Source organism: Rhineura floridana, chromosome 5 (genome assembly GCF_030035675.1).
Source record: "Rhineura floridana isolate rRhiFlo1 chromosome 5, rRhiFlo1.hap2, whole genome shotgun sequence".
NCBI classification, from domain to species: domain Eukaryota; kingdom Metazoa; phylum Chordata; class Lepidosauria; order Squamata; family Rhineuridae; genus Rhineura; species Rhineura floridana.
Genome location: NC_084484.1, coordinates 27,214,660 through 27,286,748, shown reverse-complemented (window position 1 = coordinate 27,286,748; position 72,089 = coordinate 27,214,660). Strand labels below are relative to the sequence as shown.

At 42.2% G+C, this 72,089-nt stretch overlaps 1 protein-coding gene across 3 annotated transcripts; it reads left to right on the top strand.

Moving 5' to 3' along the window:
• Nucleotides 1-18,111: 18,111 nt before the first annotated feature.
• RAP2A (RAP2A, member of RAS oncogene family) lies at nucleotides 18,112-43,499 on the top strand. Of its 3 annotated transcripts, none has more exons than XM_061630060.1 (2): nucleotides 18,112-18,893; nucleotides 39,471-43,499. In XM_061630060.1, the coding sequence occupies exons 1-2, from the start codon at nucleotides 18,580-18,582 to the stop codon at nucleotides 39,706-39,708; spliced, it is 552 nt and encodes a 183-aa protein (XP_061486044.1). In that variant the 5' UTR covers nucleotides 18,112-18,579; the 3' UTR covers nucleotides 39,709-43,499. The 3 variants fall into 3 exon arrangements, with proteins under 3 accessions (XP_061486044.1, XP_061486047.1, XP_061486045.1); XM_061630063.1 differs by lacking the exon at nucleotides 39,471-43,499 and adding an exon at nucleotides 26,238-26,318; XM_061630061.1 differs by lacking the exon at nucleotides 39,471-43,499 and adding an exon at nucleotides 21,806-22,218.
• Nucleotides 43,500-72,089: the final 28,590 nt, after the last annotated feature.

The window sequence follows — 72,089 nt, the reverse complement described above, 5'->3', positions numbered from 1 at the left end:
CTGGGCTCCTACTGGGAGGAAGAGCGGGATATAAATTTAATACATACATGAAAAACAAAATAAAATAGAGGCATTAAAAAGGAGAGCTATGACTGGACCTGTGAGCAACAGTCAACTTGCTGTTGGTCTGGAATTGACGGATAATGGGAAATGAGTTAAATTGTTTGTTTTTAAAAAATTATGTTCTGTGGTCTTTGTATGGAAGATTGAAAATGTATTTACCATCAGATGTAGTTATGGTGGTGGCGGCGGGGTTGTTGTGATGTGACATCTTTAAAAGTAATTTTTTAAAACAACAACACAGAGCTATAAGCTCTTATGAGCTAAGATCTTTTTTTAAAAATTGGTTATGCAATGCTTCTATAGAGCTTTTTTGGAAGAAGTAGATTTTCTCTCAGTCCAAGTGTTTTAAATTATGCTGTTGTTAAGCAGCAAAACCTCTGTGTGGGTTTTTAAAGAAAAAAGTGAAAAAAATGACTCATGGCATCCTAAGGAGCTAGTACTAAACTCTCAAATTACAGAAAGTGTACAGTAAGCAGGGGGGGTGTAAATCTACAGTACTTAAGAAGAGAGAGCATTGTGTGGTCAATTTTAGCATATTCTGCTGCTGTGATATCAGGGTTGAGACTTTTGATTCTGACCCTGAAAAATCCACTTAAATTGAAAATTCATTTTCATGCCGATCTAAATGTCTGCAAAATCTATATAGATCCTGTCACTGACAAAACACAGAATTCCATTCAGCAGAATGAGAGAGGTGAGATATTTGTCAGCCACATATCTGCCATGTTAAATTTTCATCCTCTGCTACAGAAAATGGTCTGTATGGAAAACACATGATTTTGGTAGACATTTACTATGGCAAAAAGAATTTTAGAAAAGCGCAGTGGGAGTGGTGAGTTAGCTCATCCAGTAAAAGTAGTTTAATGCAGTTTTGCCTCGTTTTGCATTAACCAGTAAATAAGACAGGTGATAGACTTCCTTTTCATCACAGAGGGTGTCATGCCCGCCCGACCCTCAGGGTCCCGGGAACATGCATCAGGCTCAGACCCCCACCCTTAGGGAAATGAGACTGGAACCAAAAAGCTATTACTTCACCCTTGCCAAGGCTGTGTACGCTCACAACAGCCCTGCAAGGTAGAAGGTAGGCTGCCACCACCCCTGTAAACTGGTCCACTCAGAGCCAGGGGATCTCTGAGCCCAGAAGGTATATAAAACCAAGGTCCTAAAAGGCAAGAGTCACAGTTACACTCCTTGCCAGGCACCTCTGGTTTAACACTTAAAATCCAAGCTTTTAACTTCTTAACCCTCTTTGGTAGTGAGTGACTGAGGTTGGGTCAAAACACTGAATTTAGAACCACCCCTTCTCTCAAATGAACACACCAGGTTAAATAGAAGTAGCTTTATTAAAATATATAAGTGCACATATCATATAGCAGCAAGTAATCCTTTAAGACCATTCACCCAACAGGGGTTTAGGTTCTTACAAGAGAATTCATACACACAACAAGAAAATAATAAACTAGCTCACCTAACTACTTACATACGAGGTAGTTGGTTGCGTGGCACCTCTCCTAAGAGAGATGGATGTTCAACATAAAGCAATGGAACCAGACATAGGTTGCCTTCCCATAAGCAACCCCAGGAACCATAAGGCAGAAAAGGTTTGGAACTCTGGTGCCAGTCAGCATAGGCAGAGAACAGAGAACAAAGGCTGTGGGTCCCTAGCCCTATACTTAAGGGAAAAAGATCCTAACGGTCCAAGATTAATTGACCAATCAGGAATTGACTGATGTAACTTTCTTCTCGATGTTTCTCACATTTTCGCGCCTTCAGGCCCCCCTCCCAACGGTGTTTTCCAACTGCATAGGCCAAGGATGACCTTGGGTGCCAGGCACTTGCTAATCAGCAAAGACAAACAGGTGCAGCTTGTTAAGGCTTCTTCTAACCGTCTTCAGCTGGGAAAATGAAACTTAACTTTGCAAATTGGCAAGGCCTGTCTTTTCTGACTATAACCATCTCCCAAAGTCCCTTACTGGAACCAAAGTGTTGTCATCAGATTTCTAATAACTCATGACCATTACAGGTTCATGACACGCCCCTTTTTGGGAAGATGATGTCAGAACTCTGAATAGTTCTGCGTCATCGCCACAGCAACCAGAAATAAGGGAACAATCAGAAAAAAAAATTCCATCAACATTACAATACAGCATATAAAAAAGAGAAAAAAAAAACAATTTAATACATTTTAAGCAAGTGAGCTACTTCTTGTCTTATGCCTTCTAATTAAGTTCAAAGTTACAACATAACAAACAATAAAGGAAAAAAAAAAGAAATAAGGGACCCCTAAAACACCCCCCAAAAAAAGAAAACTTTATTATAAAAAATAAAATAAAAAAAAATAGAATAAAAAATGGGGTGATCCAAAACTGGTCCAAGTTCAAAAAAGGTCATAAGCCGTAAAATCTTTAAAAAGTCCATAAAACATGTTAAAAGCGTAAAAGAGTAAAACAAGGTCTAAAAACGGTCCAGAGGTCATCAGAGCCGGGAAATCAGTCAGTGGAATAGGCATGAATCAAATATCAATCAACTGGAACAGATAGGCGAGATAGAGCATCAGCTACTATATTATCACGCCCCTTTATGAACTGAATTGTAAAATCAAAATCTTGGAGGGCCAGACTCCAACGTAACAATTTTTGGTTGGAGTTTTTCATCCTGTTCAACCAACACAAAGGAGAATGGTCTGTCTGCAATTGAAAATGACGTCCCCATAGGTACGGGCGTAACTTATCAAGAGCCCAAACCAAAGCAAGACACTCCTTTTCAATGGTAGCCAAATTGCGCTCTCTTGGAAGCAATTTCTTACTAATGTATGCAATAGGGTGCAATTCTCCAGCAGCATCTTCCTGGAGCAAAGCAGCTCCAAGCCCAAAGTTAGAGGCATCCGTCTGAACTACAAAAGGGCTTGAAAAATCAGGAGCTTTCAAAACAGGATAGTTTATCAACATCGTCTTTAAAGCATCAAAAGCACTTTGACATTTATCAGTCCAAATGACACGCATTGGCATAGTCTTTTTGCACAGTTCAGTTAGAGGGGTAGCAACACTACTAAAATGTGGAGCAAATTTTCTGTAATAGCCGGCTAACCCCAAAAAAGATTGAACCTGTTTCTTGGTCTTAGGGACAGGCCAATTTTGAATAGCTTCGATCTTAGCCTCTAGGGGTTTGACACAATCCTGCCCCACCCTGTGGCCCAAATACACAACTTCCCCCAGACCAAATTGACATTTCTGCGCTTTGATGGTTAGTCCAGCGGCCTGCAGTCGCTGTAAAACAATTCTCAAATGGTTCAAATGCGACTTCCAGTCAGGGCTAAAGATGGCCAGATCGTCCAGATACGCACAAGAAAATTCACCTAGGCCATTAATCACAGAATTAATAAGCCTCATGAACGTGGCTGGGGCATTTCGAAGTCCGAATGGGAGAACCTTGAACTGGAACAAGCCCATATGCGTGACAAAAGCAGATTTCACAGCAGCGTCCCCATCTAGAGGCACTTGCCAATATCCCTTAGTTAAATCCAGTGTAGTGATGTATTTTGCTGCTCCCAGTCTTTCTATTAAATGGTCCATCCTAGGCAAAGGATACGGATCCACTTGGGAAATCTGGTTCAGCTTCCTGTAATCCACACAGAAACGCACTTCATTAGCTTCCCGTTTAGCCACTAGCACAATAGGGGAGGACCAGGGACTGGTAGAGGGTTCAATAACTCCCATTTCCAGCATAGCTTGGATTTCCCTCTCTACCACTTCTGCATTTCGTCCTATAACTCGGTACGGAGAAGCTTGCATAGGGGGATGATCCCCGGTGTTAATGGAATGAATAGCCAAGTCAGTTCTTCCAGGCTTACTGGAAAACATAGGTTTAAAGTCCATCAGGATTTGAACTAATTGCCTTCGTTGCTCCTGAGTCAAACCTTCGGGCAGGGTAATTTCAGTTATCCCCCCTGCTTGTTGACTCTCTGTAACCAAATCCAAAGAATCCTCTGCAAATTCACACGCCTTGGTACAGGCCATAATTAAATGTCTATTAGGAGGCTCAGATTCCTCCGCTGGTAATAAAACAGCCGAGTTAACTTCTGTTTTGCTTTTACAACCTTGAAGGCTTTCCTTCCTTTTTAGAACTGTCTTAGTTCCTTGAGAGCCAACAGGCGGCACTTTACATTCCATCAGCCCCCCTCCCCTGGGCTGCAAAAGCGAACTTTCTTTCTGCGGCTTAGGCAAGCACACAGCCCGTTCCTTTAAAGCCTTAGCTTCTCTCCCACTACCTTTCCAGGTGTCTAACAAAACTTGAGACTTAGCAAGAGCATCCCTCTCCGCCCTACGTTCAGTCTCTTTATGGTGCAGGAAGAGCAGGTCTGTTCCTATCAAAACGTCCCACAAACTGTTGGTTGAATGAACTAGAACTCTATGGCGCCCAGTCCAATTCTTGTATGAAAGCACTAGCTCGGCCACACGAGCTTGCACAGCCCTGGGTCCATAAGCCGTGACAGTCACTTGTAAGTCAGGGACATATTGCTCTGGCTTCACCAAGTGTTCAGCAACACTGGAGAGCTCTGCGCCCGAATCTACCCGTCCCATGACCTGAATACAGTTAACATATATGGGTTCTGAAAACTGCGTTTGAACCCATTCCTTGCATTCCGATGAAAGAGGTTCTGGACAGTCCCTCCCTTGCAGCAAACCATCCTTTTCTTCTCCCTCTTGGCCCCCGGATATATTTTGTACAACACTCACCGACAGGGCTTTAACAACTGGTCCACGAGGGGTCTCAGGACGGTCTTGTGAATTTGGGGCAGAAAATACAAAATCCGATTCTGCTCCTTCATTCTCCTCGGCTGACGACCATGAAGAAAGTTCAGGAGGTTCCGCTCCAGGGGACATTAAGTCTCTCACGCGTGCAACTGGAGCAACCTTTGGGTTCTTCCTTCCAGCAGGATTGGGCTTAGACAAGGTTTTAGAACAGGAATTAGCCTTATGACCAATTTGCCCACATTTAAAGCAGATTATTTCTCCACGGGGCTTCTCTTGCAATGCAGCCTCGGGCCGGGCGGAAGGCACTTTGAAGTAGCCAGCAGGCCCCCCTTTCTCTTCCTTCGCCGGTTGCCCTGGTTTCTGCATACCTGCGGTCTCTCGCCTCGGCGGTTTCACAGGAACGTACTCCGGTCTCCGAAACAAAGTATACTTTTCTCCAGCTCTGTTTTTAAACATACGATCTGCTAGCATGCCTGCTTCAGTCAGAGAACGGGGCTGCTGGTCTCTGACCAGAGCCATCAAATCTCGAGGGAGGCGTCTGTAAAACAGTTCTTTTGCAAACAGATCTAAAACCTCCTCTCGGGTTACAGCCTCGGCTGTGTCAGCCCAACGTTCCACATTTCTGCCCATCCGTGCAGCAAAGGCTGAGAAGCTTTCCCGAGACTTCTTCTGGTCTGCTTCTAAATGCCGAAAACAATCCTCTGATGTTAGCGCAAAGTGAGACTTGGCTACAGCATAAAAGTAGTCAAAATCATCTGCATACTCCAGTGGCAAAGAGTTCAACAGTTCTCTCAACTCGCCTTCAGCATTAATGCGTAAAGCACTCATCCAGTACTTTTTAGGCACACCTTGATCTCTACAAGAGTGAGCAAAAACTTGGAAGAAGGTAAAGATGTCATCTGTCTCACGAAAGGTCGGAAAGGATTTTTTATGGAGGTCTGGTCTTCCTCCTCGCGGTTGTTGCATCTCACGAGCAAAGCTTTCCCTACTCCGGCGATCTTCCTCCATAGCCTTGAACTGCAGGGACAACAGCTTCATTTGCTTAGCCAGGTAGCGCTGCATGCTCCTAGGCAGCTCTTCCTCATCCAAATCTGATTCCTCCTCATCTTCGCTATCCTCAGTTTGCTTAGACACGAACTCCTTGTCATCCACAGAAGGCTGAGGTATAAACGACAGAGCAGCAGCGCCTTCTTCCAGCTGAACAAGCTGACTAGGCAACGCAGTGTCTGCCAGGAGCACATCCTCGGCTCCATTCTTTTGAGATCTGGTTTTTATCTTTTGCGACATTCTGCACTAACCTTACTACCCAAAGTAACAAACAATTGTGTCAGAAGTCTCTTTAAAATTTACAACTTGCTGCAATGCACTTATCTCACACAGCGTGTTCACTTAAGAGCAGGAATGGCTTCGATCCTCACCGCTGCCAGCCATGTCATGCCCGCCCGACCCTCAGGGTCCCGGGAACATGCATCAGGCTCAGACCCCCACCCTTAGGGAAATGAGACTGGAACCAAAAAGCTATTACTTCACCCTTGCCAAGGCTGTGTACGCTCACAACAGCCCTGCAAGGTAGAAGGTAGGCTGCCACCACCCCTGTAAACTGGTCCACTCAGAGCCAGGGGATCTCTGAGCCCAGAAGGTATATAAAACCAAGGTCCTAAAAGGCAAGAGTCACAGTTACACTCCTTGCCAGGCACCTCTGGTTTAACACTTAAAATCCAAGCTTTTAACTTCTTAACCCTCTTTGGTAGTGAGTGACTGAGGTTGGGTCAAAACACTGAATTTAGAACCACCCCTTCTCTCAAATGAACACACCAGGTTAAATAGAAGTAGCTTTATTAAAATATATAAGTGCACATATCATATAGCAGCAAGTAATCCTTTAAGACCATTCACCCAACAGGGGTTTAGGTTCTTACAAGAGAATTCATACACACAACAAGAAAATAATAAACTAGCTCACCTCACTACTTACATACGAGGTAGTTGGTTGCGTGGCACCTCTCCTAAGAGAGATGGATGTTCAACATAAAGCAATGGAACCAGACATAGGTTGCCTTCCCATAAGCAACCCCAGGAACCATAAGGCAGAAAAGGTTTGGAACTCTGGTGCCAGTCAGCATAGGCTGCATAGGCAGAGAACAAAGGCTGTGGGTCCCTAGCCCTATACTTAAGGGAAAAAGATCCTAACGGTCCAAGATTAATTGACCAATCAGGAATTGACTGATGTAACTTTCTTCTCGATGTTTCTCCCAACGGTGTTTTCCAACTGCATAGGCCAAGGATGACCTTGGGTGCCAGGCACTTGCTAATCAGCAAAGACAAACAGGTGCAGCTTGTTAAGGCTTCTTCTAACCGTCTTCAGCTGGGAAAATGAAACTTAACTTTGCAAATTGGCAAGGCCTGTCTTTTCTGACTATAACCATCTCCCAGAGTCCCTTACTGGAACCAAAGTGTTGTCATCAGATTTCTAATAACTCATGACCATTACAGGTTCATGACAGAGGGCACAATATCTAAGGAGAAGCACCCCAAACGAAGCTTTATCCTAAGTAAATAAATATAAGGTGATATCTAATGTTAGTCATACTCAGGTGATTTCAGTGGGTCTACTCTGAGGATGACTTATATTGGCTATCACTCACATCTTTTGCTAAAATAAAAGGCCAGCCTGATTTTGTAAAAATAGACAAGGAAGGATGAACCCATAAATGACAATATGTATGCACAAAAAGGAGAGTAATATTCAGAGTATTCTAGTCTTTTTTTCTTAGGCCTTATTTGAGCAGAGATTTTGAAACCAGAGGCATATCATCACTATAGATTTAAATTGGTTTAAAAATCGTTATCTCATCCCAGAGAATTCTGGGAACTGCCATTCTCTGAAGGGAAAAGAGAATCTCTAATCGCATCCTCTGCACTCTCACAAACTATAACATCCAGGATTCTGCAGGGGAACTCATGGCAGATACTGTGTATGAAACATAGTTAAGTTTTTAGTACAGATCGGCACCAGTCCAAGGCTTCCAGCCTTTTCACTACAGGACAATGGCCCTTGGTTTCAATAAGCATGGCCTCATCACATTAATAGAAGACAGGTACAGTATGTTCTGTGAGAAGGGAAAGGGTATCACTAATCACATTCTCTCACAAACTCATCTCCCAGGATTCTTCAGGGAGAAGAACCACATGTATTTAGTAAAACACATACAGAATACCTAACAGTTTTGCTGGCTATAACTACACTATAATCTTTGTGGCACCAGATTATAAAATGTTTTTTGCCCAGGGATTGTATGGCCTCTGTTCTGCTTCAGTAGTTTTTGTTGCTTTTCAATCATTTTGTTTAATAATATTATATTGTATTTCTATAATTGGACACTGCACTGGAATCCACTGGATGAAAGGTAGCCTAGAATTAAAAAAACACAAGCAAATAAAAGCTTACTTCACTGAAAGCTATAAAAATATTAAAGAGGAACAATGCACATTGTTGAGCAAGGTTGCTAAGTGACGGTGACATGTGTTCCATTGTGATACAATCTCCTGCTGGATAACTTGCCCAGAGGTCTTTGGTAAGAGGCGAGCTACAGAGAGAGAATGGGAGATAGAGGATAGTGGAAGGGACTTAGAGAATTACAGAGTGAGTTATTGTTAGGGAGTTTTTAAAAGCCTTATTGTGTTAGTCACTGAGTTATAGTATTAGTTAAGAGTCATTTTATTAGTTAGATAGCAATAGCATTAGAGTGTTTAGTTAATCAGAGAGTTATTGTGTTAGACGGTTACTGCATTAGTTAGAGAGCTGGAACATTAGGCTTCCCTTGGGCATCTGGTTGGCCACTGCGTGAACAGGATGCAGGACTAGATGGGCCACTGGCTTGTTCCATCAAGCTCTTCTTATGTTAGTTAGAAAGGGTGGGGAAATAATATAGAAAATCATTACATCTTTTAAAATGTAAGTAGGATGTCTTAGTGGTTTCTATATTCTGGTTCTATCAGTGTCCACAAAGATTCAGAGTCATATGGGGCTACCCTTCCACAGTCATGACTGGATTCTTTTCAAATCATTATCATCAGGACCAGTTGAAATGCTTTGAGTTAAATGAGTTGTTTTTTCTTTTGTGGGCATATTCAGAACAAGATCATCTCTAAGCTTTGGAGTGTCTTTTTACAAATTCTCATTGGGTCCAGCTCCTTGTTCTACTCTCCACAAGTTGCTCATGATGGCAAATTCTTGTCAAGCCTGGAGGCGTCAGGTGCCCGAAGTTCAGTGCAATGCAGCAATGCAGAGCATGAAGACATTATAACCCCATTTTCTGTCCTAAGTTGCAAAAGCTCCTAAACCTCTTAACAATAAACAAAGAGGCATGCCAAGGATGAGCCCCCACAAGCCATGGAGAATTTGTTTCCTCAACAGAGAGAGTTCTATCGCTGGAAAAAGTGTACAGGCCATCCTCTGGCTTGCAAGAATGAGCCCAAAATCTCTGCCAATTTTGAATAGCTGAATGCCCTATAGATGGATAGGACTGGCTCTGATTCTTCAGGTAATCAAATTACCTATGCTGATGGGGAATTGTTGTGAGACCAGTGAGAATCTGGCTTTTCGGGTAAGAAGGAAATGTGTCTCTTGATTCAGGACTTCAGGGGAGAATGGGGGCGTTCCATTTGAAGAAGGGAGGGCATCTTTACTTCTCTCCTGTCTCATTATCTCACTAACAGGATCTTTCACTTCATTCATTTGCCACTGAAGGGGGCAGAAAACAACTTAGTGATCAAAGGTATGAAGCATTTTGAAACCTGGAGAAAAGGTACCACCACCTTCCTCATTGCTTTTGAAGTGAAAGCCTGGCACTTTCAATACAGGGTGCTGGAGTAGTTATAGCTGGGGTCACTAGTGTGGTACTTGCAGGTCCACAGGGGCCTATAGATGCTTTCTCTATTGCTTCTGGGGCCCCTCCCTGCCCTCTCTGAAATTAGGCTTGAAACAAGCATTCTGTTGCAGCCAAAATAACAGTTGCAGTACGTGCAATGCCTGTGACAGTTTATCCAGTTTGCAGATGTACCCGCAGGCCCAAAAGGTTGCTGATCCCAGAGTTAAGAGTGTTGGACTACAACCTGGGAGACCAGGGTTCAAATTCCCACACACCCATGAAGATGACTGGGTGACCTTGGGCAGTTGTTGTCTCTTAGTCTAACCTACCTCACAAGGTTATCATGAGGATAAAATGGGGAGGAGAGAACCATGTATGCTACTTTAAGTTCCCTGGAGGAAAGATGGTATAGAAATGTAACCTAAATAAATAAATAGTATCAATGCAGAAATGAGAAGAGATTGACACTGACAGCACTGCAGAAATATGGTGGTGAGTTTGAAAGTCTGAGATATCCTAAGCTTGACACTGGGATCACCAAATCATTATGCCCACTGGAGGTGGTGGAATAAATACCCCACTTTGCCATTATGCCACTGAACAAAAAGCTAGTACATTTTCAACCAGATTGTGGAGCCTACTGCAATGTGCTGTCACTGATACTAATCAATGAAAAGGTGGACATTGACATACAAGTACAGATGTTTACTGTGTACAACAAGGGCACCCTGAAACCCGTGCACAAGTGCAGACTTCAGAACCCAAAGAACAATAAGGGTTATCACTTAGAATTTGTTATTATTGAAGCAAACTACCATAGACCACTGCTGGGGAGCAAAGGCAACACAAGCCATGCAACTGATTCTATGCTGTTAGCTTTAAAAATAATCCTTTTTGTGAAAAGTTGTATTTATTTATTGTTAAGTTTATGTCCTGCCCTTCCTCCTAGAATGAGCCCAAGCAGCAAACAAAAACATCCTAAAACATCTTAAAAACAAAACTTTAAAATATATTAAAACAAAACATCTTTAAAAAAAAAAGCTTTAAAAACATCTAAAAAGTAATTGCAACACAGATGCAGACTGGGATAAAGTCTCTGCTTAAAAGGCTTGTTGAAAGAGGAAGGTCTTCAGTAGGTGCCAAAAAGACAGCAGAGATGGTGCCTGTCTAATATTTAAGGAGAGGGAATTCCAGTGTCGGTGCCACAACACTAAAGGGCCACTTCCTATCTTGTGCAGAACGGACCTCCTGGTAAGATAGTATCAGCAGAAGGCCCTCACCTGCAGAGTGCAGTGATCAACTGAGTATATAAGGGGTAAGACGATCTAGAAAGAAAGATATAACAGTGTGGATCTAATTAGCAAAGGAGGGGCAGCAGCTGGGGGAGTAACGCAAACATACCAAGGGAAGGCAAACTGAGGGAGCATTTCCCAGCAGGAAGTGACTTGGCAAACGGCACAGGGACGCAGCAGGATGAACAGAGTGTGGTGTTTGAAATAGGCTTGTTTAATAACAGACTGTTTTATGCAACTCCTGCCTTATTCTTTAGTGCAGGGAAGGGGAACCTTTTTCAGCCTGAAGGCCACATTCCCTTCTGGGCAAACTTATGGGGGCCACAGGACAGTGGCAGGCAGTGCCAGAGGCAAAAGTGGGCAGAGCAATTAATGTAAATTTTACCTTTGTGCAGTAGGCTTGACTCTACATGCTCATATACTCCTTGATATCCTCCACACAGGCAAGCAAAAAGCATTTTCAGAGTTCAAGAACACATGCCAGCCAGGCAAAAGCACTCAACGGACAGTGCAGCCTGACTGGTGAGGGGTGTGGCTCAGGACATGTGGCCTGGGGAGAGGCCTAAGGGCCAGACAGAGAGGCCTGGAGACCTGCATTTGGCTCCCAGGCCTGAGGCTCCCCATGACTACTTTGGTGGCTGTGCTTGCAAACGCTACTTGAAATAACTTCAAGTGCCATCCTGCTGAAATCCCATGATCCTAAGCAGTAATTGAGAGCCAGTGTTGTGTAGCGGCCAAAGTGCTGAACTAGAACCTGGAAGCAGAGCTTGGAAAAGTTACTTTTTTGAACTACAACTCCCATCAGCCCACTCCAGTGGCCATGCTGGCTGGGGCTGATGGGAGTTGTAGTTCAAAAAAAGTAACTTTTCCAAGCTCTGCCTGGAAGAACTGAATTCAAAACTCCACTCACCCATGAAGCTCAATGGGTGACCTTTGGACAGTCTCTGTCTCTCAGCCTAACCTACCACACAGCATTGCTGTGAGGATAAAATAGGGAGAAAACTATGTATTCCACTGTAAGCTCCTTGGAGGAAAGGGTGGGATATCAGCATAATAATAAAAATAATCAGCAAAGATTACAGCAGGTCAAGGAAGGTTTGGGAGTATTCCCTTCCACCTGGATGCATCCCCCCACCCACCCCACCCCACCCCTCTACTTTCCTCCTTCCTTTCTTGCTTTCTCTCTTCCTCTTTATTTCTCTCTCCAGGTGCATCCACATGGGAGTTTAATGTGGATTCAGAGACACTTGTGCCTGCATGTTTTTCACCGCATCCACATGATGCCCTCCTCATCCAAATACCAGCCAGCACTTCTTTTATTATTGAATCTGGATTGTTCCAATCCATGAATAATACAAGGGATGTGGGTGAAATCCAACATAAAATCGCACTTTGCCCAGCTGTGGATGCACTGAAATACATTGTGAGATCACCAAAGGGAACATCTAAGGTTGGTTTTGGTGGTGCTGAAGGAAATGCTCAGAAAAACAAACTTTGGGTGTGGCTTTATATTTATGGTGCTTCTATTAATTAAAACCACACATATTTTCAGATGAGATTCTAATATGCAAGGATCTCCACCAAAATAGTTTCAAATTAGTTGTGCAATATAAAAGTATGCTTAGACAGATACCTCTCAAGAACCAGTTCCTTAATTATAGGTGAGGTGACTCACCAACTACCATGAGTAGAGTCAAACTGACTCGAAGTTTCCCTATACATGTGTCATTTTGCTTAAGGGAAAAGAAAGCTATTAGCAAATTATCTGAAGATAGCAAAAGCTTCCAACTCTATTAAAAAAACTTGTTCTGACAAGTTGCCCAAAACATATAAAATTCCCTGAGGGCATTGCAGATGAAAAGTTGCCTGCTCTTTTGCTTGTATTCCATATGCATTCTACCTGGACAGAAGTCCAAAAGATGGCCACTACACCTTACTACTGCTATCTAACAATGATTTAGGGCCAGCAGTTAGCACTGTGCAAAACACAGATAAGAAATGATCAGAGAACCTATGTTACTATATAGATGAGACATGACAAGTGAAAAGAAGACCGGGAGAATAATACACCATAAGAGAGACAATTAGTTAACTGGAGGGTTAACCGGTAAAAGATGTAGAAAAAGTGAGACAACTTAGGAAACAGGCAAAGTCTGTCTTGCTTCAAAGGCCTAGAAGCAAAAACCACTTAGGGGTTTTGATGATCAAGTGGCATATAAATCTTGTTAAATAAATAAAAAACAACAGCTATTGCCTAGGTAGACAACTGCATGGGAATATCTGTCAGAGAGTCAACAGTGATGTGAGGGCAACCAAGAACAATAGCAACAACTTCATTTTATTCACGTTTTTCAGTACATGAGGAGCTATAATGGTGTGGCATGACTTTGTGGGGCAGATGCTATACAGCTAGGGTACTATTTACTTGCATGCTTACTTCCCATCTTCTCAACTTGTATATTTGTGTATGTTCTATTGACACAATGGAAACTCACCCTGTTGATTTTCTGCTCTGAAATTTTCTGATGCTTTGGAAAGCAGTGTAAGGGACTAGAAGCCTCACATTAGAGGCTGGCAATGGGGCTCCATGCCACTAGGAAGCCTGCAAACAAGCAGCCTGGCTATCTTGCTGGCTTTAACTCTGCAGCACACAACTGCAGGTGGTCTGAAGGTGTAATTGTAGCACAGCCTGGAACGAGTACAATGAGGAACCAACAGAATCCCATCTAGGCTTTTATAAGTGTGAACTCTGGACTGGCTCATCAGTCTGAGAAACATCACTCTGGTGCAGACAGAGCTTCTCAGAAACTGCTTGAAGCACTACTGAACCTTTACTGAGTCACTGGCTTGATTGCCTGCCTGCCTGCAGCTTTGGCAAGTTGGGAATGTGGAAGATTATATTACAGTGTGCAATCTATGGATCTATACATACCACCTCTGTTCACTTCATGCATCATATTAAGTAGGCTTTTGCCTACAAAAGCTCATGCCACAATAAACTAGTTTTAAAATTGCTGTTAAGATTTGCCTCGGAGGCAACAAGTATAACAATTATTATTTATTATGTTTATTTATATCTTGCCCTTTGTCAGAGACCCCAGGGCAGAAAACAACAATATAGTACATACAAAACATAATTAAAATAATCAGAATTAAAAATAGAATCCACCTTGGTAAAAACTGCACTCCATTTGTCCTTCCTACAGGACTGGCCACTTCTCCAAAACATGTAGACCTCATAAAGTTTGGTGAAAGAAGGTTTTTAATTGGTATGAAGCATAGACAGTGTAGCTAGCCAAAGGTCAGGGGGCAAGTGTTCTATAACTTGGTGTGCCATTGCTGAGAAAGTCTTCCATCGGTTTCTAGACCTATGGACTTTCACACATGATGGTATTACCGAGGGGCCCACCCTGTAAATTTCAAAGCATAGACAGGACAATATGGGAGAAAGTGGTCCTTCAGGTAACTGGCCCCCAAACTGTTCAGGGCTATATATGTCAAAACTATAATCTTCAATTAGACTCAGTAGAAAACAGGCAGCAAACACAGATATTTCAAAGCTGACATCACGTGGTTCCAAGCCATCAAGTTCTTCAGAACTCTCTAGCAGCTACATCTTACACTAGCTGCAATCTCCAAACTGTTTTCAAGAGCAGCCCCAGATAGAATGTGTTACAATAGACTAAACAAGAGGTTACTAGAGCATGGCTTACTGCAGTCAGGCTATCCAGGAACAGCTGGACCTGGTAAGCCAGCCATAGGTAGAAATAGGCACTCCCTGCCGCCAAGGTCAACTGAGCGTCCAGCAACAAAGTGGAATCAAGGAGTATCCCCAAATTACACACCTGATTCTTCAGGGAGAATACAACCCCCTCCAGAACAGACCATCTTCCTATTTCCTAGACAAGGAACTACCAATCCACAGCACCTCTGTCTTGTTGGGATTCAGCTTTTTTTTTGGGGGGGGGGGGCTCATCCAGCCCATTATTGCCTCCAAGCGCTGGACAAGTACCTAGCGAGTTTCACCTAACAAACAATAGGGAGAAATAGAGCTGAATGTCATCAGCATACTGATGGCACCTCACCCCAAATTCCCTGATAACTGCTCCCAATGGCTTCATACACGTTAAAGGGCATGGGGGACAAAGTAAAACCCTATTGGCCAAAACAACATATCTGCCATGAGGCTAAGAAGAAGTCCCCCACTGCTGCTCTCTGAAACTAGCCCTGTAGGTAGAAGCAGAGCCACCGTAGCACTGCCTCCAATTCCCACACCACAGAGTCAGGAAGATGCCATGGCTAATGGTATCAAAAGCTGCTGGGACATCAGGGGAAATTAACAAGATCATGCTTCCTCTATCCCTTTCCCAATAAAGGTAATCAGTAAGACAACCAAAGCCATTTCACTGATAAAACCAGGCCTGAAGCCTGATTGCATTGGTTCTACAAAGTGAGGTCAATATTGTGCTGAGTCAATGGTATGAGCAGAATTTTGAGAAGCCTTGAAACCCTGTCTCTGTGCTCCATTCTCAGTCTTTAAGCAGATACCCAACCTACAGAAAAGAAAAAAGTGTCCTACACCGTATTCATCCTATTCCGCCCCAGTGGCAAAACAGTAAAATAGAAACAGGTTGTGTAGCTTGCTGCATAGAACACACAAACACACACGTCATGTCAGGCTCTGCAGAAGATGCCCTCTGTTGCCTTTGGATTCATGCATTCTTCTTGCCTTTCTAATTTGTAAAAGAAAGAAACAGAATGTGGCAGCCACTCTGCAGGGTTGCTAATCTGCTACAAACAAGAATTTGATGAATACATCTCCACTATGAATTGGGGCCAGAAAAATCTGTGCATAAAAATATCAACAGACTACCCCCCAAAATTAAAGGCAATCAGATCACTAATTTTATTTATTTAGCATCCTTGCATTATTACTGCCCATCAACTTTATCCACTATACTGATAGGACCTTATGGTGGTGGTGGCAGCCGGGGGGACTATTTTCTCATAGTTAGAAAATCCTTTTCTCCTATAAGCTTGTTTGCTTAGGCACAGAACTGCATTTTATTAAAGTATATGAGAAAAAGGATCTTCAGCAGTGTTGCATTTTACAATATTAAGGAAGATAGCAAAGGGGATCTCTTTTTTATGTATATATTTTATTTTTTTAAGAAAATAAAATACAAATAACATACAAAAAAAATGCAAAAACAGATGACTTCCGATCTATCTTCGATCAGCTGTAACAGATACATATAAAGATACCTCGTTCTCTAATAAATTAGTCTCCTTTTTTCTCAATTAAATAATCTAGTTAATCGTCAAAACCCAGTATCACCAATTCATTTTCTGTGTCTCGCAAAAAACTCAAAAAGGAATCCCAATCCTTGAGAAATGTGACTATTGTTTTTTCTCTCAATAGATATCGGCCAATATCTTTATTAAATAATGATTACAAGTTATTTACAACGATTTTAGCAGAAAGAATGAAATTAATTTTGCAGAAAGTTATCCATGAGGACCAAAGTGGTTTTTTACCTAAAAGACACTTGCGAGACAATGTTAGAAGTGCGTTGGACGTATTGGAATATCTGGAACAACATAGTGATAAACAAGTAGCATTGTGTTTTTTTAGATGCGGAGAAGGCTTTTGATAATTTAAATTGGAACTTTATGTTTAAAGTTTTGGAAAAGATGAATTTGGAAAAGATGAATAGTGTATCATCAAGTATCCAGGGCAACCCAGGGCTGTATGCTTTATAGGCACAAAGAAACAGGGGGGTTGTGGCCTGCAAGTGCACCCAGACACAAAGTAACAATAAGCCAGAAGGAGACTAAGGCAAAGTCTCAAAGCAATATTATGAAATAGGGAGTGGCTGGTGGTGCTGCCTAGCAGTGGGATCTTGTGAGATCTGTGCTAGAGCTGGTGAGAAAACAAATAAAAACCAGGATCCTGACTGGAGGGACCTGACAGGAGGTGGCCTGAGGTGGGATCCTGACACAGACCCACAAAGCAAATGCCCCGCAGTATACGATAAACTTCTACTGCCACTGTTGATTTTAGGTAATTGTATTCGAGGCTCTTTTTTTGTGTGTGATAGAACTTATTTGTAAAGGGTACTGGCACCTCTTTTTTGGCTGCCCTTGGCAACTATTTTATGCTGGCAGTGGCACCCACAGCACTTTATCAAGGCATGGCTAATAGTACCTAAAATTTTACAAAAAAAGAAAAAGCACTGATAGCATTTTTTGTGTTTTTATTATGTGAGCCACTTTCGACGATTTTTGCCCCCAAAGGTGGCATATAAATAACTTTATAGAAATAAATCTTCCCTCTTTTGTCGGCGCAGCATGAAGGGCTGGGCCTTGTAGGGCCCCCGGAGGAAGAAGCATCCACTCTTGCTTGCTCGCTTCTCTCGCACTCCCTTTGGGCAGCGCAGCTAGTATTAGGCGTTTGCTGGACCTAATCCTTAACGCTGTGCCACAGGTGAGCGAGCGAGCGGATTGGAGGCCTCTGTACCATGCCTACACTCTTTCCCTGGGTGCTGAGCTCAATCCTTCCTGTTCCTTCGCCGAGAGAGAACAAGCAAGCGGGCAGAGACACCAAGCTGTTTCGCCACCTCCATTTTCTCTCGAGGCACAGTGGGGGCGAACTTGGGGACGGGGCGGCAAAGGAACGTTGCTGAGGGTCACCAGTAACTGGGAACAGGGCCCGACTCTGCATAAGGTCGTACCTGATCCCAACAGGGAGCCACCGGGAGGAAGGAGGGGATATATCCCCGTCCTCGGCTTTTACAATCCCGTCAGGCACGCCCCGCGGGTTCTATGCTACCAAGCCCGGACCTGACGTCCCACCCTGGGCCTGCCCGCCCGCGCCCGACCAGCGACAGTTGAGCGAGGGAAGAGAGGGAAGGAAGGAGTGGACAGTCTGTCAGTGTGAGACTCTTTTTCAACTCCTACCGCAGTAGCAACCGCACTCCGGCTGCCGATTGGGTCGTTCGGGGGTGCGCGTGACTGGAAAGCCGATTCCGGTTGGTTTAGAGCCACGTGCCCGAGAGCGAGCGAGCGAGAGAGACAGATGGGTTCAAGGCGGGCCACTGTTTCCTAGGCTACAATGGGAAGGTAACGGAGCTGTCACGTGGAAACAGGGCGGAGGAGGTGGGGAGAAAGAGAGGGAAAGAAAGGAGAGTGAAAGTGTGTCATTCAGCTCCTCCTGTAGTGGCGATTGGCGAAGGCGTGTTCGTTCGAAAAATGTGACGAGATGCCCAGGCACTGCCTGGTTGGTGGTTCCCTTGGTTACGAGGAATGAGGAGGCGGGGTGTTCGCTCCGGCTGGCAGAGACAGCGGCAGCCGCCGCCGCATTAGCAGTGGTTCGTGAAGGCAGTCGCAGCTACCGGTAGCGCCGCCCAGGGGCAACTGTGACTGCAGAAGCGGCCCATCCCCTTCCCTGTTCTCTTTCCTTTCCCCCTCCCTCCCTGAGCCATGGCGGCGCCGGAGGACGCGGCGGCTGCAGAGGGATGAGCTCCTAAGGAGAAGGCGGTGGCTGTGGCGGTCGGTGAGAGGCGGTCGGGTCAGACGGAGGCTGGCGGCGGGAAGAGGATGCGCGAGTACAAGGTGGTGGTGCTGGGCTCGGGCGGGGTGGGGAAGTCGGCGCTCACTGTGCAGTTCGTCACTGGCACTTTCATCGAGAAGTACGACCCGACTATCGAGGACTTCTACCGCAAGGAGATCGAGGTGGACGCCTCCCCATCGGTGCTGGAGATCCTCGACACGGCCGGCACCGAGCAGTTCGCCTCCATGCGGGACCTTTACATCAAGAACGGGCAAGGCTTCATCCTGGTCTATAGTCTCGTCAACCAGCAGAGCTTCCAGGACATCCGCCCTATGCGCGACCAGATCATCCGCGTCAAGAGGTGATGATGATGATGAGACCCCGCCTTAACTAGGCGAGATTCCTCCTCCCTCCAATATCACCACCAACCCCACCCACCCAAATTCCGATTTCCCAGTTTCCTGTGTAATGCTTCTGCAGGGACCGCTGTCACCAGCTACATCCTCTTTGCCTTTTGCCCAGCGGATCTCCTATCTGACCAGTAGGGAGTTCTGTGTCCTCTCCTGTGCTTTGTAGTACCCCATCCACCACCAACCTTTCCCCCTGCAGGTAGCTCTATCTGTCTTGTACACAGCTACTTGCCTGATTTCTCTACATGGGTTCTTTTGCCCTAACCCAACATATCAAAACCTGCCTGCCCTGGCAACCCTGAGATCACTCCACTGACTCTGCAACATACTAATGGGCCTTTTTCTTCCTGTCTAAAAAGACTTGCCACCTCTTAACACCAAAAACAGCATCCCATAGCCAGTATTTTAACCAGTTTCCTGCCCTTTGCCAGAATGCAGTTCCATGCCCAGTTAGCATCCCACACTGCATCCTTCTTTGGGAACTTGGTGACAAATCTTGTCATTTCTATTCACCCACATTATTTTTTTCACCCACATGGTGCCTTGCATCCATATCTATTTGTCCTCTGTGTCCTTGTTTATCTTTAATTCTGTTCCCACCCACAGAGTTTTCAGTTCTTCATTTCTTCCACTTCTGGGGCTCTGTGTTGCATCTCCCAACAGTCTGCACAACTTCTCCAACTCCTTAACCCCACACTGGTATATTCATCTCTAGCTTTCTGCACATAGTCCCTCTGCACTCAATCCATGTTAGTTACTTTGCACTTTCCTCTACACACCTTCCTCTGTCTTGTGTTTCTCTAGATGTATCTATATTATCTTAAATACAAAGTGCCTCCTAAGTCCCCTATTCCTGTTGCCTAGATTTCTACTTCTGTAGAACATTCTGTGTACTTGTATTGCTACTGGTCCACATCATTATATGCACAAACTGATTCCCCGCACATATACTCCAAGTATACATTGGACAGGTGGTTTTGGATTTCTCACTTCCGGCTTCTGGCTTAACACTGTCTAAAAGTATTAGAAGTAATTCTGTCCCACGATAAACACTGTCTGTAATAATATTGGCACCAATGTCATGATGGGGTGTATCATGTCCAGCTGACTGAAACTGGGATAGTGTCTTGATTCTCTGGTTGTTAACTGACTTGTCTTGCAGGGTTTAAGAAGATGGCATTAGAGAAAAGCTTTGCCTCTTCATAGTGAAGTGATTCAGGCAACATGTTTGCCATCCTCCTAAGTGAGCACGAAAAAGATATTTCAAGAAGCTGCATCTTTTTAAAACTACTGAATAATTATTAGTATTAAGACTGCTGGGGAAAATTGTTGTGATTGGTGTGGACACTGAAACTGTAGCAGTTTATTTCAGTGTCTGTATATCTAGATGAATAACACCTACTTTAAGATCAGCCCTAACACGTTAAAAGCTTTTGAAGGACCAACCTCTTGCATTATGATAGAATCTGTTCATGTCTAAATCCCCATAGACTACCTTCTTACTTATGTACTTTTTCATAGTACTGTGCCTAGAGCAGTTCACCATAAGACACTATTTAAAAATAAGAACGAGAACTTAAAAGCAGCAGTAAAATATAGCAATAATTGTAAAATTTGAAAATCAGTAACCAAAGACAACAAGAGACTAGGGAAACTTGGCAGTAAAAATCATTACAATACATCCAATACACCAAAGGCCCAGCTGTAAAGAAAGGTCTTGACAAGTTTATGAATGTATACAAGAGTGGCACCTGGTGGTATCCTTGATGACCAATTCTGTAGTGCAACCATAGAGAAGGTTTAGCTTTGGGCATCCTCAATTCTAACTTCACATGGACTCAGATACTAAGTAGAGTCTGGCACAGTTGGGAACAGGCCCAGTGCCTGTGGGACAAAAAATAAATTAAGTAAAACCATTCAACTTGTTCAAGTAAACAGTGCAACACCCAGTGGGGAGGCAGTGGTATCGGTCTTCACTACCCAAAATGAGTAATTGCTTCTGGTTTAGGGACCATTCTCCATAGCCCTAAACATGGTGATGCATTGAGTCCTGAATTTTGCTGCCATCCAAGCCTCATCACAAGAAAGAGTGCTTTTTGCTCCTTAATATTGAAAGTGGACTGGAATAGACAAGTACAGAGTATTAGTAAACCATTGCATTTTCCTTAACAACTGTAGTTCTGGGCACAAAATCATATCCCCTTTAACCCATAGCTTCAAGCATATGATGTCCTGTCCAGCATGATGGTTGCCCATAGCAACTCTGAGACTGGGAATGTCAAAGAGAAAAATCCGAACATCAGAGTATAAAATTCTTTCCTAATCTTAATAAGCCACTATTGAGGCACATCTGGAAATGTATCCAGTTTATTTTATTTTAAGTAATGTTCTTTTTTTCCTGTGACTCCTCTGGGGATGTTATCTCTGGAACTCATTAATCTCTCTCAGGATGCGTTGTGGAATCTAAGCAAAAGTTGTTACTGTGGTTTCTTCTGCTATTGGAATTCCATTGGTGGCAGTATTGATGGGCATGTTGGTTTTTTTAAACCACTGTACAGTTCCAATCAGAATAGTTTAGGCTGTCTTCTTTTATTACAATGCTGCTGCAGTATTTTGTTAATGTGGCCAGGTGATGAAATGTTATTAATGACCCTTCTATCCCCTATCCAAGATCCAGAAGTAAAATGTATCTTTTCACTAAGATTTTGTCTTCTGCATTCACTAGAAGACATTTAACTCTCGTAGTGTGTTTTTTTTTTTTACCAAGGTTGGAAAAATATTTTAGATCCCTAGATACTAGCAAGGAGAAAGAACAAGCAGTTCATGGTAGGAAAAAGATATCTCTCTGTCTCTACATCATTAGGGAAGTTTGCAGAGGAATGATGACCAAATACTGCCACAGGAGCCTGTACCTGATTGCTCACCATGCAGAACATTTTTTGCCATCTTCTGAACTCTCATTCTCGTTCAGCTGGAACAAGTACCAGCATCACCTTCCTAGGCACCAGGATTCTTTTTCTAACTATCTGTGGCCTGCTAATGGGCCCACTATCGGAGAATTACAGAGCTAATCTGTACCACTGTCCTCACTAAGAAATTTAATCATAGTGTTCCTGTATTTACATGTGAAATATCAATATTATTAGTGATTTTTCTTTGTGTGCATTCTTCCATTTTCTGTAAAGTGCTACTTGCTGTGGAATGAGCAGTGGATTCAAAATAAGGGAACTTATCCCTCTATTCTTCTGGTTAAAAAATGTGTGATCTTCCCTGTGTGTGATACCTGGTTTCTTTTAACTCTGTATTTTGTCCGCATATCTCTGATAAACATTGTAAAGATGCATGATTTGTGTTCCTTTTTGCACTTTCATTAGAGAACAAAAAGCCATCAAACTAGGTTTTTTTCAATCTAGTGAGTTCTGAAGTCTTTTGAGGAAATGCTGTGGCAACTTTTTAAACTTAGATTCTATGCTAATGTTTTTAATATATCAGCATCAAGTATCAAAACTTGATAGAATCTATCATATTTGAAACTAGCCAGTTGCAGTACACAAAACATTGTCAGAATCCAGATTGCTGCTACATATTACTGACTGCTGCTGCAGTTCGCATGTGTGCTCATATGTTCTCCTGCCCCAAATAAATAAGTTGACATTGCTTGAAAACTGCCACATTAAAAAATCCAGTGGTACCAGTCAAAAGGTTCTTGCTACTAGAACTAAACAAAATTCCACTGCCCATGCATCAAATGAGGGAAATATAAGATATCTCTTAATTTCCATGACCTTGGAAAAGTCTGCAGAGCTTGCTATACATTAGGTTGCTAGATTAACTACCGGAGATTTTGGTAAGCAAGTTGTATCACAACAAAATATGTGTCATAGCGAGCTTCATTAGTTACACAGTGGTGAGATGTTTGTCACCCACTCCCCCATCCACTTCCTCACAGATGTCATAACAAGTGGAATGGGATTCCTGTTTGGATCCACCAGATTGCATGCTTCCTTGGGGGAAGTAATTCTTTTGTTGGCTTGGAGACTTTCCATGCAGTTGGGCAGATATAAGAATGTTATGTGGAATATATTCTGTAGTGTTCATGTCGGACTCCACATATTTCAGCAATAATCGTTCACCTGCTGTAGAATGTCAGTGCAAATTACAGTGCTGATTTCAGGCCAATTCATGTAACTATTATTATGTGTCCAGGATTGTTGTGTTAAAATGTGGAATGAGAAGTGTGTATTTTTCCTTCCATGTTGTGAAATTATCATGGGACTACTTTACAATGTGTTTTCATTCCAGTGACCATGATACTACAGTTTTGGAAATTGAAAACCAAGAGGAAAACCAAGATTTTGTCATATTGCAAGACAGTTATATAACCATATACCTACAGGAGAAAAAGCTGAAATAATGTACACTTAATCCACATCCTACAAATTGAAAAGGGCCATGAACATTGGTTCTTGCACAACTAAAACTCCAAAACCTTGTCTTTTGGAATTCATGAAACTTGCAGAAAAATTGAGTGTCAGTCTTTAAAGCATCGCCTTTTATACCAACTGTAATAAAAAGTATCCATCTGATGAACCTGTTTAAGGGTTCTTACAGACAGGGTATCTTGCCCTGCTAAAGTTGCCGATGGCTAGTATGGTAGTACCACTTTCTTGGCAATATACCATCCCTGTAGTCTGCAATTGGGTGTGTCTAGTTCTGAAGCCCAAAGATAGCATGCTGCACTACTATGGGTAGGAAACTTTAAAAAGGAAACAACAAAAACAATTTGGGGCACAAAATTCAAAATGATACGAAAGAAAGACTTGTCATGTGATATGTTTGCATGTTACAGCATGATCCAGTTAGTGTTCAGGATACTAATATACTCTCCTGTGCACTGGAGGAAGTGAAAGTGCTGCTTATTGTGATGGGAATAATTGTTTCAGAGATTTCATTACTGATAGTGATTTCTTCTATAACTGGAGCACTTACTGGGGCAAAAGTCCTTGATTAATTCAGTTATGGTCCTGCAGTCATTTCAACAATCTTTTCTGAAAGAGCCCTAGTATCTTAGTAGCATCCAGAAGACATTCATAACGTTCAGGTTAGATTTGGCCCAGTTCTTATCTGAAAGTTCCATAATATATTTATCTCAAACTCTGAAAGGTTCATACATTGGAGATAATTATATTGGGTTGTCTCCAGACTAAGTTAGCTGAATTGATTGATTTCACAAGGAACTCTGGGTTAGATCCAGACTGCATCAGTGGACTTCTCCACCCCCTCCTCCCTACAGCAGCCACCCAGTTTTCAGGGAACTCACTAAGCCCCCTGCACAACAGACCACCCTATTCGGCAGGGTCCCCCCACCTTTGGTGGAGCATTTTGGGGGGGTGAGGCAACTGCTGTGGGGAGGAGGGAACGTGGAAGTCAGCTTCTGCCACCTTCACTCTTACCTTTGGATCCAGCCTTAAGTCGTTACTAACTTTTCTATTGAAGTCAATAGGAAACTAAGTTTACCCAGTTTAGTCTGGATCCAATCCACTGTGTTCAATATTTGCTTTTAATTCTTTGCAAAATATTTTCTCATGAATAATGTCATCTTCGCCAACAACTAGAGGTATTTAAAAGAAATTGCGTTCTAAATAGCTCAGAGTTCTAAACACTGAATTTTTATGTTCAATTTTTTTAATCCCTGTCTTTACAAAGTTGTTCACAATTATAACAACTTAGGTATTGTTGAATCCTAATAGGTTTAAACCATAGAAACAGTGCTTAGAAATAAATGGAAAACATAATGAAAATGTGAGTCAATAGTTTTGTGCCAGTACTTGCACATAAGCGGATTAAAAGGAGAGGCTTCTAAAGAAGAGTTCTACTTTCCTGAGAACTTGGTTCAAGTGTTAACTCTTTTTTTACTATGCGGTTAAAAAAAAAAGGTGGCTACTTCCAACAAAGGTTAAAAATGATACACCAGTGTAAGCTTTCAGAGGTTAAAAGTAGTGTGACTGCTTGCAGAGAACAGATTAAGAAATTATTTCTATGAGAGGGAGTTGATATACTTTATAATTACCAGGTAGAGTTTGACACATCACTTGCATGCTAGAACAGTGTTTGCAGTGAAACTGGGTTTTAAAATGTTTGTACAGTTGTTGGGGGTAGGATTTTTTCTTAAGTCTCACACCTTCCCTAAAAGGATGTTTGTGGCTCAGTGAATGGTGTTTTGAACATTGTATGGCTTTTTGGCAAAGCATATTAAAATCCTCATTATGAGGTGTATGGGAATGCATTGTATCTTAAAAGATTTTCCTAGGGAATAAGTAAACATACTGTTACAGCTTCAGAGATTTTATCTGAATTCCCCAGAGTCCATTAGCAGGCTGTAATTCCGTACTGTACAGAGGGATGGAGCAAAGGAGAATTTCTTCAGTAAAAGAATAACCCTTCTGGGTAAGACCAAAGGTCTATTTCGTATAACCATTTCCCACAGAGGTCAGCTAGATGTCTCTGGGAAGTCCCCAAGTATAATATGAGGGCAGTAACCCAAACCTTCCGCTGTTCCCTAGACACTGGTATTTGGAGGCATGCTCCTTCTGATGCTGGAGGTAGCATATAGTAGCCATTGATAGCCTTATCCTCCATAGAGTTATCTATGCTGGTGGGTGTCACTGCATCTTTTGGCAGTGAATTCTGCAGTTTTAACTATGTGCGGTCTGAAGTAGCACTTCTTTTTGACTGTCCTGAATTTCCCACCATTCAGCTTCATTGGATGACCCATGTTCTTCTATTCTGAGAGGGAGAGAAACTTCTCTGACCACTTTCCCCACACCAAGCATACTTTTGTACACTTCTGGCTCCTGAGCTTATATAACATAATGCGACAAAAAATGTGCAATTTGTGATATTTAAATATTAGAAAACCAAACTGTGTTTTCCAGGAGATGGGGAAACATGTATGTCAAAGTCAGGTTTGCAGCATTCTGTAGTGGGAGAGACAGACACTTCAGTCTGTGGAAAGCAGCTAGTCTATACTGCCGCCATACCTCTTGAAGAGTTACTCTTTCCTGCAATGTTAGTAAAGTGTATGTAATGTCGGGTTGGTATAACACATCTGCTGAAGTAGTACCCTGTTTCTCTCGGACAGCACAATCCTTTGCATGTTTTTGTTCAAGAGTCAGTCCCACTGTTACTGCTATCTAGTAAGCGTGTCTGGGATCACAGCCTGTGCATATGAAACAAAGTTTGTGAATCACACCAGTTTCATTCAGCTGATCACAGTCTTCCATCTTATCTGACAGGTTTGTTGTGAGGACACATAGGATTATCCCCCCCATCCACGGTAGTTGAGGTCTCCTCTTGCTTGCCTGTTTAAGAATGGTAGTGCCTTCCAGGTGTGTACAAAATGCATAGTTTCTGTAGTTGAAACTTTACAAATTATTTAAAAGCTGTCATCATGATAAGTTTATGCCTTTGTTTCTAATGAATATTGTTTGCTTTGTTACACAATTAAGTTTAGAAACATCTAATAACAACTGATAGTCAAAACTGATGTGTGTTAATTTGGAGAAAAAACAGCTATTTTGCATATTGCAGAAGGAGTGATGTTGTTTATTATTTTATTCTGTTTCTAGAATTTGGAACAAGCCAGGAGGATCTTAAACCATATTTTGAAGCTGGTTTAAGATCCTGACATGTGTCACACCCTGGTAACCATTGTTAGCCTGTTCAATCATAATAGGAAACTGTGATTGAAATTTTTAGGGTTAATTGTGGCACACCAAGAAGAAGGGAGGGAATGGGCTCCACCTGCAGGTACAAGGCTTGTTCATATCTCCACTTCTTAACCCAAGATACAAGAGTCTGAATTCAGTTTCTGTCAGGTGGTGAATTTCCAGGGTGTTTGGCAGGGAGGAGTGTTTCCCATCACCTCCTACTTGATCCTTTTAGACAAAGATCTTAGAACCCTATCAGGTTCATATTTTAGAAATTGACAGTTACTTTGGAGATCATCTTCTAGCACAATCTCCACTCAATAGAGAATGTAACACCCTGACAGATGAGTGTGACGATCCCACCTTTGGCTCCACCTGTCAGGTTCCCACCTGCTTGTGGCTACCGCCTTTCACTAGGCACCACCTCAGGACACCACCAGTCAGGATTGTCATTTTTTTCTCTCTCACTCCGCTCTAGCACAAATCTCTCAAGATCACACTGCTAGGCAGATCCACCAGCCACTCCCTGTAAATAATACTGCTAGAGACTTCACCTTCGCCTCCCTATGGCTTGTTAATTTGTGTCTGGGTGCCCTTGTCCACAACCCCCTTGTATCTTTGTCTATAAAGCATACAATCCTGGGTTGCTCTGGATACTTGACGATGTTACACTTTCTTCCTTCACCGCTGCCGCCATTAGATACAGTTTCCCTTCAGCCTTGGTAATTACACTGCCCTCCCTTCTGGTCTGTATATCCCCAGCCAAGGATCAGGCTTTTGGTAAACCAATAAAAGTATTTATTTGATAACACTAGGAAATAACAAGATTGCTTTAGGAATGTTTAACAAGAGTATGGTTTCATATAGTGTCACTCTTATGTTTCTAGTTATATATATTCTGTCCAAATATCAGCCTAATAGAATCCAAACCTTCCTCAGAACTCTGTCAACTCAATCCCAACTGCCTCCCACTTCAAGTCCTTTCCAATCACTCTCCAACAACTCTCACCAACCGACCTCCCCAACTCAACTGTCATCTTCTCATTTATACCTTCAGCCATTCAAACCCTCAGCCAATAATCATCCAACATTCTCCCGCATTCTAGCCCATGTACTCCCCCCCTTACTCAATTCACTTACCATATATCCCTATATAAACCCGCACTTACCATATTTACAGTTTTTAACATATAAGGACATCACATTTCCCCCCCTTTAAATAAAAGCAAAGTATTACTCCTGTTCCCAGAAATAATATGACGTGTTATATAAGTGTCTGTCACTCAGGGGTAGAGTGTCCTTTCAGTCCCTCATTTTGTTCACATGACTGCAGTATCAGCAACCTGCCTTGAAAGTCCGTCCGCCAGCACATTGTCCTTCCCTTTGATGAAAACGAAGTCCAATTGATATTCCTGCAGTGCCCAGGACCACCTTTGCAGCACGGTGTTGTTGTTTCTCATTGTGTTCAGCCACAGCAACGCATGATGATCCATGATGACCATGCACTTCCTTCCCCACACATAGGGACGCAGCTTTCCCAGGCCCCACACGACTGCCAAACACTGTTTCTGAACCGATGAGTAGTTCCGTTCTCTCGCTGACAGTTTTCGACTCAGATATGCAATGGGATGCTTGATGCCTTCCCTCTCTTGCATCAGCACAACTCCAAGAGCCAGATCACTCTAAACTATAAACGGTTGTTCAAAGTCCGGAGCTATCAATATCGGACCCTGACACAGCGCTTGCTTCAGTTGGTCAAAAGCTTTTTGACACCTTTCATCCCATCTCACGCACTCAGCACACTTTTTCTGCGTTAACTCATGCAGTGGGGTTGCTATTTCTCCAAACCCCTTTATAAACTTTCTATAAAAACCAGCCATACCTAAAAATGCTCTCACTTGTTTCTTGATTTCCTCAAGCACTCTTCCATTCTGACTCACTCGTTTGTGTAATGAGAAAGAAATAATCGGGCTTGGCTCCTTGAAACTGCTGGGATGCTTGGGTAAGATACATGTTATGTCTGCACCAGGAGGCTTTTTAACCTCAGGATCTGGAGTCATTAGGATTCCTACTTCTGTAGACAGACTAGTGAAAAAATCCTTCAAGAAAAACATGGCATCCTGATCAATATTGAGACGAAGTGGCATTAATGACACTCGTAAACAACACTCTTGTGATCTGCCCGACTCAGGACGCACATGCAACACTTTGACTATCAACATATTAGAATGTGCCTTTCTACGCATTTCCTTACTACAGTAAAGGTAGAGAAATTTATTCATCTGAGATGTAGCCAAGCAATCTCTGATCTCAAGATCTTGAACCACCAACACATGACGAGAAACTGGTTGCTCTAACAAGTTGACCTCACACTCTGATTCGCCAGATGGATACATCTCAGGCTGGAATTTCACCATGCTTAATTGTATTTCCATCAAGAAATCTGGGTTCCTTCCTCTTCCCCCACAGGCAGTATTACGCCCATGCCGCATGGGTGTGTGAGAAGGAGAACTCTGAGGACTAATGTAGTTTTTAGCTGAAGATGTAGGTGGTGCATTTCCAAAGTCCTTTCCCCCATAAAGGTGCCAAATGGGTGAGGTTTCTTTCACAACATAGCACACCAATGGAATAGGAAATCTCAGTGGAGCTTTTGTTTTTATCCCACTTTTTGACATGTCATACAAGAGGAGCAGTACTGTTTGACATCCTTAGAAATGTTTGGCCAATAATAATGAGCAGTCAGCCTTTTCTTGGCCTTTTTAATTCCAAGATGCCCTGAACAAGGAACATCATGTGCTACCTCTAGCAATCTGGATCTAAATTTGCTAGGTACAACCAATTGTTTAACTGGTTCACAGTAGTTCTCTCTCTCATTAAGTAACCACAGCCTATACAGTACACAATTCTCCCACACAGTTTGATCCCTCAGAGTTTCTGTAAAGGGGATTCTTTGTAGAAGGGCTTTTTCCTTTATTATTTTCAAACTGCTATCATTTTCTAGCTCATCCCTGAACTGTTGTGTTTCTGCAGTAGAAAACATTTGTAACAAAGTTTCATTCACTCCAGGCGCACTAGGGGTTGCTATGGCGACCTCAGGCTCGATTACAGGTTCCACGCCTCCAATTTTAACTTCTCTCTTAAATACTCCACATAGGCAGGGTTACTTAAGCACCCTTCTGGGGTTTCTTCTCTTACAGGTTCTTTGGTTTGGATTGACGTATATGTTATTAATGCCACCCGCAATTCATCCAACTCTTTACCCTCATGAGGTAAATGGAACGCTATACATTTTCCCACCAGCTCCTCTCTCTTCATCTTCATGAACTCAGCCATGTTTTTTGGAGCTCACACACTCTTTGCCACACACTCACAAGTAATCTTTATTTGTTATTCCTTTACAGTCACACCACTTTTTAGGGACTCTCTTTTGTTCGTATCCCACCACTACAGCCACCACTTGTGATGATCCCACCTTTGGCTAAACCTGTCAGGTTCCCTGAATGAGCCATCTAGTCTCTACTTAAATGCCTCTAGCGGAGGAGAGCCAATAGCTTCCTGAGACAGTCAAGCAACTAATGCTACTACTGTCGAGCAGCTCTTACTATTAGGAAATTTCTCCTAATGTTCAGCCAAAATCTACTTCCCTGCGATTTCCACCCATTGGTTCCTGCTGCCTGGAGCAACAGAAAACAAGTCTCCTCCATCTTCTGTGTGGCAGCCCTTCAGATATTTCAAGACTGCTGTCAAGACTTCTCCCCCCCCCTTCTCCAGGCTAAATATACCCAGCTCTTTCAACCATTCCTCACAGGTCTGGGTTTCCAGACCCCTCACCATCCTGGTTGCTCTTCTGGACAAATTCTAGTTTGTCAGTGAACTTAAAATGTGGAACTGTACACAGTACTCCAGATGCCGCCTGACCAGTGCAGAATAGTCATCACTGTATAATGGTAATATTATCTGTCTGTTCCATTTTCTCCTGGCATGCACATGTGTGTATGGGTACGCACACCACACCAACCATGCAAATTCTGGGCCTCTTGATTACCTTAGGTGGAAGAAAAGATGTAGGTTTCTCTTGAGAATCTCAGTGTTTCAAAATAAACTTCCATGTGTTGATTGTAGAGAGAACACTAGAAGCTGGATTACGCCCAAACAACATTTCTCAAATATAACCTTTCTTGCACTTAGCTACCAGAATCTGCTCTGGGAGTTGAGATGTATCTTGAGAAAGATATGGCTGGTCCATAGTCTAAGATGGGAAGTACATGAGGAAAGGATCGGAAGGATTATGAAAAGGAACAAAAGAATTCAGTCCGGTCAAAGATGGTTGAAGTGCATGTTGTATGGATGGCTGTGTGCAGAGGCCTGGAGGGACAGATTTAAATCACATTTCCCGTTTGTACTTAGGATATTTTCTGATCTAAACAAATCTGCATGCCAACTGGCATCATTACAAGTTGATCTGCAACTAAATAGTTTTTATGTTGCCTGGGAGGGTGATCCAAAACCTTTGTTCATACAGCCATGTGTCTTGTGAGCTATAGATAGAATCCAAAGACCCTCTTGCTTTGGCATGCACAGAAGACCCTTCTCCACTTTCTCTTGGTTGCAGCCTTTAAGCACTGCATTTTTGCACTACCCTTCAGGAGATGTGATAAGCTGCCGTTGGAAAGGAGACCTGCACGTGGCTCTTCTGCATTCTGCCTTATCTGTGCAGAGATGGAGAGTATCATACAGGTATGAGGAACAGAACTGTTGATGAAGGCTAAGCATCCAGAACTTTTCAAGACATCCCTAAGAAGGAAGGGAAACGTCTCTGTTTAATAAGTGGTCATCAATATTAATAACAAGTAGGACCTAGGGCAAAATGTTGCAGTGTGGAGAGTTCCCAGAGTTCCAGCCACCCGTGCCCCTCTTCCAGAGTACTCCATTCTGGTCCCCTCTTTCCCCCCATCCCTTGATTTTCTGTTTCTTCCCCCCTGACCCCCTTCCGAACAGTCAGCACTACAATGCCACTGGTCCTCATTGAGCTTTTCCCCCCGAAATACATTTTGTCCTTCTGCAAACCTTGGGGTTTTCCCGAAGCTTACTGATGCCTCCCTCTTGTGTCATGACTTCTTGGCTACATAAGGATCCACACTTGGAGAATGAGTTTGCTGTCAGTATATAGGATTTCAAAAGGTTGCCCAAATAGGGCTTATTGGATGATCCCGGTGAGAGACAGAATTGAGATCTCCTTGGATTCAGGATCAGGATCCCTGCACCTGTGATGACTTGCTGGTGCCTGGCCCCATTTATTATCATCTCCATTATACAAGGCCTTAAGTTATTTGTAGTTGATCTCAAAAGGCAGATATTCTGATGAATCTTGATATTAAAAGAGCCTTAAATTTTTCTATTTGATAAAGGATCATGGATCTATGTATGTATTTATAAAACTTATATACTGTTTTTCCCCAAGAAATATTTATAAGACAGTAAATCAAGGGGTAGTGTTTTTTTCTGAAACCTTGCAATAATATAAATTTAAAAATAAAGAACAAAATTGTTTTTTTAAAAAAATATGACTTAATGTTGATTTGGAATAATTTTTCTCCTTGAGTCATTTGGTTTTCATCCATGCTGATGGAGACTGGTTACACAAGAAGTAAAAACCCTGTGCCTGGCTTCTTCAAGAGACTTTTTGAGAGGCATGCATTTCTGCAGCATGCTGTGTGTTAATTTGTGATCATTAGTTGGATTTTGTGTTGGATTTTGTGTGTGTGTGTTTCGTCAGAGGATGATGTAATTCTTCGGGAAAATAATGTCTTCTCTAGAAAGAACCATTGTTCTGTATTAGGGGTTCTCAAATTGGACCACAGACCACCTATGCCTGCGAGCTTCATTCAGGTGGTCTGTGGTGTGTATGGACTTGTGGTTGAAGATGGCACATTCATGGCATTAAATATGCATATTGATTTTAATTGTATTTTATTGTATTGTATTACAACTTAAATTACATTGAATTCAGATTGTAATACAATAAAATACAATGTACAAGAAATAAAAGACACAATTAAAATATAATTAAGGTCGTTCAGCATCTAGCACAGCACGTAATATTTGCTACAACAGGCAGAAAAAGAATTAAGTGGTCCGTCAAGACCCTCAACAATTTTCATGTGGCCCATGGGGCAAGGAAATTCAGGAGCCACTCTTCTGGATGCTTTGATTCTAGCAGAGTGCTTCTCAAATGTTTTCAGTTTGGAGTGTGGGAGGTTTGCCCACCGGAATTGATTCTTTCTCAAGTCCCCCACCCCAGTCCCAGAGAGCAGGTTCCAGAGAGCCTCGTGTGAAATTTTGCACATGGACTCAGATTGCTGAGGATGTTGCTTTCTACTAACAGCCCTCAAGCCCCTCAAAAACCTCCTCGGGGTAGTTTCTTCTTCTTCTTCTTCTTCTTCTTCTTCTTCTTCTTCGTCTTCTTCGTCTTCTTCGTCTTCGTCTTCTTCTTCTTCTTCGTGGTCTCTGTTAAGTCAAACATAGGTGTTCTGTACCTCCCCAGAGCTTCATTTGGGAATGTTCTCAAACAAGACTAGAGTTTTGACAGGTGCCCTACCCCCAGGCTTCATGCACACACACATGAGCGGTGATTATTTAAAATCATGGTAGTGGATTATTTAAGATCATGGGAAAAGTTGAACATCAAGTGGCCTCACCTGCGATGCATGTACATCACGGGATTTATAGTGCATTATTTAAGCTCAAATATTGAAGGAAGAAGTCAAATATTAAGTGGCTTTTTTGTCCTTAAAACGTTTAGAAGAAATGCCACGCCCCTCCATCTATTCCCTGTGAGATTTTGACCTAGGACTAAATAGTAAATTATCCTTCAATTTATTTATTTTAGAAAAGTCTTTTATCAGTCAACAGACTGTCAGAATTTTAAGTTTAGCAGTTGATACAAAGAAGGCTAGTAATACTTTCAGATGCATAGTTGATTGGCATTTTAAAATCTTCCCTCTTCACTGAAGCTTAACTGTCCTTATTTAGTTGAGTTTGCATGCACAGGCAGCAAATAGTGTGGTTTAAACATGCTCTATTCATATGCTACAGCCCAATGTTTAAATATCCAGGATGGGGGGAACAATCATGAGATTCTGCTCTTTCTTACAGATGTGAGTTTGTTTCAGAATAGTAGGCTTTAATTCAGCATTTAATTTAGTAACAATTAACAATTTAGTTCACCTCTCATGAAAACTTCTGCTTCTGTGTAGAAAAGGTTCTGAACTCTCCTAACTATCCAATATAATTTGGGGATTCAAAGAAAGCAGGTGATGCTAAAGAAATGCTTCATATTTGTGTAGTGGACAGGGCCCTGTTCGTAGATTGAGTAAAATGTGTTTTATTTTGAAGTGCATTAGTGTTAGTGTGGTAGTGAGCGTGGTGTGTATGAGCAGGAACTAACCATAGTCAGTGTGGTGTGCATGAACAAGCCACAGTGAGCTGCAGGTGTGTGTACTTCCCCAACTCCTACTGTGTGGCCACGAGGAGTTCAGAAGCTTCTATTTTTGCTTAACCACAGTTTGTCATATCATCCAGACTGGCACTGGCCTGGTTTGCACATAGTGCTAAATCATGGTTAACTCTGAGGTGTCTGGCAGATGATCACGTAAACCTTTGTTTATTACCTCACAGAATAGTTAAAAGCACCAGTGGAAGCAACCAAGTCTTGAGAGCAGTTAGAAGTTTTTGCCACTCTTACTCACAACTCTGTAGCTTCGGGGCAGTGACAGCTCCTTAACTATAGTTGAGGAGGAGGTCCAGATTCGCACATAATACTATGGTTGATGTTAACAAACGACAAACCCTGGTTAATGATCAATCTTTTGCCCTACTTAATAAACCATAGTTTAGCTGGTGGGCTGTGCTCACCCATAACACTTAAGCCATGATTTAATAAATCATAGTTTAAAAAACTATGGTTTAGTGTTATGTGCAAACCAGGCAATTGTGGTTAATGTTAATTGTGATTAATTTCAAACAAGCTAATATTTACATCATGGTTATTGAAGCTGGCTTGTTTAAACTAATCGTTGTTGATATTAACCACATTTCTGAGTCCAGATGACACAGCAAGCTGTCACTAAGTAAAAGTGGAAGCCTCTGAACAACTATTGGCCATGTGGGAGACAAGAAGCACATGAGCCCAAGGCTCAGTGCAGCTTATTCTTTCTTATGCACATTGCACTAAACTGTGGTTAACGATGATATACAAATGTAGCCATTGTCTCTTCCAGCATGCTACACTTTGAAGACGTTGCTTCGTACAAAGGTCTGTGCTCTTCAAAATTGGTTTTCAGATATGTGTTTCATATGCTGAAGAAACTGGCATCATGGGGGAGGCACTTTTCTTGAATGAGAATCCTGTTAAGTCTGCTTCAGATGCCTTCTTTGAGAAATAAAGAAAAGGATTATGCCCAAATAGCAACTAGGTTTGAAAAATGAATTAGTTTCTTAAGTAAGTGGCCTAATGTGTAAACGAACCTAAAACCTAAGCAGTTGTACTTCAGGATTAGCAGGATTTTCTTTTAAATATAGTACAACTTTTTTTCAACTGAACAACCCTCTTGCCACTACATGTGCAACATCTGCAAATCCCAAACAAGTGTGAGCATGCAAGGCTTAGACACCCATCACAAAATATGTCTGTTTCTATTATTACCAAAAAATCATATTTGCTTTGTGTGCATGAAGAAAAATCTCAGCGTTTTAGTGGAAACACGTAACCACTGCATAAAACCACTTAGCTAGAAGGGGAGTGCATGTCATGGCTTCTTTTATCATGGCTCTGTTGACTTCTGCATTGCAGCATTACATTAAAATAAGAATATTTACTCCAGTATGAATCATAGATGACTGCAGATGTAAAATGTCTCTAACATTTCTGCTTTCTGAAATGCTACAAGAATGCCATGCACTTGGTACATTTTAGGGTAGTGTATCTTGATTCCGGAATATAAGTAAAGGGTTTCCTTTACCCCATTCATTACAATGAGCACTGAGACCATTTGGTAGATCTAGAGTGTTTGGTTGTGGCTTGCAGAGCAATGATGGTGCCATCCTCTGGAAGCCACAATGTCATCCCAATCACTTGTTGGTTGGTCAGTGCTCCCTTCCTCTTTTTTTTTTTTTAAGTTTTCCATCTTAAAATAATATGTGCACATATTATTGGGTGGGGGGAGCAAGTCTGGATTTATCTGTTTTCTAGGAGATAATTTGTTGGTGCAATGGTAACAATACATACTGGTAATAAAATATAAAGAAGAAATTGTTTTTTAAAAATAACAGCTGCTGCAGAATGTGTTGACACAAGTTTTTACTAGATCCAGAGCTGTATGATTATTCTATTTTGCTGTTTGTAGTGCTAAATGCTACTATGACATTTCATAGCACTTTCTAATTATCTACTCCTGTGCTCCCTTCCAAAAACAAAACAGACCACAAAGTATAAAGTATACTTCTCCAGAGATGCAAGGTTTAGTGCTTGACACCCTAGGGTGGCTGGAAGTTCACTTTTAGACACCAGGGACCCAGTGGCAATCATAATGCATTGTATCTGTTTTCTGTCTTATAACAGCAGATTTCTAAGAGAATTATTTGCTTATCCTGTAAGTTTCATATGTCTTCCGACTATGTAGTATATTGAAACAAAACTTACACATGAGATTCTATGAAACAAAAACGACCATTGCTATCTTGATGTTCTTCATCCAACTCTGGGTCTGTGCGGTTTTGTGGGTTTTTTGGACTGATATTAATGTGAATATGTCAAACGCTACAATGTTTGTCCTGGAACATTTATTTAAGTATCTTTCTTACAGAGGTGTTGGCAGCAGTTCTTTTACTTAGTCTATTGAAGCTTTTATAGTTAGTCTTTCAAAAGAATCAGTATTTTGCTGATGGAACACTGGAGCTGTTCAGTGTGGCAAAATTAGAATTCTAAAGGGGTTGCAAATGAATTTTCTATCCTTGACTTGCACTGTTCTTCAAAATAATTGGGACGAGTCAGTCTTGTGGTACCTGCTTTTTTATTAAGCTGGTGTGCGCAATTTTTAGATAGAGGACTGCAATTAGTACATGCCTTGTGCAGGGGCTTGGCTAACCTATTTGATGTGAAGCCTGAGTTTTGAGCACGACATGGAAGTTCCTAAAGACTCAACAATATACTTGAACTAATATTTTGATGACGAATTGTTGAAAAATATATTACAGACCATGTTAGTAAATAGTTTGTCTTCGTTCCAAAAACTGTGACAAGATAATCTTATTTATTATTTATTTATTTTATTTCATTTTTAAACCGCCCATAGCGAATAGCTCTCTGGGCGGTGTACAAAAGATTAAAAGTACAGAAATACAAAATATCACAATAAATAAACTGAAACAAAGAGATTTAAAATCTTGTGTAATCTTTCATAGAATAGTAGAGTTGGGAGGGGCCTATAAGGCCATTGAGTCCAACCCCCTGCTCAGTGCAGGAATCCAAATTAAAACATACCCAGCAGGTGGCTGTCCAGCTGCCTCTTGAATGTCTCCAGTGCTGGAGAGCCTACCACCTCCCTAAGTAATTGGTTCCATTGTCATACTACTCTAACAGTTAGGAAGTTTTTCCTGATGTTCAGTCGAAACCTGGCTTCCTGCAAGTAGAGCTCATTATTCCATGTCCTGCACTCTGGGATGATCAAGAAGAGATTCTAGCTCTCCTCTGTGTGGCAGCCTTCAAGTACTTGAAGAATGCTATCATATCTCTCAGTCTTCTCTTCTCAAGGCTAAACATGCTCAGTTCTTTCAGTCTCCCCTCATAGGGCTTTGTTTCCAGTCCCCTGATCATCCTTGTTGCCCTCCTCTGAACCCATTCTAGTTTGTCCACATCCTTCTTAAAAGTGTGGTGTCCAGAACTGGACGCAGTACTCAAGGTGAGGCCTAACAAGTGCCAAATAGAGGAGAACTAGTACTTCACACGATTTGGAAACGATACTTCTGTTCATGCAGCCTAAAATAACATTTTCCTTTTTTCAAGCAACATTGCACTGTTAGCTCATGTTCAGCTTGTGATCAACAACAATTACAACATCCTTCTCACATGTAGTGTTACTGAGCCAAATATTCCCCCATGCATTTGGCTTCTTTTTTCCTAGGTGTAGAACTCTGCACTTATCCCTGTTATTTATTTATTTATTCATTTATTCATTCATTGCACTTGTATACCGCCCCATAGCCGAAGCTCTCTGGGCAGTTTACAGCAATCAAAAACATTAAAACAAATATACAATTTAAAACACATATTTTAAAAACAATTTAAAACACAATTTTAAAACTTAAAACAATATAAAAACCATTTAAAACACATGCTAAAATGCCCAATGCTCCAGCCTATTAAAATCACTTTGAATGTTTCTGCCCACCAGGATAAATTCTGACCATCCCGATGTCTTTATGAATATATGAATATGCAGTGTAGTAATTTATGGTTTGTGTTGTCTCTTTGACATTTTTGGTTTAATAGAAATGAAAAGAAATTAGTTGGGGTGGGAATTTCCATTTGCCTGCCACAAGACCTCTTCAGTGCTGTGTCAAAAGCCCCTTTCAGACGTTGCTGGCCATGCAGTCATAATTGCATGAAGGGAGAAAGCAGGAGCACCTCCATCCCTGCTGTTGTGTCCCCGCTGTCCGTGCTTTGGGGAAATGGCTGTAAGGGGGAGGCCTGCTGTACGCAAGTATGCTCTCACAGTGCAATCAGAATTGCAGATCACGGGGAGAGCCTCCACATGTACAGGTGGCTTCTCCTTTACAGACATAGTCCCAGTGCAGGCACAGAGACAGCAGGGGAACCCAACTCTCCCTCCACACGATTAAAATTACATGGAAGAGAATGTCTGACTAGGGCCCAAGTGTGGTGAATATTGCCATCTTGGCTTGCTTCACACTTAACAGCAAACCATTAAGCATGGTCATTCATGCCTGAGTCTTGGGCTTGCACACTCCCTTTCTCCCATGTGATCCCCTTTTTGACTTTTTGTTTTGCATGTATCACCATTTGTTTGTAAGCCAGAATTGGGGACCACAGTTTGAACTCAGCTTCCCATTCTGGTACGTGGACCAATTACAGTTTGATTGTTTGCCCAGTTCAGTTTTAACTGTGAAGGAGGGAAGAAATTGGAGGAGAGGAGTTCAGTCAATCCTACCCTCCACTTTCAAAGAATGTGCGAGGAATGTTATGGGCTGTGCAGACTAGCCCTGGATCAAAATCCACTTTTGTGTGGAGGATCTCTGTGCGCATACAGCTCCTTCTTGCGTGCCCCAAACATGGGGTGTAGCCACCAGGTTTGTTATTAGTGGTGACAGGGTAGTCCACATGGCCCTATGACCCCCTCATGCATTCCTTGAATACGTGAGCAGGACCTGAACCTCTGAAAGTGTGTGCAAGGAGGAAGGGAGAATGTGGGCATAAATGACCAAACCATCATTTGCTCATGTGAACCAAGCCATTCTCTTTGATCTCTAATAGAGGCTTTTTAGACATAAACATTTTGTAGCAGACTACTAACACTTCACTAAATGATAATTACATACCTTTGAACTTTCTGTTCTCCATTTGGAAACATTACATGAAGCAAAGTTTAAAGCTGCTAGGTAACTGGGCTCAAGGTCCCAAACTGAACCAATTGCCCAATTGTTCATTGTACCATTTTTCAAATCCAAGACTGTTCTGTAGTATGGATTCTTGTTTTTTAAAGATGCAACAGATTTAAACCTTGTTTTTGTATCTAATTGCAGGTATGAGAAGGTGCCTGTAATCTTGGTTGGAAATAAAGTGGACCTGGAGAGTGAGAGGGAAGTTTCATCGAGTGAAGGCAGAGCCCTGGCTGAAGAGTGGGGTTGTCCTTTTATGGAGACTTCTGCTAAAAGTAAAACAATGGTGGATGAACTCTTTGCAGAAATTGTCAGACAGATGAACTATGCCTCCCAGCCAGATAAAGATGATCCATGCTGTTCTGCATGTAATATACAATAGCATTCCAAATGATGGAATTGACCTAGTTTGCTGTATTTTTGGTAAAATAATACAATTTGACTACTTCACTTCATGATTTAAACTTGGGTCTCTTGGGATAAATCCAAAGTGGAGTAGCAGCGTTAACTCCAAGTGGAACATTGAAGTTGATCAGTTTAGTGAAAGAATTGGGGATAAACGTCTACAGTTCACTTACCTGCAGCACATCTCCTACACCTGCAACTCTGTGGCATAGCCGACAGATTTACAGGGTGAGCACAAACAATGTATGTTGGCTTTGTCAGACAACAGCTACCGCTTTAAGTTGTTGATGGTGAATAGGAGAGCACCAGCAAAGACAGTTTGCACTCTGCATATTCTCTACTGATAAATAAAAGTTAACAAAATGTATGTGTCTGCATATTGAATTTCAGGACTTGTCACCTGTGGCCAAGTTTACTCAGTCAAATATGCGAATTTCATCTTTGACACAAGTGTTAGTAGGATTACTGGCAAGTTGATGTAGTTCTGGGTTTTTTTCCCTTTAATTTAATTCTTTTCTATTATCCCATCATGTGAAAAGGAAAATATTCCATCAGTGCTTCAAAGTAAAGAGAGGAGCTTTGAAAAATCAACGGCTTGTAAAGAGAACAATGGGACATTTGAATGTGTTAAATATTCTGCTTTGACGCTCAGAAATGGTGGATTGGTTCGGATGCGGTTCAGTCAAGAAACCAAACAAATTCTCTGTTTACAAAGCGGGAAACATGTTCATCTGAACTAGGAAGAAGCAACTGTGATGGGGGTAAAGAAATCGCTTAGCCTTACTAACAAGGAAATTTTAGCACATTAACAAGTACCACCTTGTAAGGAAAATGAAGCCATGTTATATCCAGATGTTCCTTTTTGCAGAAACCTCATGGGGACTGTATGAGCATCCTGCATTTTTAAGTTTAAGGTTACCAGTTTATTTCTTGCCTTTAAGGGCTATGTCTTTGATGTGATACCTATGGAATTCAAATTTGCCATTTTATAGCTTTAATATTGGCAATTCGTCAATTGAGTTATTTTGGCTCAGAAGTTGAATACACAATATTGTAGTTCCATAGGTGAGCAAGGAAAAGGTTCTTGTCTTCGGTTGCCTAACATGCTAGTCAGGTGCTGCCATACAGTGATCCTGTTGCCCTGGTTATTGCTGTGACAAATAGTGAGTGAAACTTTTTTTTGAAATGGTGCTCAGCCTCTGATCCTAATTTTCATAGCAGTGAAATACTTATAATTTGCATGACTTAACAGCACCAATTATAGCTATTCTGATGTCTTACAATCAAGGAAGTTTCCAGTCAGAATGACTAAGGTTTAAATGCTGGAGTGATCATACTGAGCTGGACTTTTATGGATGAATTTGGCCTTTAAAATGCAATATCACTGAGCCTGTGGTCCAAATACCACCCCAAAGTTTAGTTTCTCAGTCTTGTGGAGTAGCTATGTAGTTTATTGTGTAGGCGAGTGGAGAGGGGTGTATGTGTCTTGTGTGTGTGTTGGTGGATGAGTGTGTGACTTATTACAAATGCTGTAATGAACTTGAGTTCTGAAATGTTTGCCTCTGTCAGCACACAAACAACCTGCAATCTAAAGTGTGTTTAAAGAAACTGAATTCAGAAGCATTTTTTGAACATTGACAACACTTGGCCACTTTATTTCTGACACAGCGGAACACTTAATTTAGTTCACTTTCTAATGGTTTAACAAAAATGATGGATGATTATAGGCCACTATTGCCTTAGTCCTTGCATGGATTTTTCTCATAATCAAGAAAGCAAAGAGTATAATGCTAAACATGTGGTCCCACTTGAGAAATGTAGCTCCTTCCCAAGAAGCTTGCACAGCCTTTGAAGTTGTGGCACTTTGTGCATCTCGCATTGACAGTCTGCATGTGTTAAGGGAGGGAAACTGCCATGTGTTCATGTGTCCCTAAAGTATTTTAGAAGGAATATTACTACAGCAGTAGCTTTGTCTGTTAGGAAAATAACCAACATTACCATTGAAACAAATGAGAGGGACAGATATAACCTAAACATTGATTGCATATTGTGTTTATTAATTCTAAACATGGTTCTTGCCTTGCATGTCAAATAGTTTATGCAGTCATAACAGTGACATAAGATGGCTGAAGGACATAAATGGCATTTTTTGTAAAAATGGGAACGATTTTAATGTGGAAATTGCATAATGTGGTTTTTAACAGAAAAGTACTTCCTTGATCATTTTATTGCCCTTTTTTAAGAGACAAAGCATTGTGTGTTCCTACAAATTGTAACAGTTTTATGTGTAATTCTAAAGAGGCATATTGTGTGTTGCTTAGGTTCTGCTTACAAGGCTACAGTGCCCAACCTGGTGCCCACCAGATGTTTTGGACAAAAAACTTTCATCATCCTAAACTAGTATAGCAGGGATGATGGGAGTTGTAGTCCAAAACATCAGGAGGATGCCACATTGGGGAATGTTGCTGTAGTGGGACAGTGAAGGGTGTATTTGACTAAAATACTTGTAAGGCGGCAAGAGGGCTGTAGTTATTCACATTTACATGGGATTGCAGAGTGAGTCACAGGTAAAATGGGTGTCTAGACCAGTTATCTAGTGCCAGTTCAAGATGTGCCAGTACTCCTGTGGTTTCTCCCTCCCCCCTTTCAAGCCTATGATGGTGATTGGCTTCTGCTGGCTGTGTTTCTGTTGCATCAAATTCCCCCCCCCCCCCGGCTGGCATGGAAGTTGGGCTTAGAATTTACGTCAGGTGATCATCACCAACCCCCCTCCAATCCAGACCATTTGGCAATCCCAGATCTGTGTCACAGGATAAGTGACTCTCTTCAAATATAAACCCTGTAACTCCCCGAACCTTACCACTGTGGCACTCCCTCATGTACAGATGTGCAGGAGCAGCACACTGGCATGCATCAATGCCATTATAGACCTTGGGAGTAGCTTGTCAAGGATAACTGCTTATCTTTGTAACCTGATCATATTCCAATAATAGTAATTTGGGGGGTGGGTATAACATGCCTTAAAATATTATCATTTGATCCAAAGACCAATTATTCTTTAGCTTTTCATGTAGAGGTTTGTATTTTTCTGCAGCTGGCATTTTTAAGTTTATATTGTTATAAAATGTTGCAACTTATTTTGAAAATAGGAGGGGAAAATAATTCCCCTTTGCCCTTTAGAGAAGTTAATCTGACCAGCATAAATTCTAATAGTTTTTTGTTTTTTAGGTAAGGTAACCCCCTCCCTAAATATTTATAGCTGTTTTTCAGGACTTTCTCTTACAGGACCAATAATAAAGTAGCCCCTTTACCTACACTCCAAATTCTAAAATTGCCATTAATTTATGTGGGAAAATGTGCTGGTATTTACTTTTCTACATGACATAAAGATGTCATCTTGGAGTGGAGGGATGCATGATTTTTCACCAGTGTGCAGCTGAAGCACCAATTGGACTGTAATAACAAAACTCCATGACCAAGGAAATTTGGCAACTGCAGGAATCCTAATGTGCATTATTCCTCTGTCACTTCTTGATCAGGGTTTCCATAAATGATTGCAGTGTGTTTTTGAAAACTAGGCTTGACCATTGACAATTTGGAATTTCCTAGAGTTGAATAAAGATATTTAACAGTTGATTGTGGAGTTCTGTTGCAACTGATAACTGAAAAAATTAAGCAAGTTTTATAAGGTGTCAGTTGTTTAAATCAAGATGTTTCAAAATAAATCAAATTGTATATAGAACTCAATGCAAACTCAGCAGTTGTACTTGGAGTTAAATTATTTTAACAAATAAATTTATTTAATGAAATGTCTGTTGGGGTTCCTTGTACCATTCACTTTTTCTTTCTTTCTTTCTTTCTTGCAAAAAACAAAAACAAATCAAGAGTGACATGCTTTACTACTTTGCTTGTTCAGAATGCTGCTAAATCATCAAATTATTTTTCAGGAAAGGAATATGCTTGCCCTATATTTTTCACGAGTGAAACACAAAGAAAATCCTCCTTGTTTACTCGATTAATTGGTAACATTTTTGTAAGGCATCGTATTTTTCCCAGAGACACAGGAGGTTGAACTAAAATATCTGCAATGCACACAATATCGAAAGCAAAAAGTGTAATGAAGCTAAGTTCAAATATTAATACCCAACCTTGATTTAAAGCTAAATGACTATATCAAATCAACTATTTCTAGATGGTTACCTTTTGGAGGCTTCTATTGCACTGCAAAATGGCAGTTAGCTTGGGACTTGGTAGTACTGTTTCAACAGTGGTAATGCTAATGTTAACACGATTGTTTCAGCTAACTGACATTGATTAGCAGTTGCATTATAATAATGCCAATATGGATAAAATACCTCATTGTGTAGGATAGCAGTGAGTATTGGGTGGTTTTTGTTTCGAAGCCATGTGGGTTCTCAGGTGCCAAACACTAGAGGCTGGCACACTGTGAGAGCTATGTATTCCATGGCTAGCACTGTGAAGACTGACAAATGCTGCTAATTGTACATAGCTGTCAGCTGGTCTTGCTACTGATAACTGCCCCATTCATTCTATAGGCCAATTTCCACTACAGTTTTGGCCCAGGTCCTTCTGGTAGCATTCCACCCATTTAGTAATATATGTGTGTGTTTTGCAAATGAGAGTAACTATATGGAGTACTGTGGACTAGGAGTTCTTGTCTGCTCTCATTCTCAACACCACCCCCATGTTTTAACATTTTTATAAAGTTGGTCTTTTAGAATGTTTGTTCAGCTAAAGAAAAAAAATAAGGTACTCATTCGTTTACTGCAGTTAAAAAAAAATCAAAGCACAATAAAGCCATATATTACAGTTAAAGTATTTTCTTCACTGGAAGATACTGGAAAATGTGAAAATCAAATGTTTATAATCCCTTGATTTGCTGCTGATTTGCAAATCAAGTTGTTATAGATATTTGATTTTCACATTTTCCTGTCTGTTCTAGCAAGTAAATTTTTTAAAACTCCTTCTAACCTCTGTAATTTATCAATCAATCCAGCAAATACCTTCTAAATCAGTGGTTCCCAACCTTTATGAGCACAGGACCCCCTTTATAAGCTGAAAATATTTTGTGACCCCCTCCCCCCAGGGAGGCAGGCTGGCTGCCAGGAAGGAAGGGGGAAAGCAGCCTTTCTTTGCAGCCTTCTTTTAGCTTCACAAAAAGCCCTCTCCTCTCATTCTAAGTAAGGGTGTTGTCAGTAGCGGCAGTGAAAGGAGACAGAAATCAGTGATAGTAATCCCCTCTTCTTCCTGGTACCCCACCCTCAGCCTCCTTTGGCATCTGCCATGTATTTTATAGGCAGATGCCTGCCCTTCGTGCGCCTGAAAGACACTCTGGCACTTCAGCAAAAGGCCTCCCCTCTCTTTTGGAGCAAGGGGGAGGTGTCATCTGCAGCGGCAGTGGAAAGCAGACAGTGTAGAAGGAGTGAAGACTTTTTTTAAAAAATAAATAATTCATTTCTTTACTGTTCACGGCCCCCTCTGGATTACTCCGCGCGCCCCCTGGGGGTCCCTGCCCCCAGGTTGGGAACCACTGTTCTAAATGATGCACATATGAATATACAGATATCTACAGGGAAATCTAGGGATTGCTTGCTTGTCAGACTTCCTTACTGATCTAGTGGAGGTGTACTAAATACTATCAGTAAGATAGACTGTATTTTTTTGAATAAGTAGTCCATCCTTTTACATCCTGAAACTCCCACTATAATTGTTGGATTGCTGCTTTTGGATTTCACAATGGTCCAATTGAATTTATGTTATATCCTGCATTGCAGATCCTGTATTGAGCAGCGTGTTGACTAGATGTCCTCTAAGATCCCTTATAACTCTATGATTCTATGATATCCCAGTGATTGTTGTTGCTGAAAATCTTTTTCCCTTATCAGGACTGAACCTTGATCTGGTTTCTACTTTATACCTAAAATATTTTATATCCAGTTTTTTTCCCCTAGTGTTGCAAACTTACCAATTATAAAAATTAAACAACGGCTGCAGCATTTATTTGGCTGGGCCATGGTTGCTTTTTAACAGATGCTCCTAAATATTTACGTTAACTGGATTTATATTCTGCTTAATCATCAAAACCTCTAAATACTTATGAAAATGAAGACTGGGCTGAAATCTCTCCTCCCCCCAGTCTACAGAAAATATTCTATGAAAACAGCTGCATTTCTGCTGCTTCGGGGAGAAATTTCTACAAAACGTTTGAGGGCATTGCCACCAACCTTACTTGGGGTTGCCACGAAGTGTGGCTAGTGGGAAGCCATGGAGAGAGCCTCATGCCACTTTCTGTTGGCCACATGTGGAATGCCTTGGGAGCAACACAATGCAATGTGGCATGATGACTGTTAAAAAGGGAGGAAGTCCCTTCATCTCCTCATAAGATTAAAGTTAACAACAGTCCCCTCCTGAAAACTTTAAAGGAATTTCTTTCACCCCCCTTCACAATTTTTCAGGAGACTTTCATTCTGACCCCATTAAATGAATGGTAAACAATTTCTTTTTGCACAGTTCTAATAAAAACTGCAAACAGGCACCATAATCACGGTGTCTTTCTACCCTCTTGCACACAGAAATGAATATTCTTCTGAGATAGAGCCTGCTGCCAAATGTGCATTATCTAAACACATACTCTTCAAGTATATGCAAATATATTCCCATTCAAATTGTTTGATTAAAAATCATGATCAACTAATTCATTATCTCTAATTAGGTGACAACCCTATTCTAAAACTAAATTACCAGTGAGATTGTCAGAGAAGGGCATTGTTTTGGAGATGGAAATGCAAAGCACTGAATGGCAACTGTTTCCACTTAGGAGAAGATAGAATAAAATATGAAAGGACAGCCCTGCATTTTAGTGAGGGTGTGCTTCGGGAGGAGGGTTTTGTTTTTTGCATTATTGCCTTCACAACGATAAAATTCTTCATGTTTCTTTTGTACGTTTGGTATGGCACTTCATCCTCATCTTTGTTCTGAACAGGTACTTTGAATAGCCTGTGCCTACTGTGCTTGCCAGCCTGCATCTTTCATGTGGAGGTCACCAGGTAATGATGCAAACATGTGTGCAGGATTCTGCTTCTATGCTAGGATTTTTGTGATATCTCCAGTTCCTTTAAACCATCTAACTCAGTGGTCCTAAAATAGAAGTAAATAATTAGATTGTAAATTTATATAGATATAGACCCTCCATGGCTCAGAGTGGTAGGCGGCAGTAACGCAGCCGAAGCTCTGCTCACGGCTGGAGTTCGATTCCAACAGAAGGAGGAAGTCGAATCTCCGGCAAAAGGGGTCGAGGTCCACTCAGCGTTCCATCCATCCGTGGTCGGTAAAATGAGTACCCGGCATATGCTGGGGGGTAAAGAAAGGCCGGGGAAGGAACTGGCAATCCCACCTCGTATATACGGTCTGCCTAGTAAATGTCGCAAGACATCACCCTAAGAGTCGGGAACGACTCGCACTATAAGTGCGGGGACACCTTTACCTTTAGATAGATATAGATATATCAGAGCTTGGAAAAGTTACTTTTTTTGAACTACAACTCCCATCAGCCCAATCCAGTGGCCATGCTGGCTGGGGCTGATGGGAGTTGTAGTTCAAAAAAGTAATTTTTCCAAGGAACAGGATCCCTCTGTGTGTGTCTTACTCCCTGAGAGCCTTGGGAAAAAGAATTACACAAAATAAAACATAAATGTATATATGATCAATACTTTGTAAGACTCAAACAATAGAAGAAAACATACATCAATTTTCGTATCAAGATAACGTCTTCTAACAATAAAATTGTTACAATGAAAAGTATACAATACTTTGTAGAAGGATCCCCATGTAGCATTTTGGTTTCCCAACTCATCAGTGGGAAGCTAGTCAGACTGGTTCATCATTGCACTTGGAGCAAGGAAAGCAAGTCTTTGCGGCATTTTGCTGCATAGTTTTTGATGTATTGGGATTGGAATTGCTGAACTGTGTTGGTCTTTATAATGGACATTGTCTTTCAGGGCCGGCCCAAGACATTTAGCTGTTCAAGGCAAAGGACAAGATAGTGCCCTCTCTCCATTCTTCATAGAGAAACCACCTGGAATGACAGGATAGCATCCTCCACTGTACCTAAGGCAGCAGCCCAGGGCCTAAGAGGAACAGCCGGGGGCTGCTGCTGCCCCTGTCCCCTCAATTTCCTCAATGTCTGAGGAGGTTGCCTCTCTCTGCCAAATAGTAGGGCCTGCCCTGTTCAAGGTGCCAAAAACTGCAGCATGGGCTGGAAGTGGAGATGAAATAAGGAAACGGATAGCCAAGAAGGCAAAACTTGTACTTATACCTATTCCAGAACTGAAGCCTAGTTTAGCTATCTGGGAGAAGGAATTCTAGTCTTCTATATGTAGATTGTTTTTTTTTTATGAAGGCCAGGTCAAGTCAGCTTACTGTTTATAACCATAAATCACATTTGTATATTAGGAAGAGACATTCCCACCAAGGTTCTCATTTCTATGCAAAGTACCTTCTGGGGTGTCTGAAAATTCATGTCTGGGGGGAGGTGACCATTTATTGATGATCTGAATCAACGCAGGTCCTCACAGGAAGAGCTGTTATAGTTAAAGAACCAAATCGGCTTTGCTGCTGCTTCATGTGAAACTATAGCATTTTGTAAACACATTTAGTTTACAAGCAGAGTCGGATGCAGAACCAGCCACATAGGTGGCCACACTTAGTGAAATCAAAACTGTTTGCCTCTTTTAAAAAAACATACCAAAAATAATAGAGGTGAGTCTACACACTACATCTGTTCTAATTTAGCCACTGTCAACCAGTGGAGTCTCCCACCCCCAAAGTCAAGGTACATAAGAAGAGTCTTCAGGATCAGGCCAATAGCCCATCTAGTCCAGCATCCTGTTCTCACAATGGCCAACTAGATGCCTATGGGAAGCCTGAAAGCAGGACACAAACACAATAGCACTCTCCCCACTTGTGATTTCCAGCACCTGGCACTCAAAGGCATACACAGAGGTAGACCATAGCCATTGTCGTGGCCAGTAACCACTGATGACCTTATCCTCCATGAATGTTACCCTTTTTTAAAGCCATCCAAGTTGGTGGCCATCACTACTTCTTGTGGAAGCGAATTCAGTAGTTTAATGATTTGCTGTGTGAAGAAATACTTTTTTTTGCCTGTCCTGAATCTTCCAACATTCCACTTCATTGGATGCCCATGAGTTCTAGTGTTATGTGAGAGGGCGAAAAAAGATTCTCTGTCCACTTTCTCCATGCCATGCATAACTTTATATACTTCTGTTATATCACCTCTTGCTCGTCTTTTCTCTAAATTAAAAAGCTCCACATACTGCAACCTTTTCTCATAAGAGAGTTGGGCTCTGCTTTGTTTTTCATCCTATTGATTGTTGAGGTCAGCCTTAGAAGCCACCTGCAGCCAAGAGTCTAGATTTGTTCATACAAGCTTTAGAATATAAGCCCTCATAAGTAGTATTTCATATTAGTTATTTTGCATGCACATGAGCCTATACTGGTGTTGTTTAGCCAGTTAAGCAAGTAGAAAGGCATTATTGTGTAGCAATGAAGATGGGTCTTGTTCCTGGAACCTGTTTTGTAAAGGTGGATACCTATAGGGGAAGGTGTCAGTCTGGAAATCAGTCTCAACTTGCAAACTCTGTTCCAAAGCTAAGTCCATTTCTATTTCTAGCATATCTTTTTACGTAGAAAGGACACTTGTGCTAAAATTAGTTGATTCATTTGGTAGCTTAATCTTTTTATTAAAAATACCTTTTTGATCAACTGAAACAATGCCCGCAAGTAGTCAGGCAACACATTAAAAAAAGGTATTCCTCCCTTTCTCTCACACAGGAAAGATGCCTCTAAATTGATGACTGGGACACAGACAGTCATCACTTAAAAACAAAGTATGTGTTTTCATTTTAACTCATGCTTATTCTTATGCAAATATATCCACTTACTGACTTGATCAGTTCTAATTCATATGATTAGGATTTCTTTAACTGGGTGACAGCATCAGTTTAAATACAGTATCTGATACCATGGTGGCATGTAAGCTGGGTTAAAGAAATTCCAGTTCTCTCTTCAAACTGAGCATAACAAATTTTACACAAGTCATGGATAGGCACAGAGAACTGTCCCACAGCCCAGTTCTTTTTTTTATCATTAATTTTTATTCAAATTTTCAAAAACAAAACAAAACAAAACAAAAATACAAATTAAACAATAAAATAAAATGTTGACTTCCGATTTGTCGCAGATCAGTTATAGGTCTACAATATATAACAAACCTGTCTCTTAAATTATATTACAAAATCACTTTCCTCCAGTAGTTATCTTAATCAATCATCAAATCTCATAAACATCACTTTATTCTTTCCACAAAAAGTCAAAGAGAGGTTTCAACTCCTTGAGAAATATATCTATCGATTTTTCTCCAAATAAGCATGTCAATTAATCCATCTCATCAAATCTATTAGGTCCAATAATTTCAATAGCCATTCTTCCATTATCAGTGTTAATTCCATCTTCCATCTTCCATCCTTGCACCCATAATAATCCTGTTAGGTCCAGTAATTTCAGTAGCCATTCTTCCATTATCAGTGTCCCATAATAATCTTGCTGTCATAGCCATAGTCATATAATAAGAGTCTGATGGGAATTTCCTTCATCACAAATAATTCCTTGCCATCAATTCTGAATGTGTTGCTGAAATATTGTTGTAAAATCATATCTCTGTTCTTCTTTTTTACGAAATGCACTGGCACATCTCTTGAGAGTTTTTCCATTGTCACATATCTGTAATTAATTCTATAGATTTTTTCTATGTCAAGCTCCATCACATCATTCCAGTCCAGAAGTTTATCCAAGACATTGATAACTTTATCTCTGATATCTTCATTAATTTCTTCAAGGACAACGCTGAATTCCAAACAGTAAACTTTATCTCTAATATCCATAAACTCCAAATCTTTTTCCAGTTCCACATTTGTTCCAATCTCCAGGGCTTGCATCTTCCCTTTAATTTTTCTTTTTTCATCTTCTGATGCTTGTCCAGTTGTATCTCTGATCTCATCAACCTCCCCTCTCACAAAATCCCCTATTTCTTTAAGCTCCTGCTTTATTTTGCCAAATTCAATTTTCATCTCCTGTCTGCCCTGTCTCAGGGTTTGTTTCGTTATCTCAATCTCATCCATTATTTTCTGAAACATAATTACTTCCAGGGTCTCAGCCACTTTCTTGATTGCCATTCTTAAAACCACGAAGAAAAAAAACCCCACTTCTTATTCCAGCAACAAAGGGGTTAATATTCCAAGCTTGATGACATCACAGTGTAGACAGCACAGCCTGCCTTATCTCTTATATGTTCAGGAATGCAAAACAAATTTAGTTCACAGCATCAAAACAGTTAGTGGCATCGAGAACAAGCAGATTCGTCAAAATGAAATAAAATAGTCCCAGACATATAATACTCAAAAATTCATAAATAAGATTTATTTATTTTTCTCTTCGGAATAGAAATCCCTCATCCGTTTGTATCTTTAAAATGCACAATTCCAGGCCAGCTTTTTGCAATAAAAACAAAGATAAGCTATTTCGATTTCTTTCCTCCTTAATTTCGTGAATGAAAGAGAAGAGTTATAACTCACCCAGGGATTCTTTATAGCTGATTCACTGACAAATCTCTTTTTGCTGTAACAATTTAAGCCAGATGATAAAAATAGAAAGAGGGGTGCTTGCCTGTTAATCTGTTTTTCTTTAAAGAAAAGATAAACGTCTCGCTTAATCAGTTAGAGCTTGTTTGAAAGTCCGTCCAGTGCTGCTGGCTGAACCTTCTTTCATAAACTAATGAAATCCAGTCCCCCCAACAAACACAAGCTTCTGTGGTTAATCTCTACGTTTCTCCCTTCCCGGGAGAAAGTCTTTACCAGTAAAAAAAAACGTTCTGACTGATTTTAAAACTGAAAAAGCTTCTTCTGAGACGAGAGCTCGTCTCAAAGGCAGGCACAGGCGAAGCAACCCTTCCCGGAAGTCCCCCACAGCCCAGTTCTACAGCTTGCCTAGTTTTTAACTGCTGTACCCAATACAGGGTGTGTTGTAGCACCAAGAGCTGCATAGCATAGTTGTAAATTCAGAAGTGCAGGGTCCATTCATGATAGTTACACCACACAGGGCTGTGGGCCCCAGCCTGCCCTGTGCCCCAGCACTCCCCTTCTGTGATTCGCGGCAGGATTCGTACTGCAGATCACAGGGTGGGAGATCCCAAGCCGCCCCCCGTTCACCCACTCTATTTACCTTTCTCTGTGCTGTTTTTCGGCAGTGAGCACTGCACACACAGGTTTACCATCAATCAAGATGGCAGCCAAGGTTTCCCTAGGGCTGAAGCCTCTGCCGCCAACTTGGTGCTACACACACGCATTGCTGCCATCAACCAAGATGGTGGCAGAGGCTTCAGCCCCTTAGGAAAACCTCAGCTGCCATCTTGATTGATGGCAAACCTGCGTGTACAGTGCGCGCAGCCGCAAAAAACAACAGAGAGAAAGGTAGGTGAAGCGGGGGAATGGTGGGCGGCTCTGAATCCTGCCACATATTGCAGAAGGTGAGCTCAGGGGCCCCACAGGGGCCCTTGGCCAGTGCCCCACCTGGCCACCCTTTAGAACTGGCCCTGACACCATACCTCTCACAGCCGCAGCCCCCTTTCCACCTCCCTTGTCTCCCTTGCTCTCCATGTCATCTCGCAAGTCCACACTCCACTACAACAGATGTCCCTAGGGGCCAATCACCATGAAAGGTGAGGCTGCATGTTAGCGACTGAGAAGAGTTTTCTCAGTCGCTGACTCACCTCCTTTCACTCTGATTGGCTCCAATCAGCAGACAAGGACTCTTCTCAGTGGCTAACATGCTTCATTTTCATACTGATTGACTCATATATAGGGACCTGGCTGGGACCCTGCTCTCAAAAAAGTAATGGGTCTGCAATCCCCTGCAACCTCAGGAGACCACACCCAATTTTAACGTTGGCAAATTAGACAGACACTCTTCTTTCAGTTCGTCTTTAAAGCACCTTGCACCTATGGAATATAAACTGAGATCCTGTCCTTCATTTGCCAGTTGTTCCCAGTCTTGATCAGTGAAACTAAGGTCAGAGATGGGGAATTTGTGGCCCTCCAGATGTTGTTAGACTCCAGCTCCCACCAGTCTCAGCTAGAGATGGGCAAATCTTTCGGTTTCATTTCCCAATCTGAAGTTTAGTTCTCATTTCCACATCAGTTTGCAATATTTTTTTTTAAAAGTCCTCATGGAAATTCATCAGCATTTTGGTGCAAATTTCTCCTAATATACACATTTTTGTATGCAATTTTGCCTAATATACACATTTCCCCCTAAAGTAATACATTTTTGTATGTTATTTCAACTAATATATGCATTTTAGGCACACTTTACCCTAGCATATGCATTTTTGTACACATTACCTGGCTGGAGAACTGCACTGCAAATGTGAATTTTGAATAATGTCTGTGTTTCAGTTCACGTACATTTTCAGGATTTGTTAAGTTTGCCTTTACATGCATACTACATCGAATTTCTCTTCCATCCCTAGTCCCAGCCAGCATGGCCAATGGTCAGAAATCATGGGGGCTATAGGCCAGCAACAGCTGGAGGACCACAGGGTCCTAATCTGATTTAGGATCCCCAATAAGAGATTGTTCTGTTCTGTCAAATAAAGGACTCTTGTAGGGCTTGTAGAAGCCAGTGATGGAGCAGCAGACATCTTTGCTTAGGAGGCCCTAAGTTAATACTTGTGACTTGCAATAAAACTTATATGCCACAGACTGTGATCTTTATCACATTTGTAACCTGAGTTTATAAGTAAATGTGGGGGGGAGTTGCAAATATTTTTTATTGAATTTTCTGAAAATACAAATACATAAAACAATTGCCAGGGTGCTTACTCTCAGCACCTGACAGAATTATTAAAGGGCCACACACAAAATTAGGTTGATTTTAAAAAATGACAATCAAAACCAATAAGAAAAATGTGTTTTGGAGCTGAAGGTAAGACAAAGAGTAACTTTTTATTGGTCCAGCATTTTATTTCCAATTCTATACGAGAGCTAGACTTTTTCCTCTTGTAAATGGCAACAGAATTTCATTTTAGATCCTGCACTTAGTAGATTCTGCAGATAATACATACAGCGCTGATGATATTACCAAAAGGTGTTATTTTTAAAATCTGTTAGGATCCTATAAATAGAAGGCAATTAGTGTGTTGTCAATATTTTTCATTAAAAAATTAATGCACACACTGAAGACTCTTTGTACGTCTTGAAAGTACTTAACTCAGATGACAAGTCTTTTAAATGACAGAACATTCACAAAATTCTGATACTTAAAGCGAGTGAAGCATGAACTTTTTCCCTTGAAGAAGTCCCCAGACTTACTGGGCCCCAATTTGCTGCCTGGCAGGCACCCGAGGAGCAGATGGAAGATCTTCACACCGGTAGACAGCGACACATCAGGTGGTGCAGGTACACTGCCACAAGTGAGGTGAAGTGCCACTGCAAGAGCAAATCAGCATTGCCACTTGGCTCTCCTGGTGGGCGGGGTCCAGGAGTGGACTGAAAGGAAAATCTGTCTCCATCACATCTGCTCCGGGCTATTTGAAGAAGCCTGTACAATCCTCTTGGGCCATTGACATTAGGCAGGATCTTTTCTGGGAAGTGGGGGAGGAGCCCCCAGCTTCCAACTTTGGGGATCCCCTTATGGGATGCAGGGTGCAGCCATAAAACGGATGGCCCTTACTGGGGGGTATATGCCCAGCTATACAAATGTTTTCATAGTGAGTTGCCTTAAAAAAACGACTAACGTGGGCCACCACAAGTAAAATTTGGGATGTTTTTCCAAGCAGTTCTCTCTTGCCCGGCACTGGGGAGGAAAAGGAAACAAAATGAAGATAGATATGGAACAGACACACCACATCAGCCTCCACGCTCTTTGCCAAACCATTGCCGCTCACATCAGCCCCAGCCACTACAGCTGAGTAGACTGTAAGGAAAGAAAAAGCTGCCAAGACCCTTCAACATTCCTCAAAAGAAATAAAAAAGCACATGTTGTCCTGTGCTGTTGGATGGTGTAGAAGACTGGCCTTCTATCTCCTGACTCAGTTATGGGTCTGTTTACATTAATGGAGTGATGTGGTTGCCACTTTGTCACAGCACCCCAGTACCACTCAAGTTAAAGTAAGGGTAGTAAGTGGGAAGGGCCAATGGCCTGGAGAGTTTTGTATATATTGCAGTGGAGTGCAGAAATGAATAGTCTGGTAAGAGTGGTGGTTGAAAAAAATTAAGAAATGTAATATTTCTTACTACTGGGAAAGCAATTCTGAGTACAGACATATATGTGGCCATTATAGTGTCATGAGTCTAGCACTCACACAGGGCCGGTTCTAAAGGGCGGCCAGGTTGGGCACTGGCTTGAGGGCCCTGGAGCTACAGGAGCCCCTGAGGAGCCCTCTGCTCCCCTTCCGCAATCCGTGCCCCCCCACGCCCACCACTTACCTGTCAGCCGGCTTTTTAGCATTGCCCTTAATGAAGATGGCGGCCACAGCTTCCCTAAGGTACTGAAGCTGCTGCCGCCATCTTAGTTGATGGCAGAGATGTGCGCGTGTAGCACGCACGTGTGCCATCAACAAAGATGGCAGCGGAGGCTTCATTCCCCTTAGGGAAACCACGGCCACCATCTTCATTAAGGGCAATGGTAAAGACTAGACTGGTAGGGGGGCCGTGGGCGACGTAGGGGGGTGGGGGGCTGTGGGGGTGGGGGGCCACACATACACACACACACCGGGGGGCCAGGGCAAGCTGATGCCCAAGGGCTCCCACCCGCCTGGAGCCGGCCCTGGACTCACATACATTCTCTGTCTAACAAACAAGATGAAGGAGGAAGGAGTAAATCCTGAGAAAAGCTATCTGCATATCAACAAGTTGTTTTTCTAAAGAAGGAATCGGCAAGGGAAGAAATTGTCTTTCTGTTTATTGCCCCCCACAGGTTACTTTCTAAAAGGGTTGGTGCTTTACTCCCAACTAGGGTTGCCAGGTTCAGGGCCTGAGACTGGTCCTGTATCATTAGGAGAAGAGAAAGTCAGCCAAGTGCAGGTGTTCTTGCAACACTGTAATGGGAAAAACCACAAGGTGGAATTCTCCCTTCCCCCTGCACAACTTTTAAAGATACAGAAGACCTCTTGGTTGCCAGGCCCAGTCTCCGAGAGGTCTTCTGTATCTTTAAAAGTTGTGCAGGGGGAAAGGAGAATTTCACCTTGTGGTTTTTCCCTTTACAGTGTTGCAAGAACACCTGCACTTGGCTGACTTTCTCTTCTCCTAAAGATACAGGATCAGTCTCAGGCCCTGAACCTGGCAACCCTAGTAGATAATCATAACTGGATTTCCACATTGTGCATTTTAGATGACTTGTCATTCAGAACAAGCTAAATATATCAGCTGAGGGAGGAAATGGCTTCTGATAGTCACACCCTGATGATAGTTTTATTCACTGAAACAGGAATAGCAATTATTCCTGTTAAATAACAATAGCACCTTTTTAGGCTATGGCCTGTAAGGGCCAGCTGATATCAAGGAGTTCCAGATTCTGTATTCATGACGGGGACCATGCCATTCTCCAGCCACTAATCCGAGAGCAGTAACAATGTGATATCTCTTGTGATTTGAGTTCACTTGTAGCGCTTTACAATATTGATAATTAGACTGGTCTTCCCAATCCCCACTCAGCCATCAAGCTTCCTGGGGGACCTTTAGCGAGCCACAAACATAGCTCACGGGGTGGTTGGAGGGCGGGCAGAGCTGACTAAATGTATTTTGCTGCCTGAGGCACAGCAATAAATCATACCCTCTGCCTACTCCAATCAAGGTGCCTAATAGTACCCAAGGCTCGGCCAAGTTATTTTGACACCTGAAGCAGAAAATCCCACACATCTTTTCAACAATAAAAAAGGTAAAGGTGTCCCCGCACTTATAGAGCGAGTCGTTTCCGACTCTTAGGGTGACGTCTTGCGACGTTTTATTAGGCAGACCGTATATATAGGGTGGGATTGCCAGTTCCGTCCCCGGCCTTTCTTTACCCCCAGCATATGCCGGGTACTCATTTTACCGACCACGGATGGATGGAAGGCTGAGTGGACCTCGACCCCTTTTACCGGAGATTCGACTTCCTCCTTCCGTTGGAATCGAACTCCGGCCGTGAGCAGAGCTTCGGCTGCATTACCGCCGCCTACCACTCTGCGCCATGGAGGGTCTCTCCAACAATAAAAATATGATAATAATAAATTAAACCACAATTTACTGCCCTTTCATTGCATCAGCTGTCTGAGGTGGCCACCTCTCTCTCTGCCTAATGGTAGGCCTGTGGCAGAGGGGATAGCCCCTTGTATACCTCCTTGAGCACTTGAAGGGAGAGAAGAATTTTATCATGTTATATTTTTCACACTTGCTCATATTTTAATTGTGATTTTATTTGTTGTACACCGCCCTGAGAGCTTTCTGCTATAGGGCGGTCTAGAAATGTAATTAAATAAAATAAATAATAAAATAAGAATTCAAATGCAGTCAAGAAACAGTCACACACTGAGGCTGAGAGGCCTGCTTGCTGTCAGCTATCACAATAAAATCTATGTTGCATCTTCCTGGAAATGAGAGTAGGGATAGAGCAGCTGTTCAAATTTCAGCTGGAAAATTATGTCACAAATATACATACCAAATTTCATTCTGATACCTGACTTCAAGGGAAATATTAGATTGGGTTTGTGAGATACGTAGGTGAGAATTGAGCTGGGGATTGCTTGGTTCTCAAGTCACTACATGAGTCCAGACCAAGCTTTCTGATATTAGACAAATTTTCTCTCTTTCTCCTTTCTGCACCTTGGTGGGGAGTATCAGGGACTTAGGCTGCAATCCCAAATCAATTTATCTGATAGTTAGCTCCATTGAATCCAATAGGACTTACTTTGAGTAGACATGTTCAGAATTGCACTATTGGTCAAAGGGCCCCGCCAGGCTGGTGCTTCTGCTGCTGCTGCTGCTTTTGCAGTTGTATTCTGCAACATGTCAATGACACATCAATAGTGCATTAGTGAATCTATACTGGATCATCCACACATCAGTCTGATTTATTAGCTGTTCTGCAATGCTTCCCCAATGTTATTTCTGTCTGGAGAGGTACTCTTATGCTATGGTGCAACAAAAGTGGGCCAAAAATCTCCAGGGATATTTGTGGTATAAAAAATTACAGGATATCTTTAGGAAGTAACAGGACATCCCTTGATTGGAAACAAAGCACTATGTCTTCCCTGAAACTTTTGCAGGTGCAAACAATATTGGGGGTGTGTGTGTTTGCATATAACCACCCAATATCATAATGAGCACAAATAATCATGAACACACAATAAAAAGACATCTGGAGGAGCCCAAAGTAAAGCCACAGGGTTGCTTCCTTGTCTGACCATTGGCTGGAGGGCACCAGGTTGGGAACAGCTGCTCTGACATGACACTTGCAAAACGCATACCTGTGGTAGAAGTGAAAATGACACTGTTGTGGTACAGATTTCATTGTAAAAAAAGGTTTATTATTATTTTTAAATGCTTCTGAAGAATCCAACAAGTGAGAGAAGAAATATGTTATTCTTATTGTAGCTCATCGGACAGCTATTGCAGAATCTTCCAAAAGTTAAAATTTGCATTTTAAAAAAAACCTCACTGCTGTAAGGATACAATCATCTTGATAGTATTTATGAGCAATCAGCTTTCCCCATAATCCTGTGAGTATCTAAACTAGCCTTTCCCAACCAGTGTGCCTCCAGATGTTGTTGGACCACAACTCCCATCAGCCTCAGCCAGCGTTGCCAATGGTCAGGAAAGATGGGAGTTGTGGTCCAACAACATCTGGAGGCACACTGGTTGGGAAAGGGTGATCTAAACAGATCAAGAAGCCAGAGCAGAAAATGCTCTAGAGTTGCTTTGACAATAAAACTCTATCGATCCCTCTATGTTCAGGTTGTGAGTGCTATGTAGCCGAAACAGCATCACTCACACATCAGAAGACTAGGATAAACCCTGAGGTTTGTAGAATTGTTGCTGTTATTGTTAATATACCAAAAATCTTTAGAGGGAAAAACCCTAAGAGGGGGTGGCCCCAAAACAAGCCCAATAAATGAAGACTGTGTGTGCTTAGTGGCCACTGAATGGTGACTGACTCTGAAGGAGGGAACAAGGAGGGAACAAAAGGGGGAATGGAATGGAGCAGCCGGAATCCTGAACAAAGAGAACTATTCCACCCACTGCAACATTTTGTTGCAGGACCCATTCATTATATTTCTATTGCTGTAAGTTGAGGGGGAGGCCTGTGGCTCTCCAGATGTTGTTTGTAGTCCAGCTCCCATCAATCCCAGCCTGAACTAAAGGATTATGGGAGTTCTGATCAATCAACATCTGGAGGGTCACAGCTTCCCCAGAAGTAAGCAATTGGATTTTGTGTTGTGTTTTCTAAAACCCACAGCAATGACAACTGAAGACTAAGCATTTTTTACTTGTCTTAGAGGTCTGGCAACTCAGAACGCTTACAGCAAGGTTGTGTCTTCTCACTCTTTTGTGTTAAATTTGGAAGGATCCAACATCCTAACCAGTCTTACTTAAGCTGCTCATCTAACACCCACAAGCACTAGGAGGTTGAACTAATCCCCATACTAATGGTTTCTTGTCCAGACATGGGCAGCACTGATGAAAAACAGCAATCGTAGGACCAAACACATAATATAGTCGGTCAATGGTTTGTGTCGCATCCTGTTCTACTCTTGTTATCTCCAGTGGGATCCCAACAAATAATATTGTCCCTAAAATTCTTCTACCTTTGGAGGTAATTTCATTAATGTCAGTAGAACTTGTTTTCCAATTAAGACTGCTATCCTAAACCCACTTCCTTGGGAGCAAGCCCCACTGAGCACAGTAGGACTTGTGTCTCAGTAAACATGCATAGGGTTTGGCTGCACGTGCTTCTGGTTGATTTGACACAGTAGATTCTGGATGCAATTCTATACTCACCTGGGACTCAATGAGGCTACTTTTTAAGTAGACATATATAGGATTGTGCTGTAAATTCCACAAAGCCCTAACCTGAAGAGCTTATTATTGTGGGCTGCAAATCAACAGCAGCACTATTAATATCCTACGTTAGATCAGTGGTTCCCAAACATTTTTCCTCACAGAACACTTGAAAATTGCTGAGGGTCTTAGCAGACCACATAACCATTTTTCTGTCTCTTGTAGCAGTTGAAATGCTCTTGGCTAGATGCTGTATGATTTGTATGGCTTCTTTTATTCCTTATGTTGTATTTTATTGTAATTCCACCGAATGTAAATTGTAATACAATAAAATGCAATCTAAGAAGCAGTAAAATGCAATACAAATATATACATGCATATTTAACGTGACCATACCACAGACCATCTAAATAAAACTTGTGGACCACTGGCAATCCATGGACCACAGTTTGGGAACCTCTGCATTAGATAATGTGCCACTTTCAAGATACTTGGACAATTTATTTTTTTATTCCTTGGTTTGATTAGGGATCATCAACCTTTTGGGTCAGTAAGCACATCTCACTTTTTGAGAAAGTGTCATAGGCACCACTCAAAATGTGAATGCCATGGGGGGGTGGTATAACACAAAATGGCAGCCATGGGGCATGATGTAACAAAATGGCTGCAGAAGACCATAAAATGGTGTGGGCAAGTCTGTTTTTCAGCTCTTTCAGATGTGGCAGCCATTATGCCACATCAATGGGTGGGGGGAGGCACCTACTTCAGCCACCACCATGCTCGCTCACAGAAAGAAGCCCTTAGTTCCTTCCTCTGTTCAGAGGGAGGGTCAAATCCTGGCATCCAATAAAATGTGGGTGTTTTTAATGGGGCATTTCAGTGTAGGAAAGGCTGAGTCCATTCAAATAAGAAATGAGCAGGAAAAGCAAACAGCCTGTCATGTATTGTGGATTTTTGATACTCTCCCCTTCACTGATGGGTGACATCTGCCCAGTGTTAGCATTGAGGTGTTACTGAAACCTTTCACAGAGACCAAAGAGGTACTGCTTGGTGCACTGGTGCCCATGAGAACCACTTTGCCAACCCCTGGATGAAAATCAAGCAAAATAAATCCAAGAAGTTGAAAGGGGACCATCTCTTTTATCTCTTTGCTGCGAGTCAGAGCCATCTACTTGCCAGCCTCCCAAACGCATGTTTAGCTTTAATTTTGATTAGAAATGTCACCCTGTTCATATTTACATTTCAAAATTTCATTTAACTTTCCTGGCTTTTCTGTTAGGCTTTCCAGAAATATAGAAAAGGTAACAAACCAAAGATGAACATCACTAGAGATTGCTAAATGGAACCTCCATGTCCAGGGGCAGCCTATACCTTTATTGGACCAACTCAATAAAAAGTGCTGCTGCTTTTTTGGTAATGGCCCCTCCTTTCCTTGCCTGTTGCCCATGTCATGCTTGGCAGTAGCAGATGGCATGGTGGGATGCTGGCACTCACCTAACCTCTGGTTAAGAACATAAGAACATAAGAAGAGCCTGCTGGATCAGGCCAGTGGCCCATCTAGTCCAGCATTCTGTTCTCACAATGGCCAACCAGGTGCCTGGGGGAAGCCCGCAAGCAGGACCTGAGTGCAAGAACACTTTACTGGGAGAGGAAGGGGTGAGGCAGCGGTGAGTTTGTTGCAGTGCACATGCACAGGAGTAACACCATATTTGCACTTATGATTCAAATTGCACAGCAACAACTTTACCACCACCTCACCCCCCTCCTCTACTTCTTGGTAAGCAGCAATGATGCGACCGACTTGAGGTCAGGTGAGTACCGCCATCCCACCACTTCTGATCCTTGGTTGTTTTACAAAGGCATCTTACCAGAAAGAGGATGCTGGGTTAAATGAATTGTGGTCTGATCCAACAGGGTTCTTTTTTTAAATTTGTTAAGTAGCCACTGCCAAATATATGTAGTTATTTTTCCACAGCTTGCCCCAAAAGTATTTATAGGTAGAAACTGTTGGTGCGACAGGGATGCAAGTAATTCAAGTCCCTTTTTTCTTCTTAAGGTTTTGGGTGAGAGATCAGTGGTCTGCCTGACAAGCCAATAAATTGGATTAGATACTTGTCTTGTTTTCTCTTCTTATTCTGCGATGGCAGCAAGAACAAATTAATAAAATTGCCTTCCGAATGGATGTTCTACTTAGTGCTGTCAAACCCAACATGGTGTCAACATTTGCTGAGTAAAAAAGACACACGTGCTGTCCTGAACAGTAAGCAGCTGCCAAGAGATGTTTGCGATTGTCAAATTAAAACAGGAGGAAGGGTTTGTTGATCAGATTTTGTGTATGGCAAAAGATATACAGTGTCAGCAGAAGCAACAGCTGCCAGCTAGGACTAATCTTTTGTATTTAGGTAGAAGAGGAGCAAGGGGGAGACAGGAAACCTATAGGCCAGTGGTTCCCAACCTGGGGGTCATAACCCCCAAGGGGGCCATGAAGTAATCCGAGGGGGCTGCGAACAGTAAAAGAATGACTTATTTATTATTATTTTTTTTAAAAGTCTTCAACTCCTTGAATGCTGTCTGCTCCCCACTGCCGCTGCAGACAACACCTCCCCCTTGCTCCAAATGAGAGGGAGGACTTTTGCTGAAGTGGCAGAGCATCTTTTAGGCATGCTGAGGGCAGGTGTCTGCCTATAAAACACCTGGCAGACGCCAAAGTAGACTGAGGATGGAGCTACCAGGAAGAAGAGGGGATTACTATCGCTGACTGCTGTCTCCTCGCACCGCTGCTGCTGATGACGCCCTTGTGCAGAATGAGAGGAGAGGCTTTTCGTGAAGCAAAAAGAAGCAAGGCTGCAAAGAAAGTCTGCTTTCCCCCTTCCTTCCTAGCAGCCAGTGTGCCTGCCTTTCTTGGCTCCTGCTTCTCTGCCACCTCCTTTTAAAAATTATTCTTATTTGTGAGGCTGCCCAGATCTCGCCTTTGGCCCAGATGGAGCCAGGGAGTAGTGAGAAAGCCCAAAACTTGCTCGCACTCCCATCTTTGAGACTAAGTGTGTGTGCCAGCACCCCCCCTTTTTTCTACCTACACTCTACCCCACAATCTCTCTCTCCAAAATGCTGTGGCAGTTGAGGGCTTCCCTCCTCCCACGTGCCCAAATACATACATGCCTGCAGATGCTTGCAGGAGGGGCAGTTGTGTGTGTGCATGCGCTGATCTGTCTTCTGCTCCACTCTCATTCCCCAAATGCATGCTAACCAAGTTATCAGTCCTGATGATCATTCCCAGGCCTAAAAGCACTAACCACCCAACTTAATCCATCCACCCTGTTGTCTGTAGTGCACAACCTAGCATCCCCATCACCACCACATTGCTGTTTCTTGGGCTTTTTTTTTTTTAAGCTCAGCAGCTCAACACTGTCACCCACTGATGTTGGGAGACAGGACTGAACATCTTCAAACTGTGTGTGTAGGTGGGGAAGGGAATACCAAATTGTTTGGACCCTTGCATTAAAAAAAGAAAGCAACACCTCCCTGCAGATAGAAGATTAGCACATCAGGGAGTTTCTAATGTAATTCTTGATTCTGGTTTTCTGTCTGCAGGGAGCTTTTAATTGAAAGGGATATTTGGAGATGTGATTTTGCCACGCACCATCTGAAGGAGTAGACTCCATACATTTCTACCACTTCACAACGGAACATAAGAACAAAATCACGGTAGAAAACTTAAGAAAGACTAAAGAAGGAGGCTTGGAGAATGTAGGAAGAATCTATAGTTATATATATAGTTAATTAGTTAGTTAGTTATTGCATTTATATTCCACCTTTCCCCCTAGTTGCTCAAGATGATGCATATGGTTCCCCACCCGTTTCCCTTTTATCCTCACACCAACCCTGTGAGATAGGTCAGGCTGAGAGACTGTGTCTGGTCCAAGGTCACCCAGTGGGCTTCATGGCTGGGTGAGGATTTGAACCTGGATCTTAGTCCAACACTTTCACCCACTGGTGTTGGGAGACAGGACTGTGCATCTTCAGACTGGGGGGGGAGGGGGATACCAATTTCATTGCACCTTTGTATTAAGAAAAGGAAGCAACACCTCCCTGTCTGCAGGGAGCTTTTTATGGAAAGGTTTATTTGGAGATGTGATTTTGCCACGCACCATTTTTTTTCAATTAATAGAAACTAAAATTACAATTAGTGGGGGGGGGGTCACAAAAAATTTTGAGCATACAAAAGGGGGTTAGGAACCATTGCTATAGGCAATTGAATATATCTGGGTGAGGGTTGTTCTGCCCCAAATGGGCATTATGTTATTTCATATATTGCCTGCAAGCGTGTAGGTAGAATCCTCTTTAGTCAATCTGTTAGCTGCTGATTAGGTCTGATTGTCTGTTATCATGCCTCAATTAGCTGCTCCTGGAAAGATTCCTTAGTTCTGTGTTTGGGTTGGTTCTTTCTAGAAGGCAGACATCCTCCCTCAGGTCTGGTTCTCTGCAGCTTGGAGGGCTTGGTTGTGCATTCTTTTTTCACCACGTGCAGATTCCACATTTTCTATTCCTTCAGTATCATAGCAGAACCCAGGCCCACAGACGGAGCTACTGAGGCCACAGTTCAAACCCATTAAGTGTCTGAAAGCCAAAGACCCACAAGGGCATGTGTATTGACCCAAAAGGCCCAGGAAGCATATGAAGCTGAAAAAGCTCAGAACCTGGAAAGGGCGTGGGACAAAGTGGAACAAGCCACATATGAAATCACAAATGCTACAAAGAATGTTGAGATTCAACAGACTATGGCCCAGTTAAAGTCCAAATATACACACTATAATATCTGGAAAGATACCTTTCTCTTCTAACAAAACACAACTCAGATTCAAGTTTGGAGGAGCAAGCTATTCAGGAGACCATCAATCGTGACAACATTATAAAAAGGCAGAGAGGCAGAGAGCAAGATCAACAACCTGCAAGAAGCAGGTTCACAATGAGCCCGCTTCTCTGGGCGTTCAACCAAGTCAATGAGATCTGTGTGTTCAGACCTAACTTCAGTCAGCTTAGCGGTTGCTAAGGCATGGGCTGAAGCAGAAGCTGCATGGGCATGCATCCATTATGGCAAAAAAGAAGCAACCTTGAAAGATGAGCTGGAAACCCTACATCTAGAAAAAGAAGCAACAGCAGCCGAGGCTCAAGCTAGGGTTCTTGCAGCAGCCATAGGAAAGGAAGGCGGGGAGAGCCAGCTCAATGAAATTGAGACAGAGCACTGCACACAACGCACTGCAGACTATGTACTGAATCACAGTACCAGGTACTCAGGTAATGGGAACAAACATAACACATGCTTCACTACGAATACAAATTATTTCTATGGTGATCCAGATGCAGACATGCATGCGGAGGCACCAAAACTGGTTTGTAATTCACGCATATGCGCACAGGCAGATGTGCTGCCCTGGGCTGAAACTCAGACTGGTAGATGTAAGGAATCAAATATTGGGAATTTTTAATATTTGATTCACCTCAGTGAACCAAAGTTTGGAAAGCCTGCAACAGCAAAGATTCCTGGGAGACAGCCCCTCTGTGACCCCTGAGTGCATATCTTGAAAACCTGAAGGTATAGACTTCCTGACTCCCATGGAAATTTGGGGAATGTCACCCAGTAAGAACAGGTGCTCCTTTCAAACAAGGAAATGTTTATGATAATCTAAGTCTTTAGAAGGAGACAGGATAGCTCCTTTCAAACTAGGAAATGGTCTGCAAAGCGGTTATGATAATCTTAACCTTTAAGAGGAGACAGAACATCAGCAATTCACAGGTAGAAGATTGCAGTCATTATCTGGGAATTCATCAAGGAATGGTTTCTGGGGGAAAAACCAAATTCCTTGTCTGATGATCCTAAATTCTTTCATTGCTCTCTGTCACATCCACATCTTCCTGGGGACATTTACATTGGGTTTACATTGGGTTTACATTGGGATCAGTTTAGTTAGGAAAAGTATAAAACATGAGGGGTTGGAAGGGGTCAGCAGTTCCTCTTCTGGAGGGCAGGGGTGTCACTAGGGCGGTGCGGCGGGTGCGGGCCGCACCGGGTGACACCACGAGACTGGGGTGACACCCAGAGCCACCGGGCATGGCTACCGGCGAGCAAACAGACAACGGAAACAGCAAAGAAGCCTGGGAAGAGGAGCCGAAGGGAATAAACTACACTTCCCAAAAGGCATTTTGCAGGGAATGAATTACTTTCCCATAAGGCAACGCAGCTAGCAGGTACTCACTTATATAGATTTTCCTCTTCAGGTGTAGGTCATAGCACTACAATTCCCATGGGGCAAAACGGTTGCTGGCACAGATCAGACGATGAGTCTTATAAATACTAACCCAAAGGGATACAGTCTTAAAGGTTCTTTGTATAAACATCTGGTTTTGTGGGTGGTAAAAACGTTCATGTAAAAAGTACAGTAAGAGGAAATAGACACGAAAGTGAAAAACTCAAACCAGGCAAGGTCAAAAATTCTCTTTCGTTTCTTATTAAATGATAATATCCCTGAAACTGGACGAGTTAAACGTATTTGGTGTGACAGGGCTACCTTTTAAAGGCTAAGTGGTTGACAGAAATTAATCTGGTGCAGTTCTCCCCATCATTCAGTTGCAGCAGTAGGGAACGGTGCACCTGTTGAATTTGTGCATCTTTTCAATTGTGCACCTTTTCACAGCCTAATCCTATGCAGACATAGACAAGCCTAAGTCAACTGGTTTCAGTGGGTTTAGCTGCACCCAACTTTGCATAAGATCAGGCAGCTACATGACGACGAAGTTACTCTTGTGGGAGTCCATCAAGGAATCTTTGCTGTAGAAGCATATTTTCAAAGAATTCTTGGTGGACTGTTGAACCTTAATTCTATTCATGTGTGTGTGTGTGTGTGTGTGTGTGTGTGTGTGTGCACGTGTGAATCTGTGTGTGGTCTGTGTGTGTGAGTGAGAGATAGATCCATCTATGTACAAGGTACAAAACCTCGGTTTCAGTTCTGACAGACTGCAGTTATCAGACATGATGGACCTGCTGTGTCTTAAAGATAAATATGATGGTGCCCGTTTTTCATTTTCTAGGCAAGGAATAGGATTCTGATTTTAAAAGGGAAAAGGAGTCAAGCAGCTAGTCAGTGTGAGAAGGAAGGAGACAGTAGATACATTAAAAGTTGGTATTCAATGCAAGAACTGAACTTGTTTTGTTTATTAATAAAGAGTTACAACAGATATCTTCCTGGAATGTAAATGCTAGACAAGTAACAGGTAAATATGCTTCAAGATTTAGCAAGATCTTAACCACTTCTGTTTAGAAGCAAGCATATGTAAAGGGAAACCTTGAGGGTTGGCAAGGCACCATGGGAAGATCCTATATGCTCCACTGCCCGTTTACCAACCATGGACATCCTTATATTCTGATTATCTGCCCCAGGTACAACATTGTTCCTTTTTTGTATTTGATATATGATTGTTGTGAACCGCCCAGAGAGCTTCGGCTATGGGGCGGTATATAAATTTAATAAAATAAAATAAATAAATAAATTTGTCTTTTGAAACAATTTAAGGGATACTTAAAAAAGAAAAGAGAGTTGCTATTCTTTGTGTTCAGTGCTTCTCCTGGATCGCTTTAAGCTAAATCTATGAGTAGGGAGTGGGTGCAGCTTGACTGTAGCCAATGTGATGCTGTCCAGATGTCATGGGCTTCAGCTCCCATCACCCCTGACCATTGGCCATGATGGCTGGGGCTGATGGGAGTTGGAGTCCAACAACACCTGGAGGGCACTCTGTCGGCTATCCCTCCTGCAGATGCATAACCAATCTACTTCTTCACCTCATAGGAGGAATGATTGTTAAAGCACTCTGGGAAATGTTGCTCTGCATGGGGAAAAGGACACACACACACCCTCAGCACTCTTAACAAACTTCAGTTCCCAGGATTCTCTGGAGGAAGCTATAACTAGGGTTGCCAGGCTGAGGGCCAGAGAATGATTCTGTATCTTTAAGAGAAGAGGAAAATTCAGCCAAGTGCAGGTGTTCTTGCAACACTATAATGGGAAAAACCACAAGGTGAAATTCTCCCTTCCCCCTGCACAACTTTTAAAGATACAGAAGACCTCTCGGAGGCTGGGCCTGGCAACCAAGAGGTCTTCTGTATCTTTAAAAGTTGTGCAGGGGGAAGGGAGAATTCCACCTTGTGGTTTTTCCCATTACAATGTTGCAAGTGTTGAGTCTAGGTGTGGGGAGCCTTTGGCCCTCCAGATGTTGCTGCACTACAACTCCCGTCGTTATCCCTGGTCATTGGGCACGCTTGCTGGGGCTGATGGGAGCTGTAGTTCAGCATGGTCTGGTACGGGAGGAGGTCCATGGGGGTGACACCATGAGTTACCGCACCGGGTGACACCAACCCTAGTGACGCACTGCTGGAGGGCTCCAACAGCTGCTTTTCTTATCAACGCTCCCTAGCATCTTCAGGACAATTGCAGAGCTTCAGAACTAAGGATTTGGGGGAGATCTTTCAAATCTAGCACTGGTTACAAAGGGCAGAGCTTTGGCTCATTGGGCTAGATACGGAAGTCTCTCTCTCAGCCTTAGACCCCCTGCAACTCTCCAGGAAAGGTAAAGGTATACACAACTTCTGGGTTTCTTTCTTTCCTTTTCTTTCTGTGTGGGTGAGTTTGATGTGAAAGTGTGCATAAGTTTAGTCTCTTTGCTTTAGTCTATCCAGTGTTCCTGAATGAATGAATAATAGTTAGAAAGCTACTCATTGTTAAAATTGTAATTGTACATAGCAATATTTTTCCTTGTTTCTTCTCTTAATAAAACCACTCTTTATTTTACTTTCTGTGTGTGTGTCATTGGGTTAAGGGTAAATTTGTACATGCTCTGGGGGTGACGTGCGGGTAACTCCAGCAAAAGATCCTGCTGCACTCTCAATAGGGGAGTTTGCATTTCTAGTGAGCTAGGCTCATGCTGAAGTTCAAGGTCCATTTGTAACAGAGAACAAGGTTCAATGCACAGCCATCGAGGTACCTTCATTAGAAGCATCAGGCATGCACACCTTGCACCATCCCTGTATGTCTGATTGGCTGAACTCTGCTCTTTTGTCTAATCCATGAACTGCCATGCCACACCACAGTCGGTAAACACCCCATAGTGCCCAGAGGGAAACCTCCAGCATGACAGATCTCATAAAATACCTGATTTGCAGTGAGTGTGTCAATACAAGTCTTGCCAAGTTTGATGACAGCCCTGAAAACAATAGATCCTGGAGATCTACATTCCAGAATGCTACCAGGGACCTAAATATCACTGCCGGTGAGGAGCTCAACCTGCTAGCTAAATGGTTAGGTAATGAATCCTCAGTCTATGCAAAGAGGCTCAAGTCAGCACATACAAGGAACCCTGCAGCCGCTGTGAAGGCATGCTGGGATAGGCTGGAGGAGTGCTATGGCAGACCTGAGGTGACTGAGAATCAGAGCTTGGAAAAGTTACTTTTTTGAACTACAGCTCCTATCAGCCCAATCCAGTGGCCATGCTGGCTGGGGCTGATGGGAGTTGTAGTTCAAAAAAGTAACTTTTCCAAGCTCTGCTGAGAATGCACTACTAAAAAAGGTGGAGAACTTCCCTAAGATCTCAAACAAAGATAGCCTCAAATTATGAGAACTGGGAGACCTATTGTTGGAACTTGAGTCAGCCAAAGCTGGCCCATATCTAACTGGACTTTGATATCTCGACACAGCTCGTGGAGTGAACCCCATTGTGGAGAAAATGCCACATAGCCTGCAAGAGAAATGGATCTCACTAGGCTCAAATATAAAGAAGAAAATCAATATGCCTTTCCTTTTTATTCAGTTTTCTCAAAGTTCGTCCGCAATTCAGCTAAGGTCAGGAATGCCCCAAGTTTCACCTTTGGGATCACTAGTGTGGCTAATACAACTCACCTCAGGAATGAAAAGTCAATCACAAGAGATGGCAACTATAAAAAAAATCTCAGTTCACAAAACAGACATGTCTCCTACCACATCCAAGGCTAAGAAGATAGAGGACCCTCTACACAAGAAGCCTTATCCACTAAAGAAATGTCATGGCTTTAGAGACAAACCTCTAGAAGAATGCAAAAATATGCTCAAGGTCCTTGGGATCTGTTTCAGATGCTGTTCATCCACAGATCACCATTCTAGAGCCTGTAAGGCAGCCATTGAGTGTGAGGAGTGCAGCAGCAACAACACATCTCTGTTCTCCATCCAGACACTGCTAAACCCAAGCCTCTCACTCCTGCCATAAGTTCCAGAGCTTGGAAAAGTTACTTTTTTGAACTACAACTCCCATCAGCCCAATCCAGTGGCCATGCTGGTTGGGGCTGATGGGAGTTGTAGTTCAAAAAAGTAACTTTTCCAAGCTCTGCATAAAACATGGTGACGAAAGAGCATTGCAAGCAGAGATCACATCCCAATGCACCCACGTTTGTGAGATGACCAAGGAGGAAGATCCTGTTCAAAACTATGCCAAGTTAAAGTTTTCCCCAAAGGACAGCCTGCAAGAGCAGTGGGAATGTATGCCATTATAGATTATCAATGCAACAGGTCACTAGCTAAATCAGAATTGTTGTTTGGTTTGCACAGGGACAACTCAAAACGTGCAGGAGTATTAGAGACAGCAGGAAGAAGAGCAAATGGGTTACATGATAGAGGCTGTGGATAGCAGTATCAAGCTACCCCTTCCTACGCTGATAGAATGCAACCAGCTACCAAACAATAGGAGTGAAATTCCTATACCAGACGTTGCACTTCACCACCCTCACTTGAGGCCTATAGCTAGCCACATTCCACCATTGGCCCAAGATGCCCAAATCCTATTTCTGCTTGGCAGAGACATGTTGAGAGTACACAAGGTTCGACAACAGTACAATGGTCCACACAATGCCTCTTATGCAGAAAGACTTGACCTCAGGTGGGTCATCGTGGGCCAGGTCTGCACAGACCGCATGTGTAAACCAGACACTGTGAGTACCTTCAAAACAGATGTGTTGAAGAACGGACGAACGTCATATTTCAAACCATGCCCTGAACACTTCTCAGTTAAAGAAAATCTCTACTCAAGGGAGTGCCTATTCAGAACTACTGAAGTGCACAGGGATATCCTTACACAGCAGAGTCAAAGAGATACTCTTGGAAACAGAGTGTTTCAGGCAATGAATTGGGATAACAAACTTCCTCCTTCAATGGAAGACAAAGCATTCCTGAAAATGATGGACAAGGAGTTTTTCAACAATGAATCTAAGAGCTGGGTGGCTTCACTTCCATTCCATACACCAAAGGGTCAGCTTCCTAAGAACAAGGAACTAGCCCTCTCCCAACTTGCTTTTCTACGATGGATCTTGGACTGTATGATGTTGGGAACCAAATCAACTCATCTCGCTCATGAAGTTTTAATTACACTCTTGGCTGAAGTAATAGCTATCATCAATGCAAGTCCACTGGTTCCTGTATCCTCTGACCCAGAGAATCCAACAATCCTAACTCCTGCCATACTATTAACACAAAAGGTGGGAGTAAGTTCAGCACCACTTGGGCAGTTCAGCACCAAAGATCTACATAAACATCAGTGGAGACAGGTACAGAGCCTTGCGAACACCTTTTGGGACCGCTAGAAACATGAATACCTTGTGACTTTGCAGAGCTGAAACAAATGGCAAGTCAACACTCCCAATGTGAAGGTGGGTGATATTGTTTTGTTAAAAGACAAGCAAACCCATCGTAATGAGTGGCCTATAGGACTCATTACCAAGACCATCCCAAGCGAGGATGGGAAGGTCCGCAAGATTGAAGTCAAGACAACAGAGCAAGGGACAACAAAACCGTTCATTAGACCTAATATGGAGGTGGTGCAGCTCATATGCTGTGAAGACATGCACCCATAGAGAATGTGATTTCATTAGTTAATCAATAATGCAGTTGTTCTGTTGCATAGTTAACAAAAGTTATAGGTAGTGGAATCTACATATTCCAGGCCAGGAGTGTTCTGCCCCAACTGGGCATTATGTTATTTAATATACTGCCTGCAAACTCGTGGGTAGAATCATCTTAGTAAATCTGGTAGCTACTGATTAGGTCTGATTATTATCATGCCTCAATTGGCTGCTCCTGGAAAGATTCCTTAGTTCTTTATTTGGGGTGGTTCTTTCTAGAAGGCAGACATCCTTCTTCAGGCCTGGTTCTCCGCAGCT

Bases quoted from the DNA above. Each gene is read 5' to 3' on its own strand.
- RAP2A (XM_061630060.1), top strand. From the start codon at position 18,580: ATGCGCGAGTACAAGGTGGTGGTGCTGGGCTCGGGCGGGGTGGGGAAG. The intron at 18,894-39,470 runs GTGATGATGATG...ATCTAATTGCAG, and splicing joins CAGATCATCCGCGTCAAGAG to GTATGAGAAGGTGCCTGTAA.